Below are 72,089 nucleotides of genomic sequence, written 5' to 3' on the forward strand. Positions count from 1 at the left end.
CTGCCATTAAGATCTTGCATGCCACTTTGAAAACCTAAGTGCTAGAGTTTTAGTGTCAATAACCAATTTATTTTTTTTTTTTTCCTGGTAAGATATAATTGCACCACTCTTTGGGACACAGCTCCAGTATTTCTTACCTCTTCATTAATTAGGTATTGTAAATCTACAATTTGTAATCTCACACTGTATGAAATACAGGTTGTAGAACCCTGCCATTTCTAAATCTAGCTTGTGTCTGTCCTGCCAAATGCCTGTGAACCTTCGAATGAATCTGTGCTTTATTTATAGGAAGAATTCATATTTTTCTAACTTGCAAATGTTGAGAATCACTCTTTCTGTACAGTAAGTATTTTGTTTATTTTTACACACTTATTGGTTTTTGTTTCCCAAAGTAGGATCTGCCTAAATCAGGGGGGAAAAAAAAGGGTATTTTATTTGGGTTTTTTATTTAATAAAAATTTAAAGCTAAAAGCTGTTTAGCCACAAGGGAAGCAACACAGAGCAGCAGTAAAGCCAGTAGCCTCTATTTTTAAAGCTGTCTTTTATTTCTGCAATGCTGATGGCCAAACTCGAGCTTTAAGTAACACTTCCCCTTGTGACCAGACTGCTTTCAACTTTTCCATTTTATTAAAAGAGCTAAATTGAGGGTATTCCATGAGTTTAATTTGCAGTTCAGTTGTTGTTTTTAAATAAAAAATGAAAGTCAGAAGTGGTCTAGTCATCAGGGAAGAAGTACATGAAGTTAAATTGGGGATAACCCATACTGTGCTGGGACTAGAAAGTGTTTGGATAATGTTTGTCATGTGGGAAGTGTTTGATTATGGAAACGTATCAGTAAGTGAGAATATGTGTGGCAGTAAATAATGGATTTTATCTCTTTCTTTAATCAACTCTTATTTCAAAACACTTATTTTAAAAAGTCATTAAAAGTATAGTCTTAAAGTGTTGCTGAAATGCTTTTGCTCTCACCTGATTGCCTTTCTTCCTTTACTTAGAAATACTGTAAAATATATTTTTATGCCAGCAATTTGGAACTAGACATAAAGAACCTGTTCTCAAATCTTTGTAGACACATAGATAATTCTGTACTAGAAGTATTTGTTCAGGAGGTAAAAAAAAAAAAGTGTAACTAACAGATCATCATCCTGTAATTTCAAAATAGCTCCGTGCAATAGCAGATATTGCAGTGGCTTTAGGCTTTGGCTCACACACTGATTCTGAGCCAGACAACAGAGAAACAGATTGCAACCTCACCAAGGATGTATTGGGAGTAATGGTAACTGTGCAGGGCAGTTATACAGATCCTGTTGAAGTTCAAGAAAACACACATTTGATAAGTAAGTAATAACTATGAATTCTTTTACTTTCGATCACTTACCTATAATGTCAGCTTACCTTGCTTGAAACATCTGTCATCAACTGCACAATGCAGGCAGTGAAAATTTCAGTATAAGCAATTGTTTCTAATAGATGCATTTTCCCCATATATCAATTCATTGGTATCTGAAATAGCATACCAAGAAGAAGCTGCAAGCACATTCTGTTAGACACAGGGGTGACACGAGTTAATTTCATTGCTGTCAGGAGATATCTTGATGGGTATATATTGTGTGTTATCATGAGTTACCACAGCTGCAAGGGATTATTTCTTCTACTAATAATGGCATAATAGAATACCATAACTTGTCACAAGATTTCAAGTCATCTATGAAATTAACCTATTTCATCACTAAAAAAAAAGGTTCCTACTAATTTTTTTTCCCCTTTTTTAATGGGACTTTGGTGCTCTTGTAAATAGGAATTATGAAAGTTTCAAGGAACTGTGGAGTGGATTCATTTCTTCAGTAAAACTTGTATGCAGTTTCTAAAACTCACCCATCATATCTTTTGTCCACTGATAATGTGAACCACATCACAATTTTATAGAAAATTAACAACTAATATCCTCAGCTAATAGCAACTACCCTCCGGCCTATGTCGTGTTGCCCACATGGTAAAGGGAAATGTCCGTGTTTCTTGCAGCATTCCTTGGAGGCCATCAAACTCCACAACACTGAAGGATGATTTTTTAAGAAGTCCTAACAAGGAGCATGCCAGGCCCTAATTCGTAGTTCTTCATCTCCTTTTTGGATGTAACTGAACAACATAAAAATGCATCAGCAAAGCTGTTTTTCACTCCTGGGTGAACTTTATACCCATTTGGAGAACTGAATCAGCTCAGCAAAGAGCCAGAGATATGCTACAGTATGCAGCAGGGAGGCCCTAGAAGATACCTGAGAGATGGAAAGAGCACAACTGCCTCCTCCAGTGGAAGAAAGCCATTGGGTTGGGTCATCTCGGCTTGTCTAATTGAAGTCCATTTAAAATAAAAGTAATTTTTGAAGATGGATGGGTCAACAGGTGAGAAACTGAAAGAGCTTTGTATGTAGCCACAGCGAAAAGGTGCAACATTAAAATTCCAGCATTGAAGAGGCACATCTGAGATTACTGCAGTGAAGTCCCCATCTCAAAGTGATATTTGAAAACCACTTAAGAAAAGAATAACTGCTGCTAATCATTTAAAAGTACCCAGGCATTTAAAGACATTTAAACAGTTGGTCTTACTGTGAAAAGCAAGTTAAAAATATTGACATTAACAGAGAAATAGCTTATTCATCTCCTTCTAAGGTTTTTCAAGTAATTTGGCAGCTATAGGTCTCTTTTATCTGGTTTGAACTATAGTTCCAGTTTCACCATTGCCATGACTGTACAATTTAGGTCAGATCCAAAAGCGGTGTTTGGAACATACTGCTGCATTGCTCTAACAATGTAGCATGTGTATCAAATAAGAGGAAAAGAATATCTTGCATAAGGCCACATCGAGGCAAAAGAGCAATCAACAGCTACCACCCTCTGGTTCTTTACTGAGAGAAAAGAATAGCTCACTCAAGTGCCTCTCAATAATTCTTTCCAGGGTTTCCAGCAAGGTCAACAAAGCTTCATGGTCAATGGCTAGTGAGAGAGTGAAGGATTAGCAAAAGCATTTAATTTTTGTCCATTGATGACAGCAGATCACTGGGCAATAAGATTTCCTTTCTTATTATCAGGGTCACGTAGAAGAACTGTTCCTGCTGAAGTTGCAGAAATTAAACTTATAAAATATGCTTTGCAAAATTTAGGGGAGAAGTTAGATTTGATTGTAATTGTTTAGCAAACCCCAAGAGCTATAGTTCATAAATTAAAAGGTTTTGTGAGCACAAACATTAATTGAGTTACATGTGCTTTCTGAAATGTAGTCAGTTGGTTCTCGAAAAGATTAATGTTCTTGTGATTCCTTTGTATGCATGTCTGAATTCTCCACTCGTCCCTGTGGGTTCTGTTTAGTGGCATTTAGGTTCTCTGATGGAGCAGATGACTTTTTACAGCTGACAGTGTTGCAACAGGGATCAGGAGAAAGCTTATTTGTCTGACCCCCAGTCTGGAAGAGGAACTCAAAATGTGGATACGGGTAGAAACTGCTTTTTAATGTTTTCATTCTGTTGATAACATCAGGCTTATTTTCTCTGATGAGAGCGGGCTAAGCCTTGCCAGAATCTTTCTAAAGCCTGCTGAAGGCACAGATCTCCCTGCTGGATTTTGTTTTCTTTCTTTGTTTAACAGACAGAATAATATTTCTGGGGAGGGGGACAGGCAGAGGCAGGGAAATGTTGCTTATGGAGGTGGTGGGAGGGAACATCCACTTGATCTTTGTTTTCCTTTTCCCATCCCTCCATTTATAACCCAGGTCTTGCTCCAAAGGCATCACAAGAACTCTCTCCCCACCCTCTCCCCTTGTTAGTGAAAGAAGTTTCTACCTTAATAATACTGCTCTTTCCTCTGCCTCATCACCAGCAGTTATAGTCACAGCTTTCCATATTTTAATGATGTTTCTATATTAACAATCTGGGAATTATAAATGTTTTATGGGTTTCTCTGGCCAGGTCTGTGGACGGAGCATCAACAGCAACTTTGTTTGGAAAAACCTCAAGAGACAGGCTAAACGCTGTTCTATTTAAGGCTTGAGGGAAGTCTGACATATCTTGAAAACTTGCTTGGTTTTTTTTAGGAAAAAGCACAGTAGCTTTTCCCTTAAACTTCCGCTATCTTCCTTATCCTTCCTATTCAAAAGCTGCCTACAGACAACTAGTTTACAAAATGCAATTAAAATTTGTGTTTTAAATATCTAATTAAAATTCATTAAAATTCTCTGTGTTTGCTTAAAGGTTGCAAGTTATGCTATCACAGCTAATATTTGGTCATTTGATTTGTTTTTATTTTTACTGAAAACTTGACAGAAATTTTGTCCCCATATTACTGACAGGGGACATATGTAGGAATAGAATTCAGCGTTCTAAGGATGTCTCCTGAGTAACTTACCTGAACTGAATATCTTCAGCTGGGCTCCCAAAAGTGAAGTACCCCAGCTAGGTCAGTACAAGAACTTGGGCTGAGAATTGTGGTCTGCCTAACCTCCGAGCACTCAGTGGAACTGTGCTGGAAGCCAGACTTCCCTGAGCTCTGCTTTCTGTATTCAAACCACGAGATAACCTTCCTCCCTAAATAGATAAATTACGACAAGAGGGAGTGAGATCAACCTCTAAAATCCTAGGAGAAGTGAAGAAATGGGCCCTCCCGTGAGGAGCAAGAAGACTAATTGTGTAGTAAGAAAGCCACCAGCTGCCTAATAGCAAAATTTAATAGAAAAAGTACAAAGGCCTCTTTTACCCATCAATATATGTTTAGTCATAAAACAAAATATACCAGTGGGTTAGCTGCCAGTACTGAGCATTATGTAGAAATATAGGGTATGTGTCTCCACGTTTCCAGTCAATGGACTTATACTACGTAAAGAAGGCCCTTAGATTTGTGCTGTTTGCCAAGTGTTTGAGTGCCTTACCTTCAGCAGAAACCGATCAATTTTATGAAAGCAAAATGCAAGATATCTGACCTGCCAAGAGGCCTAATAACAGAGCGTTGCCCTTTTCACTGGTAATAACAATATTCCCCAAACCTTAAGTTAAATTGAAATATACGTGTGTCCCGATATGTACTTTCTTGGAAAGTTTAAAATGGTTAACATCTATGGTCAAACACAGACGTCCCAGTCAGTAACTGAGACCACACCTCTGAACTGCATTTTAAAAGGCAGATTTTAATTATTACTGCAGGGTAGATATAATTTATTGTTACCATTGGCACTCTTAGAAGCCATTTCATTAAATTCCAGGTATCAACAACAAAATGAGTAACGACCTAATTAAATATAGTACAACACAAACTCTCATTGGGGCCTGAGCCTCGTGTGGCATACAAAACTGGAGTACAGGGCAGGCAAAGGAGTCCCTGACAGCTGCCACGACATCATAAGGACCTGTCAGTTCAGAACCATTGAGAAACTCAATACTGTTTTGTAAAGTGGATTAAGTGAGTCACATAAAATCTCCGTGTAGACATTCTCTTTCATAACTAAAGTATCCTTACTTGACTAAGGTTTAATATATTTTAATTGCTTTAATTCTAAATATGAATTTCCAAAGAGGGATTGAATATAATTGCGCTAATTTATTTTAAAGATGCATCTTTTGTTGAATTCAGATCCTGAATGTCCCTCCTTCTCACCCTAAGAAGCTTTAAATAAGCAACAGCTTTAAACGGCAGTTTGACAAGGACAGGAAACAGCTTTCAGCAGCTCCTTTCCTCTTTTCTTTTTATCTGGTACTGATGAGCTGTTCATATACTCTCCTCCCTTTCCCATGCTAGGACCATCACAGGGGGGTGGCAGAAGCTTTGCACAAACACAGGCAGAATCACCTGGTTTCTCCTTAGGGTGTGAGCCAAAGCCCATTGAAGCTGCTCTTTCTTTTTCTTTTTTCTGTAATGCTGCACCTGAAATACTGCAGCACTCTTCAGAGGTAAGCTAAAGTTTGTGCCTGTTCTTATTTTGTTTGAACTACTTCACCCCTTCCCACGACTCAGCTTGTATAAAAATGTGCTGCAGTAATAAGAATGTACCCTTTCCCCCATTCATTTGTGAAACAAAACACAAAACAAAACAAGACCATTATGTAGATCATGATGCATGTATTTCACATATTTCACTTTCACTTCAGTCAAAGTGCCTGGGAAAACAAAACAAAACAGCAATCTGCTTTCAAATGCAAAAAGGGATAGCGATATTGAAAGATGAAAGAGGAGGGATTTTTCATATACTATGTGAAAAGGGACAAAATTTGCAAGTTAAAAAAACAAAAAAGCCAATGTGTTTTTTTTGTGTAGAACACACAGCTGTAATTCCTATACTAGTAATAATGATATTTTTCAGGTTTTTGTCAGATACTGTAATGTGATTGGCATTCCAAGCAATGCGTTATCATTGATCCCCTGCCTGGTAGAGAAGGGCAGGTGTACACATTTCTGGCCAGACAACTTTGCAATTTTGTAAGTGAATCTCCTTTTTAATTTTTTTTTTTTTTTAAAGAGTCTATTTCTTTCAGCAGTATGCTCTTCTGAGATATCCCGATTCTAGATCAACCGTTGCAACCTGAATGCACTTACAGTGAAAGCTGTGTGAGAATTCTCCCTGGGCTTCTGGGAATGCCAGATTGATTTGTGTTACTAGCGTTTAGTAGAGCAGTAGGTTACTACAAAAAGTGATTTTGAGATACGATCTCAAGTCGAAATCCATAGCTGTAGGGAGTGATACTTTGAACTGGATATTTTTCCTGCATTTTGGGACCCTTGAACTGCCATCAATAGTCAGAAAGCACATCCTCCTAAAGTAATCCTAAGATGTTTACACTAAATATATGGGGAAACCCAATTCAGCCGAGGCATTAATTTAAACATTGCAGCATTTTAATTTTTTCAGATATTATTTACTGAAACCTGGTGTAAGAGAATGCGAGAATGCAGTGAACTGAAAATACCAAGCGAGGGACAAAAATCCATTTGACAAATCAGGTCACTAAGGAACTCTCTGTGGCTTAAGCTGTTGAAAAGACTTAATTTTTTAAGACAACCTTTTTTTCCATCATGCTGCAACATAACCTTTTCTTTCTTTCTCCTCTGTCCCACTCAAGCTGCTATACTTTAGGATCAGTTCACTCTGTTGAAAACCCATTGTAAAAATGTCAGGGTTCATATAGCTCATTGCTATAGATGACCTTGTAGTACTCTTTGCTCTTACATCACTTCTTTTAATTTCACCTTCCATTAATCATCCCTATTACTTTCTAGTTACAATGCATCTATTACACTGTTGTTGGATTTTTTTCTTCTCTCTAAAGCTTCCTGCTCTCCTGTTTTTCTTGAGCTTTCTAACCTTTTTCGTATTTTCCTTTTTTTCTTCTTATATCATTCTTATTTCATTTACTCTCATGCACATTTACCTTTTCTTATAGACACTGCTTGTAACAATTAATTTCTTTTAAATTTGTGCAAAACTCATTTATGTTCAGTAAGTCACCTTACAATACAGCAAAGTTCTTGGCTATGTTATTTCTATATAAATTATACTTCATCTTGTCTTACTTCTTTTCATGTAGGTTCCCCAATATGAAGCAGTCTTCCTTGTCGTAGTTGCCACACTTCCTGCTTAGCCTTTATTTCTAAGCCATTTTTATCTTCCCCATCCTATTACCTGTACATTCTCAAAGTCAATTTGTACTCTTGGGGAAACTCTTAACATTTTGGCCCTTTCTTTTCTAACTAACCTAAAACGCCCCTCCAGAAATGGATTCTTTTAAACATCTTGCTTCTTTTATAATTTGTTTTACTACCATCATTTTTTTCCTGAGGAAGCATCAATAATTTTTTTAGACTTTAAAACTGTATTCTTTATTTCTCCATTCTTTCTTATTCTTTATTTGTCCATTTCTAACTATACCTCCTCTCCTTAAATGCTATAACCTTGGCTTCTTAGTAGTTATTGTATCTCTGATTTTTAGCTAAACACAGTTTAAGTTTTGCTTATAACTTTAGGTTGAAAGTTATGTTGACTGTGTTTTTTCTCAATATCTGAAGTAAAATAATAAATTTCTATTAGTCTCCTAAATATATCATAAAAGTTTCTTATTTAAGATGAAATTTAATTCACAGATTTCTACCAGTGGACGAGTACCAGTTAAAAAAAAAAAAGGAGATGGAAGTGAAATACAGAAGATTATGAATTTCTAAGTTGTCACAATTCAAAGAATACCTTACCTGATTTGCATCCTATTTTTAGAAAAGCTTTTCATCAACCCCCAATTTACCTCAACACTGGGGTCTCAAAATCAGAAGAAACTGTAAGTGTAATTGCAAATATGCACTGCCATTCCATTGAGTAATGATTCTAAAATTTAGATGATTTTTGTTTTATACTTATGATGATTTTCAACCCCCTTGAGCAATATATAGCTATTTTCCCTGCTAACCTCCTAAATACCAGTGTAAGTTTTTGATCATAGTGACATAAAAAACTACTGTACTATGTAACTTATTTTACATTCTGAAACTGAGAAATCCTTTTTAATGTTGATACTCTGACTTATAAATCTATCACCTAGAAAGTACCTTGCAAATATTTTCTTCCTTCACAGAGTAACTGGTTTTAAATCAGTTTGAATCTGTTGTTTAATGAATAATAAATGGAACTTTTCCAATTACAAAAAAGATTACAATGCATGTCTGACGTACTGCTTAACCCAAGTGGTTTTTCCTTCCTTTTCTATAACTGTTAATAATCCTTTTCCTATTACCAAGTCTAGTTGCTCCCTGTTCTGCCTACACGATTCAATTAATATCACCTTATATAAAAACATGAGCACTTTCACTCTACCTTGTGTTTGATGATTTTCCTTCTTCTGATTCCCCCACCACATAACAGCTATTATTAATGATTGGGTTTTTTCAGTGGCAAATTTCCTGGAGATTTTAAAGTGGCCACTCTTTCAGCCCCCTCTCTTAAGCTGTTACACGGTTAAAATTCCATTGCTAACTATCATGCTATTTCTAACCTTCTATTTCTTGGTAAAGTTCTTGAAAAGATATTCTGTTCTTAACTTTCCAAACACCCTGTTAATAATAATCTCTTTGATTGTTTCCAAGTAGGATAGATTTTCATCTCGAGCATAAAATGAAACTGTTCTATTCCACTTAGAAGAGTTGAAGATCTCTTGAAATCTTACCTAGTGATCATAGTTCTTTTCCCTCCTCATTATTTTAGATGACAGTATGGCATTTGGCAATACAGAACTTAATATTTTATTACACTATTACAGATCATGAAATAATATTTCCAGTTCTTGACAACTTTGTTTCAATCGTAAGACTTTCCTCTAGTTGTTATTTGTAATTTTTTTGCTGTTGTCATTTTATTCACTTTTGTAACTTATTTGATGTGTTAATTTTTTTTTTTTTTTTCCCAGCAGTCCTGCAATTACTGGAATAGTATTATAATGATAATAACATCGCACTTCAATATATGAATTTATAATTGAAATACCGATAATCTCTTAACTGCAGTGTCTTTACCAAGTGCCACTTGAAGTTGCTAGAGAAGTTTTACAATTGATTTCAGAACTTAATTTTGTATAAACTACTTTCGTTTTTGCACAGTTAAGGAACAGCTTGTGTTCCTCAAAGCAAATTCTGCAAATTAACATACTGTGCTTGCATGTCAGCTCACTTGCACAGCTAATTAAATATTTCTCATGTGCATTGCATATGATGACTACTTTGGTTTATGTTTCAGAGATGTTTTCCAACTTTCTGTGATTTATTTATAGGTATATCTATGGCACGAATCATTGGAGTATTTGAGCACATAGAAATGATTAAAGATACATCAAAATTACTTCTAGAAGGTACTGCTTTTCTTTCTCTTCTTTGAAGCTGTTTCTTTACCATAATGTTCTGGAGGTTGATTCCTCCTGTGTTCAGTGTCATTACTACATAGCTATTGGGGAATGCCAGTTAATACAGATATGCCTTGTACTGAGCTTGAAAGTCATGTGAAAGATGTTCCACTGTTTGGGATCAGCTTTGTAGGAAGTTTGTTTCATATTTTTGGCCTGTCGCTGAGAATGCCCTCCTTTCCATTGTCACAAGATGAAAGCTAGGGATCTATCAGCCAAGTATCCCAAATGAGTGTAGCAATCACACTGGGAAATTGTGAAAGACAGTGCTTGAGATAAGTGGGCTTCAGCCTTTCATATCTTTGATGATGGAGAGGAAGGGGGGAAAGAATCAGGACAGGGTTTTCAAGACACATACTCTTAGTATAAAGAACTCTCTAGTTTCTATTTATCATCACTTACATAGCCTTCAATTCCATTTTTTGTGGCAAAAGTATTCTCTATTAATACTTACAGGAATCAAGATTTTAGCCACAGTACTTAGGTAAGACAGCAAAAACTATTTAAAGACATTATGGACAATGTTAAAAATTAATCCCTCAAATAAGGCCTGTGATGATAACCATCTACCTTGAAAAGATACCTCTGAGCATGTTGTCGCAAGGTAAAACTTAACTACAACACAAGTAATTTCCCCTTCCCTGGAAAAGGCAGTGTAAATTATAAATAAAATGCAATTTATTGTATTTAATTCTATTTTAAACTTCTCAGATATTTTTCCCCTCCTTTAAGACCCTACACTAAACTTGTATCTCAGTTACATACCCCCTTGAGTTTCCAGTTCCCACAAAAAAGGGCAAAATTTTTGACTGGGAATTGAATTTTACTTGTACACAGTTTTGCACCTTATTTGGAGAAGGAGGAAAAGAATAAACAGGTACAGTTTAAATTTGGTTGTGTGTAAATTTAGTTTGAGTTATATGCTGCAGAATTTATATATGGACTACAAAAAGTGTGCAGGAATATCCATGATTTTATTCTGAAGTTTATAGGACCTCAAAACCCCTGCAAAAGTTTTCAGGATCCTATTTCAATGTGGCAGACAAGCAATCACAGGAAAAAGAGAAGTGGCAAAGTTAAGTAGATATTGCAGCCAGATTTGCAACAAGATTTCCCCCTGCAATTTACAGTGGCAAACTTGCTGACAATGACCTATGCCACAGCTCACTGGACATGGATACAGGATTCCATAGCTTTAATGAACAGTTAACAGGTTAATGTGGCAACAGATGAAGAGACCTTTTCAACAGCAAATTACTGTAGACACCTCAAAAAATAAGGTAAATTTCAGTAATAGACCATAGGTATAACACAAAATATTAAAATTTAGAGGACCTCTAGACAAAAGGCAAAACAACCTGAACTCTCCTGGAGTTTATCTTTAGTTTGAAAAGAGAAGCTAAATACATATTTTGTTCAAACACATCAAATATGAAATCATTTGGAGTGGATTCTTGTACTTCATTTTTAAAAGGGAAAACTCATCCTGCTTCAAGTTTTTGGTTTTTGTTTGGTTTTATTTTGTTTTGTTTCCCTCCAGAAGTCTGATCAATATGAAAAGGAACATATTTAGGCTTCTGAGTCTGTTCTCATTCACAGGTACCCCAGACTGAAATAGCACTCTTTCTCTTATCAGCAAACACTTCTTTCCCTAATCCTGCTTTAAGAATTATACAATTCATATCATTAATGTAACAAACTACATGTAGGAATACATAGCAAAACAGTCTACTTCTTGCAGCTCTACATATAAGACAACAATGTCACAAATTCACTGCAGTAAAAATGCATTGAGAAGGATGTTGTAGATCACTTTCAACTTTGCATTATGCATAAAAATATGACAGATCCAAATATACTTTTAGAAGAATGAGCCTAGTGTCTGAGCTAAAGAGAATACCTGAACACCTGGAGGATTTTTTTGGCTGAGTATCCAAAACCTGCTGATGGTACTCTGCTACAATAGCCTTAGAAGATCAATTCTTCATAAACTGTTAACAATTTGCAGGGGCAAATACAATTTTACATGGGTGGGAATGGGGAGAAGAGAGATGAGAAGATGCCCAGCTCAGACTGGGATGTTTTATGCTGTGTGCCATTGGTCAGATAGCAGAATGACAGGAGCCTTTGCACACCCACCACGTCCTCTGGCTCTGTGCAAAGGTGGCTGGCCTGAGTGACACTGAGTGGGGCAACGAGCAAAGTGTCTGTGCTGTTGCCACCACATTTCCTCCCCCTTCAACAGCCCTTGTTTGCTATTAGGGGCAGCAGAGTATGGAGCTACGCTGGGAAGAACCTGATTGCTGTGGAGAATGATTTAGAGTGATGTGTCAGGAGCAGGGCTGGTAATCAAGGGGGAGACTGGGTACAAGAAGTTTTAGCAGAGCTCTAGTAAGACCTGAGAAAAGCTCCTCCTGGGATCTAGAGTTTCAAGGTCAAGTGTTAAGCTGGACAAAGTAAGCACAGCTTGAGGGAAGGAGGTGAGAAAAATGGTATGAAGTAGCAAATACAGATGATTACATCCCATCCAGTACTCGGGGAAAAAAGCAAGGAGGCAAGAAGACTGAGTATAGAGAAGCACAGGTTATGTTAAACATAATAAGATACATGTCCATATGGAACAAGTGAAAGCACAGAATTTTACAGCAAAAACGAAGCGAAATTTAGCTTTCCTAAAAATTTGAGAATTGTGTAAAGGGTTTGCTCTAACAGCAGAAGGCATTTTTGTTTGCACTAGAACACTGGTGATCTAGGATTTGGAGGTTTCTTTTTTTTTTTTTTAAGTATAGCAAGTAGAAAAACACATGGTGGCTCATGAAGGTAAATTCAGGAAGAATCTAACACAGGAGAGTAAGATTTCATCTTAAAATGCATACACATAAATGCACAGACACAGAAACATACACCCACCATTGCCCAGAAAAAAGATCTTACTAATATTTTACAATATTTGCTGCCACTAAACTGTTTAGGACTGATACATATGTTTTAAAATTTATTGTAGAATAAAGATACAAAAAAATAGAGACTTCTGCTAAACGGTTACACTGAGAAAGTGTAAAATTCTAGATACCAAATATTATCTGTATGAGCACCCTTTGTTAAGGAAACATTAGTTTTTTGTATTGCATTTGTTATAGCAGATAGTACCTACACTGCGGTATGCTCAATTATCTGCTCTTAACAGCAACACATTATTTTAATATCAACCTTTTACTGCAGTCAGCAAATATTGTGTATTTTGTTTAAATTGACATGTCATATGTTATTATAAAATATAAAAAGAAATGATTGGGTCTCTCAGAGTTAGGCAGAATCATTTTACTGTGGTTTGGCTCAAATGTATAGCATATTTTCTTTCAGACAAGCCTCAAATAAAAAAAGATAAAATAGAGCAACCAATAAAACAAACAGATTAAAATGTGAAATGCAAACTAATGATGAATTGTTTACTTTTTTATTAAATTACTTACAGATCTGACTGCATATTAACTTCCTGTTGGACTAGAAAATATAAATATTCTGTTTATAAGCTTTTTGATAACTGAAATAAAACAGGTATCAGTTTTCATGCCTATATACAAATCTCCTTTCCACTCTGAATAGCACTTTATGTGTGTTAGCCAAAATTGGTTGTCAAGATTTGTGTTTAAAAACAATAACAACTGAAAATAAAGTGGCAATCTTTAAGGGTCCTCATTGATTGTGGTTTATTATGTAATTATATTAATGCTGAACTCAAGAGTAAATGGGAGTTGCTCATCACAATCTCACCATGAAATCAAGACAGTGAGATTAAACAAGTTGAAAAATCTACTATACTATTGAGTGTAGTTACCGATTATACTGTAGAATCAACAATCAAAATACCATGTACTGTACAAATAGGCAGAGGTTTTAAGACAAGCATCACTTCCAGTTATCTGACTACAGTGATAAAATATAATTCCATTATCTATTTTTGCTCCAATACTGGGCAAACATAGAAGTTTATTGTGAAAATAGTAGCTGAAGAAATATTACTGAATTATTAATTGATGTGACATTTACTTTAGTCTAATAAAGAGAAAGTTCTTTCTTGGTGACATCTTTCACACTGACAAAGCTGTATATATTTGATATTACTAGAGGATGATTTGAAACTCTTTTGCTCCCAACATTTATGTGTTAGAAAGATTGGTAGGTCGCAATATCTTTCTAAAGATGAGACATACTACATGATCCATTTACTTGCTAGTCTAGATATTTTAAAAAGACAGAGGAATAAAAAGTGCTAAGGGGGCAAAAAAAGAAAAAAAGGACACAAACGTGGTCTTTATGCAAAATGGAGAAATCAACTATTTGTACATGAGAGAACAACATTCCCAAAGGACTGTATAGCAGTAAATAGTAAGTTGAAAAGCCCTAAAAATAAGCAAAAGTCATTGTTTTTGAAAAGAAAAGGAAAGGAAAGGGAAGGAAAGACAGTCTTTGCATAGCAAGTTGATAAGGGTAGAAAAATAAGCCTTTCAGGTAAGCCTTCTTTGCTGGTTTTGTTTGCATATTATTTCTCTAATTTTTCTGCTATAATTGTTTACTGGTTTTGAGCAGTGGACCAACATGACTTATACTGTACTACTCATAGATTTCAATTTCTGTATTTACTAATTAAATATGGCAATGGGGTATTCCTCCATACTGGACTGATCATTTAGATAAGAGTGATATTTCCTACAGGCAAGCACATATTTTCTAGTAGTAAACATTTAATTTTATTTCTATAATAAAATTGATCATGTCCTCAAAAACACCGTAGGCTTGTTGAGCTTGTCTTTTACTCATGACGTAAATTCCAATAGATCTCCTTTATCCCATAAGAATTTGTTGTTGATAGGGATTTTGTTTGTAAAGAACTTCAGATAAGTGTGTGTTGAAAGATGCTTCCATACAGAGTGTTCTGTTTAGGAAGCATTTTCATTTTAAGGATTATCACACCACTGGGAATTCTGAGCTTTGTTCACTTATAATCAAATCAACCCTGCTTCCTCTGAAAGTTTTCACCTCTCAGAAATATCCCTTTTGAGATTCATATTAGTGATTTTATCCACAGAGATTTTTTTTACAGTTAAATTAAATCTTCATGAAAGTGTTTTTTTCTCACTGGAGAGAAGAACTTGAAGGAACAGAAGACCTAATGCTCTTATATGTCCATTTCTGTCCATTTGAGTAGAAAGTGCATGAACACCATTTGATTTCCCTGTAAGCATTTCTTACAACTGAAGTATTTTGCTCTGGAAATAGGTAGCATGCATATTGCCTTCTTTTCTTTTGATTTGCTGCTTCCATTCCAGCCTAGATACTGCCACTGGTGGCTCAGAGTTTCAGTCCAGGTCTCAGTTTGCACCAGTGTTAGGAGTGACAGCAGGGCATCCAAACACTGAACAGCACTGGGAGCTGAAGGGTCCTTTCACTCATGGAGGTGAGTCCCCAACACAGGGTGCTCATGAGCTGGAAGGTCTCTGTGGGTGCATGTGGTGTCTTCCCCCTTTGATGACTGGTGTCCTGACAAATTCCATAAATGAGCAACCACCTTTTACTGAAAAGAAGGGACGATCAAGACCGTCCCTTTTGTGGGTGCTTTGTTGATGAAAGCAAATTATGTCTTATTGTATTAACAAATTGAGCTGTCTGTCCAAAAGAAGTTTTGGATGGCTTTGAAGATGTTGCATGTAAGAATACCTTAAATCACAGGTACAGGACTTTTTTCCAGTTAAAAAAAAACAACCAAACACCCCCCTGCCCCCTTCCCATCTATTTATAGATATTTGTAAGAACACCTACCTCAAATACACACATGGTTTATGTCTTTTCATACTACAGTATTTTAGAGATAACTATACCATTAATTCTTGTACATTACATGAAAAATAATTTAGGCTTATGAAGTCCACTACAAGACACCAGTCAATAAGGGAAAGGGCAGTGGCAGAAGACAGAAAGAAAGAAAACACAGGAAAGGGCATACAGATCATTCTGTAGTTAGGAGACCGTAATATCAATATCAACATTGTAAAAGTATTATTTATGCACCAAACTGGAGTACATTTTGTAGGTAAGAAGGAGACACTTTTAAACATTTTGAATTTTTACATCATCTGACTAAATATATTAACCATTTTACTACTAAAAAATGTCTCATTAAGAGAGACTAAAACTATTGCTATCAGTCTGAAGACAAATCAAACTTTCCTCTTTTGTCATGGAACATACCTCTGACATCTCAAGTCATGTTGGACTGTTTAAGTTGCTAATTGTGTCTGTGCACACCCAGTTGCACTTTAACTAATTTGCCATTAGAGTCACAAACTGTGATCAAACTAGTCCTTGGGATTATAATTCAAGTTACTCTTCATTCAACTAGAGTTTGCAAAATATCTTTTTCTTTTCTATGACACACTCTTATGACTCCATAATACCTACAAATGTTACACTGTCTTTCTCAAATTCCACAGATTCTCACAAAGTATAAAATTAACTAAACTGCTCATTAATTTCCAAAAATTCCAGAGTGCTGAGAAACTTCAGTTGCTCTGGAATGTAAAAGCAGTTGAGGATATTCAGCATGTCTGAAGACTGAGTCCTCTAAAATGGATTTGAACTTATACTGGACATGAATTTTCCTGTTGTGCAACCAAGTGACCGGTGAACACATTGGAAAATATAAATGAAACCAAAAGGACAGGCATAATTCTTCCTGATGTTATTTCCTCAAGTTCTGAACCTTGATATGATTTCATTGCACACCTTAATCAGAACAACAAGCACTGGAAAAAGTTACACTGGCTACTTCCCTAATTGAAATTTTGCTAGATTCTCCAGAGATGTTTTCTGTAGATGAAATCCAGCTTAGGCTTCTCCCACGGTGCTGATTAGTTTGACTAGTTTGTTGCAGTAGAACTACTCTGACTTTCAAAGTCTCTCCACAGAGAATTGAGTAGACCCTACCATGACTCTGTTCTCAGATATTTCACATGGAACTAAGAGCCAGAGCAAGTTCAAATGGCCATAAAAATATTATGATCAAATTTTATTTTTCCCACCAGACCCCAGCCTGATTCATTGCATAAGACAGACAGGCTCAAGGAATCAGAGCCTGTTTAATATCTCTTTATACCACTATACCATTGGCTACTTACCTGAGACAAGCCAAACCCAACACTGAATATAAAATAATTAATTTTATAATGGCCTTTTCTATGGTGTTCATCACCACAGAACTGAAATGCTGTACATATGTGGGTTTTTTTCACAACATCTATGAAATGCACTAGAAACTCTCCTGTCCTCATTTTGCAATGGATATCAAATGCATATGGAGAGGAACATCAAAATAATCCACTAAATTTGGGTGCTGTACCTAACAAATTGGGTTTTTAGCATTAATAACATTTTTCTAAAATATCACGTGCTCAGCATACAGTTCCTACTAAAATTGGTTGCAGCTAAAACCTCTCAGTTCTTCTGAAGATAAGAGCACAAGTTTCCCAGATTAGATAAACTTAATTAAGAACCAACTGTAAAAGGTTTCGCTTTAAGGAACTACTCAGAACAACTTAATTGTTTTGCAGTGAATCAAATTCTACAGAGTGACCTTATCACTGAGACCACTTTTTCTTTTCCAGTTTGACCATTCTTCTTCTCAGTTCTTGCAGTAAATAAGGCAGAGTTTTATATCTATAGAAGGCAAGATTTATTCATATGTTTTACACACTATTGCATCATAAGGTCTGTCTAGATATGTCTGATCAACACCTGTCTGGAATGGAAATCAAAACAACAGTAACAACAGAAGTCCTTGGTTTGTAACTGGTAACCTATTTCAATGTGATACTTCTGCAATATTGGAACATTTGATTTATAGTACCCTTACTAATATTTCATTTCCCCAAAGCATGAGGGGAAAATAGCATTATTTTTCATTTAGAAGCATTACCAGCCTCCACATGAAGAAAAAAATAACTAGACAGTTGCAGTGACTAGTAACATGATATGGTCATGTACTCCTTTTGATTAAAGAAACTATGTTCTAGAATCATTAAGGAAGTTCTAGACTCATTACAGTCTTATCAGATGCAGTAGACTGCTTGTTTTACTGATTAATTTCTCCAGCTTCCACAAAACATAAAGCAAAGAGCAGCAACAACAAAAACTTCATCTAAAGAAAAAAGTTGTGTGTGTGCATAAAAATTATATCCTGACCTTTTCAATGATCAGTGTATGTCCAGAAGCACAAGATCTGATAAACCTTATTTTTGCAATATAACTAGAGATGTTGTTATTGGTCATAAATTAATCTGCCCTTTTAAAAAATTCAGCTATAATGTCTATATTCTATACTGTGTAGCATTGTAAGTTTTAAAAAAGCAAAATGGCATATAACTGATGAGCTGTGCAGTCATATTTTTCATAACATTATATTTACCACATGATTTATCATTGCTTTACTACTCATAGAATAGCAGACTATAATGCTTGATAAAATGCAAGTACTGATATAAACTCATCTATGCAGTACTTTCTTCTCCAATATGTATATTACTAGTACTGTACTAATTCCAGTATGCTGCTAAAATTATATGGTGAAAGTAATTTGGAAATTTCAAATAGCACTCATAATGTTGCAAAGATATTTTCAACTTTACATGCCGTTCCTTTTAGCCTAGTAATAATGGTTGGGAAGTATCATCTGACACCTCGAGAATCTTCATGAAAGTGAAATTATGAATATAATATCTTAAGCAGTTAGCTCTGGTACTTAACCACGCATTTCAAGTTTGAATTTTATGCATGAGTACTAGGGGTTTTTTAATTTTTATTTTATGCACTCTAAGGAACTCCTGGACACTGTTCTGTAGGATCAATGGTGCTCGGGTGTGTCATCCTCTTTTTCTTCTCCAAACTAGGCAGAAAATACCAGTTTTGGGGGCATTTGCCTAAGTCCGAAGTTGAATAGCTGACTTAACTGACCTAAACTTCAAAATAATTATATCACAGAATCTTTTAAGATGGATGGGGAAAGCTAGAGGTCATCTGGGTTTAGTGTAGAGAAGATATCTTCTCTAAACCCTCCTATTAGGAAGTCATAGACAGCAGTAAGTTGTCTTCTCTTTGTAAGGCTGAACCAACCCAGTTCTCATTCTGCCCAGCTGCTGGTTGCTTTGGTAGGCCACCACTTCACTCAGACCAACTTGTCCATGTATTTCTTGCACTAACACGTCTTGATTTTGTTTTAGTCCACATGAAGCCAAATTCTCTGTTCATCACTTCCATTGCCTTTATTTGTAATAACCCAAATGGCAATGTGTAAAGCAGATGCATCAGATTTAGGACTGCGTCAGCAGATGCTTTCAGAGAAAGTGCACTATTAGAATTTGCTGTGGCAATTCTGTTTCAATATGCAGTTTTGCCTTGCTTTCTAAACACAAAGGTTTGCATATCCAGATACACAATGTGTCTGGCTGCAGCACAGACACAAGGCCAATTGAGCAATAGCCAGGAAAAAAAAAAGTGTCTGGCTTGGTTCAAACCCTTTGGAAAATGGAAGAGGTGCATTTTTTACACCTTTCAGGACAAAAACACATCTCAGAGAAGTATATGATTCTTATTCAGCAACATCAGCTTTGAAAGCTTGCTAGCATAGACTATTCATCTATTGTACAGTATTCATACTCAAAGAAGGAATAAATTACCTTTTGTCTGGTTTGGAAAGGGGAGAGAAAGTACAGTGCAGAGCTCTGCACAGAGCCACATTAATGACAAACACAAGGTTCACTTTCTGTGTTTTTGTGCATTTTTGTGCTAGTATATAATAAACATCTTCTAGGTACTCGTATCATATTCTATCATTAACATTAGAGTACCTTAATTTAAGGACTGAATATGTACAGTAATCAAAACCAGGTGTTTTGTGATGAATACAAATGAAAACAAAAGGTAATTAATTTGTGAGATGACCCTATATTAACTTTCCAGACAAAGTATTTTAAATAACTCCTCTTCTACAATTTGTAAATAGGTATAGCTAGATAGGGATAAACCTGCACAGTTCTTTCTTTCAGACCATTTGTAAGCTCTTCTGACAGTGAGACTCAGATGGGCCATGTGAACAGCAGCAGCACAATAGTAAGTAAAAATCCTTTTCCTTCACCTACTACTGGGGCCAAAAATGGCATTTCATATATGTAAATGGCAGTGCTATGCATATGAGTAATATACCTTGTGTGCACAGGAATAATATGCCTTGTTGCTGGGCAGCTCCTTCAAAATAATTTTGGAATTAATATTAAGACAATTTATAACAGGCTAATGGGTGGAGTCACAGAATTAGGTGAATTCCTGTTTCTGACTCAGTGTTTCTTCTCAGTACTTGGGATTTTTCTTGATCAAAATATCCGTGGTTTCCTGATCACCTACTAACTGAAGACCTGGTTTTGCCATAAAAGCAGCAATGACAGGCTGTAGAGCTACCAGAAGTCAAGTTGAATTGAGGGTGGGGGGCATCTGCATTAACTGAATTCAGGCAAGATGAGAGATTACAATCCCATTTTTAATTAGAAGTAGAGTTTTTAACTCTTTATTACACAACATACCTCTTGCAGTGGGAAAAAAATGTATTTTTGTTCTACTTTCAACTGCATGCAGTTGTTTACACAGAAGAATTGTAAGTACCGCTTAGCATGAAGTTTAGAAAGTTGATGGTGAAGCCAGATTTTGATGTCCCTTATCCGCTTTACAGCCCTCTTTTAAAATCTGGCTTCAGAGATCATTATGTAACTATATACAAGAACCAATAATGTCAGCATGCCATAACAAGTCACTGTGGTTCGATTTCAAGTACTGCTGTGCATTTAATAGCTTCCTGCATGCTTTGTATTTTTGTCCCAACAATGATTGTATTTTGGAACACAAATTAGCAGATTATTATTGATAGTTCATGTGTTCAATTAAAAAAATGTGCATATTGCTTGATATCTTCAAGAGAAATTTCTCTTTTCTCTGAAAAGCTTACTCCAGTTTCTAAAAAACACACCCAGAAAATGTTTTTTGTCATAGGTCCAACTCTGCTGATGTTTAGTTCATCATTTTTCCTTCACTGCTTCCCTGACACTTTCATGTCAGACTGTATTCTCACAACAATAGGATTTTTGATCAGGGTTTTCTAAACTGTGTGTGGAAAAAAATCTAGGTGGTAAAAAAGATGCAGGTTCCTTGGGCTTTATTTATTTATTTATCATAAATCAAATTTTAATGGTAGTACACATGAGACATTATAGACAACAAATAATAATTATATGCTATATGAATGGTAAAACCTTAATTTGTTCAGAAATACTTCTAAAGAATTGAAATAAACAAGGCTATTTCTAGGTAATGGTACCTTAAAGTGGAACAGACTTTGTAGAAGTTTTACTTTTTGCATTACTCCATGTTCCTCTACAATTTTATTTTTAATTTGGCAAGCTTAACTATGACAAATGTAAATAAAGTTCGGTCTCTTATTAAAGTTTTAGTAGCATTTGCTTTTACATATTGAAAAATAATCAACAGAAATTATACTCCTCTGGCACAAAGCAGATATTATTGTGGACAAAATCTGTTACATGTATTATAAAACCAACCAAAAGCCTATATGAAATATCTTGAAAGTTAAACTCTGAAGGGAACAATAAGGCTAACTATTCCCCATATTTCAATTTCACTATATTAGTGTAAAGTATCCTAGGAGGATTCAAAGGCTTCAGCTTCTTTTGTATTTTCAATTGTTATCCATAAACACACAAAAAGGGGGATATAGTTGATTTGATCCAGAGTGGATATAGATTACAAAATATGAAAACCTTTAGTTCTCCCTTCTATGTTCACTTAAAAATGTCTCCTATATTACACTTCTAGGTAATTTTACCTTCTCTTAACCATGCAAAAGCTATAGTGTTTCAAAGCTGCAGATTAGTGATGGTGGCAGCTTATTCCTTTTGGTTATCTACAGCACCATCTTAGTGTCTTGAGGCATAAAAGAATATTATCTCTGTGACAGTTATGGCTAGAGCCATCTATACTGTTCATGCTATCAGCACTCAAAGAGCTCAGAATAGAAATCATTCAGTTTAAGACATCTTCTGTAGTTTCATTAAAAGCTTAAAATCATGAGGTACTGCAAGTTATGACTAAGGTTATATGAAAATTTCAGTAAATCTACGATGTGGAAAAGTATATATGCAGCTAGGGTGGTTAGAATAGAATTGCTAATCTTTTGTAAAGGCAGTTGACCATAAGCAAGACAACCTATAAATCTGCTTTCCTTCCTTACTTAATTTTCATCACAAATAATGTGCCACTCTGATTGCATGAAATCATCAGGAGTGTCTTCAATTACTGTGTGCAGCCTCTGATCAAAATGACTTCCTCTATTCTCAATCCGGGGGATGATGGGGAGGAAAACGGGAGGAGGGGGGTGAGAAATGCACAGCTAGTTATGTATTACAAATGTCAGGTTACTGTGAAAGTGTATATATTCATATTTAATAATTTCTAAGCTGGAGTTGTGATTGTAATAATGGCTCATTCATATCTGCATTTCATTTAAATGCACTGTTTTGACTCACTGAACATTTGTCAAAGATATTATAGCTAAACTTTTTCACATGACCACTGAGGTAATGACAGCATTACATTACTAGAAAACTGCATGACTTGCTGATACTTCCATTTTCCTCAGCAGCTTATGAAATAATCAAAATGTGTGCATGAAATGGCGGCCTGTTCTGAATTTATTTTAATACAGATAGGCTTATACAGAAAAATGAAGAAGAGTGTAGGACCTCAGACACAAGAGACAATGACTACGCACAAAGCTGAATTTTACTAGCAGGAAAGATGGATATATGGGTATTAGACTTTTCATAGCTATAGGAAGGATAATCTTTCAATCAGATTAATGAGAAAATATATTGCATGGGCCCTACAGCACTTTTTGCTTTCCAGGCTAATACGTGATTTAAATCCCAAAAGTACATTTTCAGCATTACAATATCCTTTGATAATAATGTCGCTTGCACAAAGACAGATAAAAATAAAACAGTCCCCCTTGATTTCCCATTTTAGATTTGAAGTATATTTTCTGTTCTTTGCCTGCAATGAAGTGAATTCTATTGAGAAGAGTCACATTTAATAAGACAAAGAGAATTTTCTAATTATGCTACCTGTCAAGATTGGAATCTATGGGATTGCAACTGCAATTGAAGAAACAGAGGAAGCAATTGCATATAGTCCAGTTTACTTTGGTGTATGATTACTATTTGCACTTAGATATTGCTAAATGTAAATCAAGCACACACGCAGAAGCATGCTTTGAGGTAAACACCAAAAGGCAAGTCTCAGAATGGATTGTATAGTCCTCATTTCAATTTTCAGTATGCAATTTCCCAAGCTTTCCTAATTTATCTATAGAAAAATAGTAGCAACCTGTGAAAATGAAACACTTCTAAATTGCTCTTAGTCACACAAATATACAGTGGACCAAATGATAAATATAATTAGAACACAAATTATTAATGGAATAAGAATGTATATGCATAATTATTCTAGGTTAAGCATTTATGCATCTTTCTGGAGGAAAGCAAGTACTATAGCAGTGAAGAAAAACAAAAGCCAATTAAAATTAATGCAATAGGAAAAAAATACTTCTCTCCACAGAGTTCCATACCGTTTTTACATAGCTCATATTAGAAACATGCAAACATTAAAGGAAATCTTGCTGTTACAAATGGAGCCCTGAAAGTTATCATATGCTGTCCTTTCAGGGTCTCTGGGGAACTGTTCAATGTGCCCCATCAGACATTACTCTTATTTGCAGCATTGCAATCTTGGAAACACTATGGCACATTAGACAAGGAAAATAAATATTGTGTTCTTGATGGTTTCCTTCATATTACAAGTTTACACAAATCCATGGCACACAATCAATTATTATAAATACTTTATACAAATAATAAATTAGTTCTTTTAGTGGCTTCATCACTTTTTTTTTTTTAATTAAAACAATGTCTGGTACAATGATGCAGATTATGACCACAGGTAAAACAGTCAGCATAATATAAGCCTCCAACAAGCTTTTTTTTTTGGTTGCTTTTATATGATATGTGTGTGTATATAGATGTATGCATATGTCAATACACACACGAGTACTTTAATATGTATATGGACACACACACACACAAAATGTCCTAATGCAAAATATGCTTTATTTGGTACTGAAACATAATTGGAACATATTTTATCTCCTTCGGTTTTATGCAAGTTGGAAACTGACTTTTCAACTATTTGGTTTACATCTCTATTTAGCTGCTTCTGTGGTGTTTATTCAGTGGGGGAAGAAAGATGGCCGCATCACTTTATTTTCCTTAAAAATATTTAAGCTCTGTAGATGTTTTTTAATAACTCTCAAGTGGTGTCTTTTTGAGCGCTACTATCAAATATCTTATTACTAAGCTACAGCTTTAAACATTTACAGTAGGAAGACTACTAAAAATTCATAAATGATTTGAGCATTCGAGTCTGGCTCAGGTTTCTGAATGCATAAATATGCAGCACACTCAGTTCCAGACCAAATATTTGGTGTCATCATCCACCCATATGACAACAGCAAAGCAAGAAATTCATAGGGCTTGCAATCTCCCTTCACATCCATACCATAGGAACTTCAAAATTTTGAATTATAGGTATGTTAGACAGGCTGCCAGCTGCCTCAGTGATAGCCTGCTGATCTGCCAAGATTCCTCTACTGTCCAAGTGGTGTTACCACTTCCACGTCTTCCACATTTGTAATTGGTTACCCAAACAGGAGATGATGTGACCAAAGGTAGATTAATTCAGCTAAATGTCTTCTGTGGGCCAAAATTTTCAAAAACAGGCATGTTAAGTTGCAGCAGGAAAATTGTGCTGACCCTGTCTGTGATCCTGAGATAGGGTAGAACTTTTCTGGCTTCAGCATTGTCCTTTCAAAGGAACATAGAGGGTTGTGTACTGAGCTTCTTGCCCTCTGTCACTTCTGAAGCCTCCCCTCCTTCATGCAGAGATCAGAGAGATTTTTGTACCTAGCTGTACAAAAACACCCATGAAGTGACCTTAAAAGGAAACATTGAGAGCAGGGTTGCAGAGGCTTAGAGCTTCACAGAAATACGAGAGAATGAGAAGGTGCTTTTTAAAGTGCTTTCCCACTCCTAGTTGTCCATGGAAGAGGGTCTTATTTTTTTTTCCCCTTGATGATCACTTGTTTTTGTGGCTGATATGTCTGTGTATTTCCATTCAGCGGGCAGCCAAGCCATTCAGTTTCCTCAGTATTTATGAGCCTGCCCCTCAAGAGGACTGGTAGGAGATACTCCTATCTGTAACACCACAAAAAAAAGTAGAATGAAGTCACTTATTCAGTGAACTGCTGCTTTTTCCATGAGAATTCCTTTGGGATTCTATGAAAGCTCTGCACATTTGAACATGGTCAAGATTAGGCCCAAGATTATTAGCCTATGTACTTCTGCAGAATGAAAACGCTTCAGAGCTGGAGCTGACAATTCCTTAGCCCTTTGCTTTAATTACATGTGGACATACGTTTTTCACAGTGTTTGCCTCAAATTCACAATTTCCCAGGGACATACAACTCAGTGTATTGTACCTTGCAAAGGAACATTTTCCGAAGCAGCTGTTAAGACGTCACCACTTACATAAAGGCAAGAACAGCTGCCAGTCATGACCATTGTATTTTCATTCTTAAAGAACTGCTGTGCAGATTGCATTGCAGAGGTGGATGAATAATCAAAGTATACAGTTTACATATCAGTTTGTTAAATTTGTACAACATTTTAGAAATCATTAGGATGAAAGGCACTATAAAATGCAAGATATTATTAAAAAGTAGATATGAAAAAAATAAAGACAGATAAACTGAGGCAGATCCTGTAGCTATTTCTAGCCATGCAAAAGGAAAGGGCATTGAGCAGATTACCTCCCACTAAGCCTGCCTTTCAGGTCTTGTGTCCTGAATGTATTCAGGATTAATTCTCTACTTCGAAAGAGGTGGTACTGTTTGCATAGCAACACATTTCCTTCCTGCTCTCTGTCTATCCCCTCTTATACCATGGTGGGACTCTGTGCAGCTGGTTTGATGTCCCTCCAGAGAGTCAGTGAAAAAGAGTCATCAGAGTAAACATAACAGCCTTTCCTCAGACCACCAGTTGCCTAGGGTCTTAGTTTCATAGCTGCAGAGAGCTTTTTAGTCTCCCTTCTTCAACTGCACATGCAAAAGGAAATGGTGTTTACTACTCTTGGAAATAATATTACTAAAGTTTGGAGTGATCCTTTCCACCATGGCTCCAGAGATGCAAGGAGCTGAGAATTAATAACCTTGAACTAGCTATGGAGTCTGTTGTTCAAACCTGCCAGTTTGCTATATCCTTTACTTCTGTACCATGACAATTCCCCAGTCTGAAGACGTTGGTGTCCACCTCTGACCCTAGTGGGAAATAGCACTTTGTATGCTATAGGCCTGATACTTTGATCTTCCTTAGCCTCATGAGGGAAGTGGAACTGTCCTCAAAAGTAACTCTCTAGAGCCTCAGAAGTCTGTTCTAGGAAGGACCCCAGAAATGCACCAAAATGGTTTTGATTCAGACACAAAGCAGCAGCCAAAACCTTCAATTCTGGCAGCGGTGGAAGAACCACTATGCCAGTCTCTCCCTAACTTGTCTTCTATGTTTCCTGCAGATGAATTCCCTATTAGGGATCTTTTCTGACTAAGGTGGTTAGAAATCTTAGAAAAAAAGGTTAAGTTTTCTTCCCTTCTTTCTCTTTTGTAATTTTGTGGCTGGTAGCTTACCTTTAATTTAATGGCTTTTCCAGTTCCTTCAGTAACGGTAACTTTGTTATGCTTTTAAAAACAGAAATACTGGGTTCCAAAATTTTTGGAAATTTAGGAGTTCCAACAAGACTAATATCAAATTTCTTATGGAACTAAAGGACTGGGAGCTTCAGTGGAACTAAACATTCAAACATATAAAATGAAAGACAGACAAACTACAACAAAGGGATAGGAAAAGTCAGGATTTCCCCATGTCTTTTCCATTCATTTACAAGGAAGAGGCAAGGTACTCTTACATTTGGATCCTGCTGCAGCACTTTATGAGGCTGTGTATCAAGAAAAAGTTTCACATGAAAACTTTTTAGGTTCCAATATCCAGGGTATTCTCCCTAGGTAGAAGAATTGAAGTATGCTTTTAGTGTTGGTATTTTTTGTGAATTACTTTGTGTGAGAAGCACAAAAGGAAGAAGACTCATTTTCATGCCCATCTTGTCTACTGTGTTTATTATCTTTTCAGGACTCCAGAGCATGCCTAAGGAAATTATGGTTGTGAAGGTCAACCCTAACCAGAGCAGGGACTTGCTTTTATGCTTGTCCTGATGAAAAATATATTTCTACGTCCCAAATGTCAGGACAGGTCCTCTACAGTAAAGAAAGCTCTTCACAACTGCCATACTTGTCAGCTAGTCAAATAATCCAAGATGTGACCCTGGCTTAATTTTAGTGTAAGGTCTCAATGCTAACTCTAATTATTATGTCTTACCTGGATCACATGACAAATGCCCAATGCCCAACAGATAAATGCAATGTCCAACTATTTTGCTGGTGATGGCACTTCTGGAAGCCTGAATATATTTACTGCTTTTGGCTGTGATCGTTAATTTTCTTCATAGTAGCTTGTATGGATTTGTGACCAAAACAATGTGGATAGCATATGAATGTGTCAGTTATTGCTGAACAGTGCTTATACAGTGTCAAGGCCTTTTCTGCTTCTCAGGAAGTGGGCTGTGGTGCACAAGAATTTGGGCAGGGGCACAGTGGGGACAGCCAACCCCAACTGATCAAAGGGTTATCCCATACCATACGACACCATTCTCAGCAATAAAAGGGAAGACGGATGAAGAGAGGTGCATTTGGAGAGATGGCATCTGTCTTTCTAAGTAACCATTACATCCGATGGAGTCCTGCTTTCCTGGAAATGGCTAAACATCTGGCAAGTAGTGAATTAATTTCTTATTTTGCTTTGCTTGCACATGCAGCTTTTGCTTTACTTATTAAACTCTCTTTATCTCAGACCACACTTATTTTTCACCTTTACCCTTCCAATTCTCTCCCCCATCCCACTAGAGGGGAGTGAGTGAGCTGCTGCATGGGGCTGAGCTGCCCCCCAGGGTTAAATCACAACACTACACTATGAGTCACCTGCCTTCCTTTGCCAACTGCATCTGTCAGACTCATTACCCCAGTGGTAGGTGCTGTGCCATGGTTCCATGGCAATTAACATGTGAGTTAATTACTTTTTCTGTATGAGATAATTTCTGGAGCCAATTCTTCCAAATTTCTAATGAGAACATATTCAAAGGTGTGTTCAGCTCTTCCCAAAGGACATGGCACATTGTGAGATCAAATTTGGCAAAACAAGGTTCTGGTGCCTCCTCCCAAAGCCACAAGTACATGGACATTCATACAAACCAAAAGACACAAACTAAGTTCTCAAGGATATTAAATTTTCAGGCGTAAAGTGATTTCCCTACAGATAAAAGCTTCAAAGGACAAATCTTAAACCTCCAAAGGATGCGAGCTCTAGTTCTGGTGCATACTGGTATTTCTTGCCAAAAGTGATTTAGGAGCAGCATGTGGCTACTTCTAATTGAGGACCAAATATTTTTCAAAAGCATTCATAAAAAATGAATGGTTGAAATATCTCAAGAAGCATACAACCTCCTGCTCTTTTCCGTCCCACCCCACACGCCCATACTATGCTAGCACTTCATAAACCAACAACGTAACAAGTCCTTTTTGACAACAAAACTGCTTTTGTGAAGAAACACATTCATATGCAATCATAATGAACTGAAAATGCTGGCTCTGCAAATACGTGAGGTGCTGTGTATCCCTACCAAGATTTTAAAATAATAAGAAATGACCCTTACTATAGCAACAACTAATTGGTTTATTGGCCTGACGAGTTAGTGACAAGAAAAGCAGTTGGTAGCAGTGCCTTCATCACAGGGTATTCCAAGAAATAACTAATTTAAACCTTCTCAGGCACAAGCACAACGTGCTCCACATGGGAGCATATCTCCAGAGGGTTCATTAAGTTACTGGCAGTCTAGATTTTGGAAGCAACAACTAAAAACTACATCTCTGTTTTAGTCTTTGCTGTACGATTGCAGGAAGACCTATATGTTCAATGAATTGGGGTGGTGTGGGTCAGTGGAAAGAATTGCAAACTGTCCCTGAATATAAACAAATAAAGAAAGTACAAATTATATTCAGCACAGCTGTTATGTTCAAATGCAACAGCTGAGAACAATATTGTTTCCTGTAATATTTTAAAATAGCTGCATATTAAGTTTCAGAAAAATGTTGCATTTCTTCTACATAGGAATAATTAATCTGTTACTCAGAAGTAAGTGGAGTCAGCATTGCTACCTTTCATAAGGAAATAATAGCGGATTTGCAAATTTCTTTCATACTTGTTTATGTTTCTGACCCCTGTGGCCTGTAAAATTCCCTTTGATCCTTAGAACTCTCTTAAACAGAGAGGAGAGTAAGTAGCCAACTTGTTTTCAATTAGATAGAGGTATATACCCGGTGGGCTTTGTGACTGTCCTCTGTCTTGGGCCTGCAAAGGAAGTGCATGAGAGATTTATGCCTTGTTTTGATTCCAAAATGCTGGTGCATGCCTTGCTACCTTCGGTTTACACCATTTCATTTCTCCCTAGCACTGCTTTGTGACATTTTGGTTCAAAGGAACCCCCTCAAAAAGCAAATCTTAGCCAGAATTGCAATTTTGGGTCTTTTACAATAAAAGCTCCAAGGCATTTGCAGCTTTTAGGCGGTTTCTACCCAAACCCATAAATTAGATGTTATATTCAATCCAGGTTCATGAATCTGTGGTTTTCAATGACACTTGAAACCAGGAAAATGTATCTGTTTCTGAGCTTTACTTCTAAAGTTTTGTACAGCTCTCTGTAATACTGTTGACAGCTATTTAGATATCACTGGATTTAAATGTTTGCTTTAGAAAATCACATTGGGAGAATTTTGGTTTGTAAATGAAAGCTGGTTCAGAGCTGTGTCTTATTTTGCTGAAGTTCAAAAGGGAAAGGATAAATTGTTCTAGTTTTAAGCCATTTCAACAGCTAATGGAAGAGTACAAATGGAAAAGGCCCATGTTCTTGGAGTGGAAGGGTCTGAGTTACATTCCCAGTATAGTCTGTGTGCAGATTACATGACAGCTGTGGTGTCTGCATTTACACAGTCACAAATCGTTTATGAGACTGACAGTTGTGCCACAGTTTGTGGTTTTCTCTGCCACCAATTGAACTAAAATATCTCAAAGGGAAAGGTTAATGCACTATACTACTGTGCTTGGCATCCATTTGAATATTGAAAAGTCTCTTCTGTACTACTGCATAAAAATCAGCCAAACCAAAGTACAGTAAAGAGCAGACAACTGTTCCTGAGGTTGAATCCTGTAAAAGTGCTGGTCTCTATTACTTGCCATTGATCTATACTCTCTCTCTAGGAAGGAGGGAAAAAATGTTCTCTTTAAGTGTGTATTTCCCCATTTTACTGCAAATGAAGGAGAAGTAGGTCTTGAAGGTGACACATAGATGTCCTCTGTCCCCATCCAGCTGCCAAAACACCACATACATATAATATTTAGTGGGTGCAATGAGGGTACAGAGAATGTTGGCTCTTTGCAGTTCTTAGGGAAAGGAGATGACTCTCCACCCCAGGAGCTGGCAATTGCCTTTAGCAGAGGGGAGGGAGAGGGGTGCCCTGGAATGGCACTGCATCAGTAATCCTCTCTCAACTCTCTGCTTCCTCCTACATTCATGAAGTCACAGGGAGGTAGGAGGTTCTTTTTTTTTTTTTTCTGGTGATGGTTGTGCTACACTGGTGTTTTCACCAAGGTCAGGAGAGGTAGCACTGAGATCTCCAGTTAAATGATGAAGTGGCAGTGGCTTCAAGCAACATACTGAGGACTTTATTTCTTTGGGAAATTTTTCCTATCGTGCCTCAAGAGGTATAACGGCATCTCTCTGCAGGGACTTCCTTGAAGAAAACTGGGTGAGTTATTCCAAGCATGAAGTGTTATATATATATTTAAAAGACAACTTAATTCTATTCTTTCTGACTTGTGTGTTGAATTAAAAGCGATATCTTTTGCTCTGGACAGTGTTCATGTCTAGCCATAGCTTTTCCCCCATTATTATTATTATTATTATTTAGTTATTAGTTATTTAGTCACTGAGGACAGAGTATTGGTAACCTTTTTAAAAATAGTTGTTACTTAGGTATGTAACTTAGGTTTTCAAAAGCATCTAAATCTCTTCCAGAGTTAATGGAACTTATGCTCATAGGGAGTTATAAAGTTTTTGAAAAAGGTACCCTATAATTGTAAGCATATTTTTATGTCCAATACTTCAAATGGAAACTCTTTTTTAAATCTGTATTTTACCCTCAAAAAAGCCCTTGACTAAAAAGACCTGTCTATAAATTCCCATTCCCTTCTTCCTCCCTGTTCTCAACTGAACAGATGGATGAGTTTTCAGTCAATCCCATGGGCCTCTCCTGGTCAAGCTCCTGATTCAGGGATGTTCGTCTGTTCAAAACTCAAACCCTCAATAGATGACCTTAGAGGAACCTTGCCCCTTTCTTCTTCTAACAAAGTGAGATACCTCCCCTTCTCTTCTGTCCTAGACACATTCTTAACTCCTTGGAAACATGTTTCTTAAATTAGATATAAACACAATATCGTTCATTCATATGTAACCTAAATGCATAAACATTTAAAAAACTGCTTTCTATAATAAGTGATTTAGCAAAAATGTTGGTTTTCTTATGCAACTATTCTAATGTAAGTAACTGAATTAACAAACCACGAGGAGAACATGCATTAAAATATTTACTGTCTACAATTACTTAATTCTTTCTGACTTAACAACGCAATCTATTATTAAAACTACATATTTGATATGCTTTCTTATTCTACTTCTATTATTTCAAATGTTTTAATGATTGTTTTACAAGGACTAAAAATATACTCAATGAGAAAAATGAGATTCATTTGATTCCTAGATGAATTAAAAGCAAAAACATTTATAGAATTTTCACCTAATGTATTACGCATGACTTATCATTTCCAACATTTCGAGAGTTTGAAAATGCCAGAGAACTAGAAATGTTGAAAAGCAACTTCTCATGACAAAGTTTGCATCTGATGCTCAAGAAGAGAGATCAGACATGAAAATCATACTATGATTTTTTGTTAAGTTTGAGCTGGTACCATTAGTGCATCAGAATATGAAGAAGATACCCCTTTGAACAGACAAGAAAGAGCTGGGATTTCCAAATAAAAAATTTTAAATTTTCCATTCTTCACTGCAACACATCTCTCTCTTCCTCATAAAGAGAGTTTGAGGACAAACCATTGAGAATAAACCATTCAGCTTTCCTCAGATAACGAGTTGTGTGCTGTTTCTTTAATTTATCTCTAAGAAATGAGGTTCAAGCAGTCACTTTCCAGGTCCCAGCACCCCAGGTCAATACTGCAGTCCTTGAGGTTGACTGCATTTGCCCTGAGTTCTTCTTTCGGAGGTGTTCCATTTTCCACAAACTTTCATTACAACAGAATTCAAAGCTGGAATTCCTAAATCAAAATCACAAACAAGCACCTTAATCCTTTGGTTGTCGAGTGACTACTATGCCAAGCAGAACACTTTCTCATAAAGGAGTATATGACATAAAGGGCCTGTAGAGCAACTCGAGTTCATGTCACTGCCCTGTATCCAACAAAAAAGGGATTTCAATTAGCTCTTCTATGTTCTTGACAATCAACATATTGTTAGCTAAGCTGGGACATGCATACTGTCTCTTATGTCTTGACCAAAGCCTGACATTCTAGATAGGAAAATCTTTCCAGGTGCAAGATAATCAAAGCAGGCACCGAGAATGAAATGAACCAAAGAAGTTCTTGAACAGCTCCTGTTGGATCATTGCTTTCCTGTCTCTTACTATTGCCCTTGACAGTTGTACTACCAAGGAGCAGAGGGAGGCAGCTGCTCTGCAAGGCGACTTGAGCCAGAGTCCATGGGTGACGGTCAGCCTGGCCGGTCATTGCGACACTGATGGGTTGCCATCCCACTGTGCCCAGTGCATGGCAGGATTGGTGATGGGGACCAGGATAAGCCTCAGGCCAGGGATCACTGTTAAGTCCCTAGTGACGGTCCAGGTCTGGAGTCAAGCCAGAAAGTCAGGCCAGTAGGTCAGGGTCAAGAGGTACAAAGACAGGCTGTAGTGAGGACCAAGGGTGATGGCCTGAATACCTATAGTCAGGTGAAGGGAGGTGGGAGCCCCCTTCTGCAGCTCTGATCAAGGTCCTGCAGATGTGCTGTATCAGAGATGACCCTGAGAAAAGGCAGCCAAAGCCATTGGAGAGGGTGAAGAGCAGCCTGCGGCTGCGCTCAGCACCCTGACAGGTACATAGTTTCCTGTACATTGCAGAAGTGCTAATGCTGCAAGTGGATACCCGCTAGCAGAATGTTGAATCCTTGTAAGAGTGAGGCTGGCACTGATGGAACTTCAGTAAAATACTGGAGATGGACCAAATGGATTAGTGTACAAATCGTTTGCCTTAATAAATTGAGATCTCAACTTCAAAAATATTTTAAGCTGCAAAATGGATGAACAATATTTTACCATGGCTAATTCAATGTCTGGAGATAGATTTTCAAAACACTAGCACTTTCTTCCACAATGCAGTCACTTGTATTCTTATGGGTTTTAATACCTAATGTCCTTTTGTCAATTATTTAAATAACACCAAAAAAGAATTTAATCTCTGATCATTCACATAGTTACCCAGACTTGTCCCACTCATATTTCCAGGGCATAGACATTCATTAGTTGACTCTTAATTTGTGTACAAGGGTGAGATACTGTCCTGGGGGGAGTCACTGGCAAAACTCTCATTAAAAACAATGCATTCAGGATTAAAGTTTTGTAGATATAAAAAAAACCCAAACAAAAAACCAAACACAAATCCCTCCCAAACCCTCAATACCACCCCCAACCCTTCTCAACAAAACCCCCAAACATATCGCAACTGAAAAATATGTCTTTCTACTGTGAGAGGTTTGTGAGTGGAAAGATTTTGACCTGATGGTTTTTTACTGAAGTGAGGCTAGTAAAGGAATAGTGCAATGAACCTAGACTCCCAGGCAGTCAACTGAAGAAGAAAGGCACTTCCAGAGAGCAATTCTGATTATGTTCTGGAGGGACAACCTTTCCCCATGAATTATGTAAGGACCTTGGGACAACCTGACTCTTCAGGTAGGTATCTTGGTGAGACTCCTAAAACCGTATCAGATGAAACTGACCCTCATGCAAAATATCCAAAACATTCAACTGCATTGCCTGTTTTGCATTCGTTCTTTCATTCGCATCTTCTGCAACTCTTTAAATGCCCTCCTGTGTGTGTAAAAGCAGATGAACATATTTCCACTTCACAGTAGAAAGAAGAACACACTGAAATCCAATGCACAAAATATGCTTCTTTATTAGGAAGAGTTTAGAGACATTTGGCTACAAGGAAGATGCAAATGTCAAAGAGAGCTAAGGAAGTCTCCATCATGTGATCTCCTCATTAATGCAGATTGCAGGAAACTTCATACTGTATTTTTCAATAAAAAATGGGCGCCGGTTAAAGCAGTGACTGAAATGCGTTATATGGGGTACCTTTGAGATCCACAGCACTTTCATAATGGAACACCAGCCCCAATGCATAAGTAATAAGAATTTTTACACTTCCTACTATATTTTGTGGAGGAAAAGGGCTTCAAGGCAGCTAAAATATTTCTCCATTTCTCCCGGTCCATTTAAACAAACACATATTACAAAAAACTGGTTTTTTGCTATCTTCATTTTAGAGAAAATCAGGATATCACTGAGCAAAAAGGCATAAAAAGAAATTCATTTGTATAGTTGCAATAAAAGACTTATGCCAATTTCTAAAGCATTACTACTGTCTGCAGTATGATGGTAGTTTTGTAATTACAGAAATGCAATGGGGGGTTGTGCAATTTTAGGATAATAGGGTTCTGCATAAAAATTCCAGCTGTGAACATGTGATCAGTCCTTTTATGGACAAAAAAAGACACACTTTGTATTTGCATTCAATTTCTACGTGCATCTACAGTTCACTCACATCCTCTACAAACTCATCTGTGTAGTCATTCGTTTTCTTCAGGCACAGACTATAATAACACCATGGAAAAAATAATAAAAAAAATACCCACTTCTCTATTCTTGCTGAGAGGTTATGTGATTTAAGATCAAAGTCGAAAGAAAAGTCAGGTAACAGATAAGCTCAAAAATTAAATAATGAAGAGAATTGTGCATTAAATGGGCCAATTTGAAATATTCCGTATCTTAGCATAATTAAAGTTTTACATACAATGATACAACCAAAACCCACCAGTATTATTTTCTTCTAGTAAAAAAAAGCTGGATTAGAAAAATAATTTAAGATGGAACTAACCATCTTGTCTTAAAAAAAAAAAAAACCAAACACAAAAAGAAACCTTACACTCATTTATGGAACCTTTCAAAACAGGAATAAATGAAAATGAATTAAAATGTATATATCATCTGCTGTTCTTTCCATCACAAGAAAATTTTCAGGTAGCCAACTGTTTTGAAATAAAATTCCCTGCAGTTGCTATAGTGATGATAATAAAGTTCCTGCCTCAATTTACGTGATAGAGGTTCCTAGCAGAACACTTGAAAAGGTAAGCTAATCATAATGAAGACACTGTTAGTTCTTATGCTCAGAGCAGCCTCCTTGAATTTAGTTCACAATTACAGGACTCCTCCATTGTTGTCAATTTTGGTATATGTACATTATCATAATCTTCCTCAACGTGGCAGTAACAAATTATGCAGCAGAGACAGTACTATTCTTTTTCTAGGTTAAGTCAGTGGACAAAGGATACACAAGTTTGCTACAATAAACAATGACTGAATCAAAGACGTTTCTCTATTAGCTGTTTTTTCCCATTACAAATCTTTGTTTTTCTAAACATGTAATGACAGTATATTTTTTGCTTCTATAGTACATATTGTTCAAGTCTCGTTTTATCTCAGTGTTGATGCAAACTAAATAGCTTTAAAGCAGACAGTTACCTGTCAAAATGGATGAGTCATCAAAGCAATGTCAAAGATAAAACATTATTGCTCAGATGTATGTTCTACTGCAATAATTTTGTAAAATAACATAATTTACTTTAAAACATTTGTGAAGCTAAAATAGCTCCCATAATAGCTGGTTTAGAAGAAAAATATGCAAAATAGCTGACAAAAAATAGAATGTCATTAAATATTATTTAGATAAATAAGATAAAACAGAAATATTAAATCTGCCAAAAATGAGGACTAATCATTGTGAAAAAAATGTTTCAGGAAGGCACTTCTTAAAATCCCCGTTATTTGCAATTGTGATGTAACTATACATACACGTGTGTTTCTGTGTGAGAGTCTGTATGTGTTTTGAGGTCTATGTGTCACTGTTATTAAAGATATATGAGCTCTCCTCCTTCTGCTACTTTATTGCTTACGTATATATCATGCCTACCAATAAGGAAAACATTTTATTTTGTTAAAAAAGAAGGTGTTTAGAATTAAAAAAAACCCTAAACACAAATTAAAACCCAATCAGATCTAAAGCTTGATGTGCAAAGGCACAAATACTATAATGAGGATATGTCACGTAATAAGAGAGATCAAACAAATTAATGAAAGAGCCTGCCAAAGTTAATGGCCGTGATGTCAGTAAGCTTTTAATTAATAACTTTCATTATTTTTAAAGTCCTTTACAGCTGGACTGTTAAGGACCCAGGGCTCCAACAACCAAAGAGCAAAGCCAGTTATGATGATTTTTTCCATGGACTAAACCCCTTATCCCATCTAGAGCCACATTCTCAATAACAGCATATGTTTTTTGGCCAAATGTGTGAAGCCTTAATCTGACCAGTGACATTCAGGTCAGGAGTACACATATGGTACGCCATGCTGACTCAATTAACCATCCATCAATTTAATTGCATAATATATCAGAAGATGTATTCCACTACTACTTACAGTTAGATGCAGGCATGGAAATAAATAAGACAAAGCAACAATTTTTTGTTGTTTGTTTACCTTAACGGGAATATTAAGTAGAAACAATGATCTATTTTATAAAGTATTTTTGTTCCTGGAAAAAATAATTTTTGACAGCTAAACTGATCAGAGGCTGCTAGTATCAGAAATGATACTTCTTATAATAAGCAAGCGTAGGTGGAAAGCACACCTTACAAGAAAATTACAGCGCTTCCACTGATTCTAATCATATTAATGTAGGGATAAGGGAAAAAGAAGGTATATTATTTAAACATTATGTAAATTATGAAGAGAGTTAACACATTGCAAACCTATAAGTAGTGACATAGTTGCGTTGATTTATGCAATCACTCCAGACATCAAATCCTTCTGGAATAATATACGTGACAAAAAATGACAACATGATGACAAGTTTAAAAAAAGAAGAAGTAGAAGAAAAAAGAAGAGGAAAGAAGAAGAAGAAAAATGAAGAAAAGAAGAAGAAATGAAGAAGAAGAAGAAAAGAAGAAAAGAAGAAAAGAAGAAGAAGAAGAAGAAAAGAAGAAGAAGAAGAAGAAGAAGAAGAAGAAGAAGAAGAAGAAGAAGAAGAAGAAGAAGAAGAAGAAGAAGAAGAAGAAGAAGAAGAAGAAGAAGAAGAAAGTTAAGCTTATATTTTAAATATTCTAGGGCAAAAGCATGAGAAATATTATAAATGAAACATAAAGCCTTCCAAACTGGAATTCACTGAAAGACAGAGATTTCAGGCTCTGGTCAGTATCAGTGTTATTTGAAATGCCCTCTTTAGACTTTGCATTACTTTTAAATTCTTCATTTCAAAACTAGTCCTAGAAGATGCATGTCAGCGCGTGTGACATTTAGAATCTCATAAGTGTGAGTATTTTTTGAGCTTCATCTTCAAACCTGCTTTGCAGCCATTGTAAACGCTGATCGTCATTTGCCAAGCCTGCAGGTATCACAACCAGTGCATGGACCAGTTGTCAGCCACAGGTCATAATACTTTTTTGAGCTTCTTTATTATACACAAATCAGTGCCATACTGCTAGAATCCTTTTTTCTCTGTCTCTCCTTTGGGGGTGGAAATCATTCTAGTGTGACGTGTCTTTACAGACCAGCAGTTGTTGCCTAGAATTCAATCTCTCCTTCATGTTTTTTTTCCTCCTGTGGAAGAATGCCCAGTTCATGTATTTTGCTTCTTATTCAATCAGAATATTGAGAGAGCTTTCTATAGTTGCTTCTTTCTACAAAGAAAGAGAAGTATAGTGCCGTTAGACACTTAGACACTCACAAAGTCTAGAATAATGTGATCATGTCACATCTAAAAGTTCAGCAGCAGCAATATTAAAACACTTTTTAATATAACACTTTGGAAAGAGACAAGGAAAACTGCTTCTAAAACCTGCGCTCTGGTGTATTTTTTTGAGCAAAAACATAAGCTTTACAACATAGTATTTTTAGATTCTATGAGTCATCACAAGCATGGGGTAAATAATGTAGCTCTTTTGGGACGGAAAAAGAAAATTCAGAGGAAACACAAGCTACCACTTTTTATTAGACACCTCAGATAATTAGCAACTTGCTTTTATGCTTACTTCTAACACAATTTACAAAGTTTTCTGATCGTTCTTCACTATAATAAGTACTGTGAGATTTACCAGTCACTGCATATCCCTGTGCATGGTAGATGTGTCTGCCTCATGCAGACCTCTCCAGTCCCCTACACCTGACATATGTCTTGGTTCCTCCTCACTCTCCTTGCATCCCAGGCCATTACAGAGGCTTCTTCCTTGCTCTGATCTTACATGTCCAGCCTTGCTGGTAAGGACAATCTAGGATCTATCTGACCTGGGCCGCAGAGCCAGAGAGATGCTGTCAGACTGTACTGCAGTAGACTCAATGGCTCAGGGTTTCCCACAAATAGAAGTCCTACTACAAGGCACAGCCCCCAGCCACATCCAGATGACAGGAGTCCATCCACATTCCATGTGTCACATATTTGTCTTACACTTTGCAGAAAGCTTACATTGCGCACCTGTACATCTGAAAACAAGCAACCAATTAGAAATTAAACACATTTAGCCTTGTTCTCATGGATCTGGGGAATCTGAGGCAAGGCATTGAAAGAAATTTTCTTCTAACTTATTTTTCTTTAAAGAGGTTTGCAGGCTGCATTGCAGGCACAGCAGTCAAGGATTAAGGGTTTTTTCCTGAAATAACAATACACGCTTAATCAAGGAACAGAAAATATAGCTTGATACTGAAGGGGTTAACTCACATCTGCCAGTAAACTGAAAAGGCAACTGTTCCAGTTATCTGTGTTTCCCATTTCTGAGGCTACTGTCCTCATTGAGGTAATGGTTGAAGGGGACACAGTTTAGCTTTTGCTAGAGTCTACAACCTAAACTCAACCTGAATGGAAATCAGCTCTGGCTTACTTCTAGTTGGCGACTCTAGCAGTTTAGAAGGTGCTACAGGACATCTATGACTCATGGGCAGCAACTTATGGAGAACACTGGAGAAGCAGCTGACAAGGGAACTATTTTATCAGACCTACTCAGAGAAATGAATAGCACAGCTGTTGAATCACACACATCTAATAGCCAAATTAATATTTTTATCCAAGAAAATCTAACAAATTCAGAGGCTGTAGTTTTGCTCCATGAAATATCCATTTACTGAAACAAACATATTCATAAAAATCACAAATTATTCATGGCCAGCTCAGGAACAGAAAAAAAGAATATTCTCTTCACAAGAATTATTGTTGCAAATCATTCTCCTTCTTTTATTACTACTCTGATTTTAATATAGCTCGTGGATTTAATTATCCATTTCAGGATATATTTGTAAAGTTATAAAAAATTGAAAGTACTATAAAATTAATAGTTATTACGACTAATCCATGATTAATATACTAGCTGATAGTTTTTACATGTCCCAGAATAGCAGTTTAGAGAATGTAATTTCTGAAATCCAGTCAGAGATTGAGCCAATTTTCTGACAAAGCGACCAACTTGCTAATTCTTTCTCCACGAAACACATATGACTGTGATGGTTGTGGTGCAACCTTAAAATCACAGCATCAATCAGCCTGTAAGCTCAGTCATCCTTTTACCTCAAAAATCATAGTGTCATCTAACCTGAGAAGGTCCTCCATTACAGTCTTTGAGGCCAAAGGGCCTGATGTAGCACAGAAAACCCAAATTCAATTCATGCCATATCATACCACCGTGTAGCAATCTTTTTTTTAAACCACCATGCCTTAAGGAAGCCTTCTCTTTGTACTGGTATTAGATGCTGTCATAGTATAAGATGATATGACAGGAGCATATATCGATTTTGAATTTGCTGCTCTCCTTTTAAAATGTAGAAGCTGACTAAAATGAGCAACAAAGGGGATCCTACAAATAAACAATGCATGTTTTGGGTCAAGAGATACTCTTAAGAGACCCAAAAATCATATTTCAAGGTTTTGTCTGGAAAAAACAATTCTGGTGGAAGGACATAGAAAGGCAAACTACTAGAGAAACATGTTAATTGGGATATAAATTAGAATTACTACATCTAACAGAGCAAACTGCTCCTCAGAAAAGGGAGGTATGTAATCTGGCTTATAACGAGGCACTCATCAAAATGGACTCAACAAACACAGGCAAACAAACATGCTCTGCAGATGGTCTCACAAGATCACTCTCTAAATAACTCATCCACACACAAGGCAGCTCATGTTTTTTGTAGCATTTTAGTTTGGCTTGGCTCTGGGCTTCTTATTTTAAACAGAAGATTGATGCATTACAAACAGGCAAGAGTCTGGATAAATGAGATCTGATGTTTATTCATGACAATTTTAAAAAATGTTCGGATAGTAAACAAAACTTAATTACTTTAGAAAGACATAAAATCTGCTGATATAGGATATAATGCTAAATAATAATCACCAGAAAGCCATCTCATTATTATTGGTTTTGTGTTTGATATGGGTTTGGCCCAAGGCAAAGCCCAGGGCTTTATTTATTTAAAAGGGTATGAAAACAAGGCAATATGCATGTTTCATATTAAATATTGTGATGGCATTACACTATGTGAAATGCAATGAGAGAGAAACATTGTGAAGAACCGAGGAGAATTTAAAAATTTATATTTTGTTGTACTTTTTCTCAGACACAAGCAGACTTTCTGAGGGATTATGGGAATAGTAATAGCCACTCTTGTGTGGTAATTTATTATAATCTCACAGCAAAAAAGAGTACATCTACACATGTATATACATACACACTGCACATCTATAGCTACCTCTGATTTTCCTATTAAGTTACCTGTTATTTTTTTAATTGCAAACTCTGATGAGTTTAAGTCAACGTATTTCCTTACCGCTCCTTCTGCTTGTCAGCTGTAACTGGATTGATAAAATGCAAATGAACAAATCATTAACGAGTACTGGTTATGAATCTCTCGGGCAGTTCAGGACCCTATCAAATCCTGCACCTATTACTTTGTGTGATTGATGTACTATTGTAAGTGATTGTTCCTGATCTTATTAAATCTTATTGATTTTTTCCCAGTTTCTATTTTATGCAGGACCAGGCTTGGACTATTATGAATGTTGCTGAACACTGTTAATCAAGCTTACACAGCTATTTTGATGGCAAACAATTAGAACTCTGAAGCAATACCTTGCAATTAGCTTCAGGGATGTGGACCTCAGCACCGTAATAATGAAAGAGACCTTCTCCTTCAAGCAAGGTAATGAGATTTACAATTATGACCCCAAATAACCTCTGAGAAATAACCAATCTGCAAACATAGATGTGTTTATCAATAATTTGTGCCCTTTTTATGAAAATGTATTTTTAATTTTTTTCTTCACATATGAATCATTGTTTCTACTGAAACAAAGTGTATGAAGTCTTATAAAAATGACAAACATAAATTGAAAATCTGTATGTGTAATTTGAATTCATTGGAGGGTTCTACAGAATTATATGCATCAATAACATTCAAATTTTGTGAGGAAAATAACACTAAAAAGTTTTGAGAAAATACTGACATATTATGCAGAAACTTGGGTGGTTATTATTGCTTGAAAATTCTTATTTACATGTTTAGTTAATATACATACTAGGTACACTATATATGCAGTATGCAAGTAGACATAGACATCCATAAACATACATCTTTATAAATCCACTGTATGCATTTTTTATTTGAGTCATAAAACCAATAAAAATCTCCGGATTTAACTCCTTTAGAAAGCAAAGAGATTAACATGATTTTGTGAGTTGTAACAGAGCACTGAACATCACAAGGCAAATTTTTGGTACATCAATAATTTTAACACACGATTAATATATAGATAAAATACAATGAACATTTTTGTCTAGAAAGTGAGATAGTGTATTTCCAAACTTTTTAACTTTCAGTATTTTTATTTATTTTTGTTGCAGTCTAAGCACAATTTTGCTGATCACTTGGTATTGCTATAGACTCCTGGACCTACATATCACATTGCACTTGGAGATTAACTCACATGGTTTTGCTAGTTAGCATATTTGCTAATTTATTCCGTGGTTTTTTTGCTAAAAAGAAAATACTCAACATCTATAAAATATATTTACATTAAAAAAAGGAAACGCCTTGAAAATTAGGAAAATTTTGGAGGCTTTGAATAATCCCTATAATACTCCTTTTATTTTTCTATGAATTTAATGGATCAAAATCAAGGAAATCAAGGCTTTCATACTTTAGTTTAGCTGACAAGATGAAGAAGTGCACCAGGTCTGAATGTAAGAAAGAACAACTTTCAAATATGAAAAGTTCACTGTTGCTACTATTCTTTTACAATAATTACTTGCTAATGTCTCTGCTCTATATGGCATTTTCAGCAGGATGGCAGTGGGATGCTCAGCACACCTCCCAGTCTGATGTTCTTCCTTCTTGTTCCCCTCGTCTCCAAATCTTCAAATCCCCTGTGGACCCTGTTTCTGAAACAGTCCTTGAAGAGAGTGTGGGTTCCACAAATGGACAATAAAGTTGGGGCTTGGCTGGAGATCTGTAGCTGGAAAAAACAATGGTGAGGATCATCACTTCTTTAATCAATATGTTTATCCAGGCTCTGGGTAGGATTCTGAGAAGAGAAGGGGAAGGGTGAAGAAGTAATAGTATTTCTTAAAACTGTCACTTTAAAATATGTCTACTTCAATGTAGTGTCAAAGTTGAAAGAGGATTATGTTTTAAAGCACAGGATTAATGGATAAACTCTTCTTAACTCATTGAATATGTGTGAGAAGTTAATCCAGAAAAGCAAAATTGGTATGTGTCTATGGCTATACACAATATGCCATATGCTCGCAGTGAAACTTTAGAAGGCCGGAGGAAATCTCTGTGCGTTCCCAAAGCAGTGCCGAAAGAGTTAAATGTGAGAGTTTAGCAAACCTGATGAGGTTTTTAAAAGGTACATAAGCTAATTCACCATGTGAGTTTTTCCTGTTTCTCTCTACTTTGAGCACAACCAATAAATGTGAGTTATTTTAGTGACAATTTCAATTTTTATAAAATAAATATACATTTCTTGCTGGATGTAATGGTTAATGAAATGCACATAATATGTAAAATCTATAAAAATGTTGTAGTTACACATTACTTTCTGACTGTTGTACAACCTTGGTAAGACAAAGTATAGTATATCAACTTTCTTGTGACAATAAGCAGATATGTCATCTTGGGAACAGCTAAATGAATTATTTAATCAATAACAGACTACATCTCTGATGATAAGACAAGCTCAGACAAATTAAAAAGTGAACCAGGTATAGCATGTCACCAGCAAGATACACAGGTAGTAACATACATTTAATATTAAGTAGAATAACATTTAAAAAAAAAAAAACAACAAACAAACAAACAAAAGCCAGAACAAAACATAAAGCCAGAGTGAGGCTTTTTTTCTGTTTATATTAAAACAGGAAGATAACTTTTAAAAATCAAACTACTAAAAAAATCAAGTGGTAAGATACTTTATGAATTGATAATTGCAGTAGTTTTCAGAAGTGCTTTGCGGTAAGGTAGCTTAGATAGGAAGTTTTTTAGGTTTTGGCACATTTAAGTATAGATTTTAAGCTAGATTCACCTGTAGTGAACATAGTCTAACCACTACTTTATTACTGAATCCTTTCAAATTTTAAAAAAAAAAAAGGTATTAGATTACTGGATGCTTCTACAACTGTTCAGAAAGTTTGGTCTCTACAGAATTTAGCAGTGGTGTGCTCACACTTTATTTTCCTCCTATGTTCATGAAAGTCTTGTACTTTGTGTGCTGCTTATCCAGGCATGCCCAGACATGGAAAACATCCAAACTGCTCTACCAAAGACAGTACTTGCAAGTTTTCAAGCTACACCGCAGGCAAGCCTGGTCTTGAACAAGGTCTCCAGGCTGTCCTTAGACTACATCATATGTCTGTATGTTACATATATATTTTGCCCAAGTGTGGATAACATCCTCATGAATGGCCAGACTTTGCCAGATCCTGTCCTGCTTCTGATCTTCATGAAAACCTACAAAAAAAGAGTAAGGCAATCATAGTAATAATTTGCCCGGTAATTTACACATCTGTGTATAAAAAAGAGGCATGTTAGTAATATTTACTTTTCTTCTATACCTTCTAGAATTATGAACAAAGAGAGCTTTTTTTTTCCCTTCCCTTAGAATTTTAAACAGAACTTTAAAAACTTTAGAAATTTGCACACCTTCTTGCAGCTACCCATATCTGGACCCTTTTCACAAGTTGTGTTTACATTATTTCTAAGGAAGACACTGACAGTTCTAATATTGCATAAATAGAGCCAAGCTGTCTGTTTTAAAACTGAATGACATCCAGGATAGTCAGAGCAGCTGTAACTTGTATATGTGCAATTTAAAAATGATTCCAGGTTTGGTTTTTTTTGTTTTGCTTTGGTTTTTTTTTCCCTCCAATAAATATGCATCTTATAACAAAGAATTCAGCTCCTACAATTTACTGTTTTCCTTTTTCTCTTTCTACTGTTCACAGATATTTTGCATAGCTAAAATCCTCTTTAAGCAGGGAAGAAACTCTTATTTCTCTCTCTCTTCCTCTTCATACAGTATGCATAAATCTCACAGAAATAAGTCTAGAATAATATATACGTTTAGTGGTATGAACACTTAATGTAGCTATAAAGACTAAGTGTTATTTTGATATGCAGGATTAAGTTTGAAACACACAGGCAGTATAAAACATTGAAGGAAATAAGAATTTTGTGGTGGAGGACACAAATAGATAAAGATTTGCTTCTGTCCTGTATATATCTATGTATTAATATAGGGTAATTATAGCTATAAGCCTCTGAATGCTAGTGGTAGTGATGTGTCTCATTGCTGCCATTGGATTCATGACAGCAAATTCCAATTCATCAAAGCAAACGCCTCTGCATTGCACATCAGGCATGATAAGTCTCTAATAACAGTGTATCATCTCCAAGCTACATGTATTAAAGACATATGCATCAAAGTACAATATCACAGTTTAAAAGTTGTGCTTCATGTGGGAACCTAGTGTTTCTCAAGAATTCTTTTTGTCTTCATGGACTTCTGTATATTTTCTCTCCTATCCTTCTGTAATCCCTTTAGGATATTTATGTCACTCAGGTGTTTATTTGTGTGGTGGAGTTACCATTGGCACAGACACTGATCTCACATCTGAGGTAACTCCCCAACCATGACACTTATTCATATAACTTGTGTCAAAACTGCCGGCACTCACATCTTAAACCCTTCTGAAATGAAGTCCATAGTTGGGGCAACTGTAATGAAAAGAAGTGACTTGAAATAAAATCATCCAACCATGAAAGCTCAATTCACATCTTTAGGATGGTCAGACGCAGATCTTCTTCAGCTTAATTTGTAGCAAGTAGCAATTTGGGCTTCATCTTATACATTGTATGTGTCATACTATAAGTTATAAGGTGAAAATAAAACAATCTAGGGTATAAGTATTCTGGAAAAAATCAAACCTCAAACAAAAACCAAGATTCTTTGCTGAGCACTTATGTATATAAAGCAATTAGTTCCATGTTATGATGGGTGTTCCCCATGGTGCACTTTCTCCATTAGTATTTGTATCTTCATGCCATCATATTTTGGACAGCGCTAAACAGATCTGATACACTCAGAAAATTACAGTCACATGCCATCAAGAAAAGATATTAGCAAACAGTATTAGCTTACAGGTGGAGCTGGATACACCATAGGCAGGCAGACACCAATAAAATGTTTGGGTTTTATGCATTTGCATTGAATATGTAAAGCTATACTCCAGGTAATTACGCTGCAAACACCAAGTTATCCTTCTCTCTGCTGGGAAAATCTCTCTAGTTCCTGGTTTTTGTGACAGTTGCTTTGGAGTAAGTTCCTTTTTCCTAATAGTACACAGAGGCAACCTTTAGAAAGATATTTGGAAGTCTAAAATAAAGCTATCTGATGTTCAATTAGGAGGTTTAAGTATGAAGAAAACTGTATCATATGGTAAAGCATTTGTTTAAATGGGAAAGTAAAGAAAAAAAATCAGAACCAGTTCATTCTATTTATCCTCAACTTCTCATGCTTCTTCTATCAGATCACCTCTTGTTCTCCCTTCACTACCCCTCATTCTTCCAGAGCCTGTCACTCATTTGTATTTATGATCTCCAAGCTATCATCCTCTCTGATTTTGTGATGCTCACAGATTCATCCTTCCCTCTCTAACCTCACTCCCCCCTGTTATCACTATGGTCTCTAATTTCAGCTATATCCTTCACTTCTTTGCCCCTCTTTCATATTATTCTGTCTGCTCCTCTGCACCTTAAACTAACCCAAGCATTCATCATGTCTCCATCTCCTGAAAGGAACCTAGGGAATGTCCCCATCTTCCCTCTCTGTCCTTTTATCATTTTTCCCCACTTTTCTTAAGAGAAAAACATACAATACTTTTGCTCCTAATTCCTGTATCCTTCACAACCTCTAATTTTTCTTCAAACTTTCTTTCTATTGATTTAGCTATGTTTGGCTTCACAAGTTTTCAATTCCTTCAATTCTTCAGATTTTATTTTTGTTCTATCCCTAGCTTTTCTCCTTCTGCAGCTCCATCATTACTCTTAAATCCCAAATCTCCAAATCCAAAATTTTACCTTCTATTTCTTACCAGCTCTCAGTTTCTACCATTATCAGATTCTCTACTGTGTGTACACTTTTTCTCTCTAGTCTTTTTACATTCCAAGTTTTAATAAAATGTTTCCTCCAGAGTCTGTCATTCACAATGTAAACCATAGTTCTGAATCCTTTATTCTGAAAAGACTGCCTTTCAGACTCATTTGCCTAATACATTAGATACTCTACCCCGTTGTTTGTTTGGTTTGTTGGGTTTTTTTGTTTGTTTGTTTGTGTTGTTTTTTTTTCTTCAGCGTAGGTCAGATTATTCCCAAAGTATTCGCCTATTTTCCATCACATCCTTTCCTTTCTCCCATTAGATGTCTCCACTCACCTGAAATGCTTGCTAACGAAGTGTTTTACTCATGTTATAATATTTATACATATTAATGGAAAACGCTATTATTGTGTCTAAGTACCCTAGCATAGATCAAAGTTACATTGTGTCCAGTGCTGCACATGCGTTCTGGAAGAAGAACATAAAAGCAACCTCTCAGCTTTTAACAGATCAGATTGGATCTACTAGATTTCCTCATATCCACATTAGCATTCCCCAGCACTGTCTTCTGGAGTAAGTCCACAACTAAACAGAAAAATATTTCACTATCTGATGGTCTTTTCAGTTTTTAAAACAGATGCTTCAACTAGCTCTCTCCATCTCTTCTCAGCAGTCCCTCCAATGCTTCATCTCTTTTGAAAAGGAACTTAGCACAGCGTACTTCAGGGCTTCACCACCAAAGCGAAACTTCTTGGACAAAATCTTTACTCTTCCTTGCCAAAATAAACAACTCCACAATCTGAACAGCTTCCTCAAACCTTCTTGCTCATCGTGCTTTAGTGCCCATTGCAAACTGTTGCACAGCTAGAGTGACTTCTTGCCCTTGATTCATGACTGCCCACATTTTACCACCATGAGTATTTTATTCACTTTCATTAAATAAATTCACTCTTGTTGTTGTTGTTATGGCAAGCTGTAAAGTTATAAAACAGATGTACAAAATTGTTTTGGTTAAGCCTAGTAGATTTCCGTCAGCTTCCCCCACACTTCAACCCATGCCAAGGGAACACCATTTCTTCCAGAAGGCCTCTCACCAGTGGGAATCACACAAGAGCTGGTGTTTTTCCTCCCTCAACACCAAAAGAGGTTACTCATAAGTGCTAGGCACTTCAAAGCCTTCTGAATTCCAGACTGACTTACAAAACAGAAAATAATTATTATCAAGTAAAAAATAGCAATTGTTGGCTTATGTTACTGGAGAATAAGGATGTTATGACCTGAATTTTCCTGTTTTCTTATTCCTCTTGAACTTTTGGGAAAAATCCCAATAACTGTAATAGTTTCCAGTTTAGAAAACTTTATGCCTGACAACTCAGAAGAGAAGAACCTTGGAATCATATCTGCCCACCAAGACTGTGTAGATGTTCCCAAAGGGCAGAGGAAGGGAACATTGTTATCACTCTAGAAAAAGAAAGTGAACATTTTCAGTCTATCACCTGCCTTTCAGGGACATTTTCATCTCCTTTGTTTCTAATTGCACTCATCAGGGTCCTTTCCACATTCCTGAACTGTCTTTCATGTCTGCTGTTCATATTATCTTCTTCTTTTATATTTCAGCATCTATAATTTTTCCCTCTTTCTAAACTTCCCTTCACAGACCAGAGAGTGTGATGCCATGCTTTTCTCATTTGTGTAAAACGGGATTTGCCTTGGTGTTCAGGTGTTATTAAATTACAGCTTTTTGTAAATATTAAGAGTTTAGCAGCAAACACTGCAATTTGTGCCATTTTATTACTGGGATTCTCAGTGGGAAATTTTGATTCATATGCATAAAGCAGGTGAGTCACAACATTGATTATGCCATTTTATCACTGTTAGTGGACATTTTGAATCTCAGACAGTTTCAGCTTTTACATGTGGGAAAATTTGAGTCTGCATAACCGACATTAGAATGGGGCAACACAAAGGCTCCTCTTCAGTGTAATATAAACTGGCAAGGCAAGAGACCTGTAGACAGGAATACAGTGACGCTGATTATTTGTTTACTTTGTTTTCCTGTTTAAACAGAAATGTTTCCTCATTAATATTATAAGGAAGGGAGGGCAAAACCTCTTCGAATACCTAAACTTATACTTACTGCACTTTCCTGGAAGGGAGTATATATTTCTTTAATAAATATGCTGAGTACAGCATAGCATTCAATTCCTATAAATTAAATGTTGTAGGAAGCTGGAGGGCTTCTCTCCTGAGATTTTTAATAAATATCCACAGGTCTGAATTTTCTTATTTATTTTTAATTAAGGGAACATTACCAAAACTGAAATAAAAATCCAAAGAGCAAAGCATTTTGCATTATTTACCTTTAAAAAAAAAACAATTTAGGAGTGACATTGCTTAACACATCTCTGAACTCTGAAATAAATGATTTATCTCTGCATCCAGTGTAACAAGGGCATATATATTTCCTTCTAGAGTCTACATTCAATTTGAAGAGGTTGCTCAGTTCAGAAACAAATGAATGAAGGAAACTTTACCTTGGGCATTCACCTGACCTGCATGTTTTTCCAGGGATCTAGGGAGAGCATTATGGCACTTACACTAGAGAAAGATCCTTTTTCAAAATATTCTCCACCATTCATTCTCACAGCTTAATACAGAAAGGTATAATTGCTCAAGGGATAGATGCATGCATATTGTTGGCAGTCTTCTAATGTAGCTGTGGTATGATGATGGTTAGTGCCGCAAGTTCAGGAACTATGTACAGGCAGAGATACGGCAGAGTAAGGATGACAGTTAATACTGGCAAAGTAAAAAAAAGTCATAGCTTGATGGTACTTTGAGTAATAGATGATTTAGAAGGAAAACAGCGCTGATCAAATCGCAGTAAACAAATATAGACACTTTCATGGCTAGAATAGATACCTCCTCTGGCCTTGGAAGGAAATTTATCTAAATCTTAATATTTAAGAGTAATTTTTAAAAATGCATCTGCTGTGTCAGTATCCTTAGCTTGCAAGTCTTGCATACTAGTCTTTCATTACATTTTCTGAAGGAACTATCACAGCTCACTTCAGAAAATGGCAAATGTTTACTATATATTCAATGGAAAACTATGTAAGCAAAGCTAGATTTAGTGCTACTCACAATCCCTTGTGCTAGTTCATAAATTTTAAATTATGAATGAGATTTCCAGTCAATTGTCTTTATTTAAGGAAATTGTAATCACAGGTTAAAGAGAAAAACGTTTCTGCATTTTCTCCATTTCCCTATCTTTCATATACCAAAGGATAATTCTTTATGTTGGCATCTCATTTTTGCGTGTGTTTTCAAAAGTCAGAGAGGACTTGAAAAGGTCTGCAATAGAACTAGGCACTCTTGGCAATAAATTAAAGGGGAAAAAAAGTAGATCCTTGAAGCCATGCAAAGGATTTAGCAAAAGAAAGCTTTGGGTTTTGAATCATAGAATCATTAAGATTGGAAAAGACCTCTAGGATCATCAAGTCCAACTGTCAACCCAACACTACTATGCTTCCTAAACCATGCCCTGAAGTGCCAAGTCTACATGTTTTAAGAACACTTCCATGACTGTGACTCAACCACCTTTCTGGGCAGCCTGTTCCAACGCCTGACCGCTCCTTATGTGAAGAAATTTTTTCTAATACCCGATCTAAACCTCTCTAGGCACAACTTGAGGCCATTTCTTCTCATCCGATCACCACTGACTTGGGAGAAGAGACCAACACCCACCTCACTACAACCTCCTTTCAGGTAGTTGTAGAGAGCAAGAAGGTTTCCCCCAGCCTCCTTTTCTCCAGGCTAAACAACCATAGTTCCCTCAGCTGCTCCCCATAAGACTTGTGCTCTAGACACTTCACCAGCTGCGTTGGCCTTCTCTGGACACACTCCAGCAACTCAATGTCTTCCTTGTAGTGAGAGGCCCAAAAATGAACACAGTATTTGAGATGTGGCCTCACCAGCACCGAACACAGGGGCATCATGACTGCCCTACTGCTGCTGGCCACACGATTCCTGATATAAGCCAGGATGCTGTTGGCCTTCTTGGCCACCTGGGCACACTGCTGGCTCATGTCCAGCCAGCTGTCAGCCAGCACCCCCAGGTCCTTCTCTGCTGGGAATCTTTCCAGCCACTCTCTCCCAAGCTTGTAATGTTGCATGGGGTGGTTGTAACCAAAGTGCAGGACCCGGCATTTGGCCTTGTTGAACCTCATACAACTGGCCTCAGCCCATCAATCCAGCCTGTCCACGTCCCTCTGTAGAACCTTCCTACCCTTGAGCAGATCAACACTCCTGCCCAATTTGGTGTTGCCTGCAAACTTAGTGAGGGTGCACTCAGTCCCCTCATCCAGCTCATTGATGAAGATATTAAACAGAAGTGGTCCCAGTACTGAGCCCTTGGGAACATTACTTGTGACCAGCGCCAGCTGGTTTGAGTTCCATTCACCACAACTCTCTGGGCTCAGCCATCCAGCCAGTTTTTTTACCCAGCGAAGAGTACACCTGTCTAAGCCATGAGCCGCCAGTTTCTCTAGGAGGATGCTGTGGGAGACAGTATCAAAGACTTTAGTAAAAGTCCAGGTAGACAATATCCACAGCCTTTCCTTCATCTACTAGGTGGGTCACCTGGTCATAGAAGGAGTTGATGTTGGTCAGGCATGACCAGCTTTTCATGAAACCATGCTGGCTGGGCCTGATCCCCTGGCTGTCCTGCACTTACCTGGTGAAGGGAAGATGTATATCTTCCCAAAACCACTTCCCTGGTTTTGGGAACATATGGAAGATATCTTGCGAAAGATACAGAGAAGACAGGAAGAATAGCGTGATAATCTTGCTTCAGTGTAGTTAATACACTGTCTCTTAGGGGGGAGAGCCATCCATCACACCTAAAAGACATTGTGCCTAACTCATGATTTAACTCTGGTTCTCTGCTGTTTGCGGTGCACTGAAACTCATAATGCACACTCCAACTCCAAAGCCCCATGAAGACTTTCTGCCTTTGTAATGAATTTTCTCTTGGTTTATATTGTACCCCTAAGCTTTTGCTCAAGAGTTTAGTGGTGCCTGGTCTCTTGGCAAATTTCAAAGTACAGTGACTCAGAAGAGGGTAGAGGACTGCATTTTCCCAATATTATTGAAATTCCTTAATATCCAAATCAAGGCCACACTTTGTAGGCATTTCTAATACATGATTAAGGCCAGAATAAGTCCAGAGTTTCTCCAAGGAGAATATAAAAGTTCTTGAATAGCAAAATCCATACTTAAGGAAACAGTAATATTTTCTGTTACCCCGGAACACTCTTTTCACAAGAGGGGTGATTCCCTGGACTTCTGCAGCTATGAAGAAAGCATTATAGGAAAAAAAGTGAACTTCCTAACTTTTTCTAAAATCAAGAAATGCAAAGTCACAGTACAGAACACATTGCATTAATATCACCAGTATAGGACCCTGCTTTCCTCTGACACAAAATTTTAGCTTATATTCCCCAAATACCATTTTAATACCTTGAAAATAGACCTTAAGCATTTTCAGTGGATAATTGAGCCATGTGTGTATTTTAGGACAAATATTGGGAAAAGTCATGTTCAATACCAATGTCTATACCATTTAAACAATGAAAGCATCAGGTAAGTAACAACATTTGGACAGCAAGTCAATATGACTATGAAAGGTCTCCAATAATGAGCCAACTCAGACCAATACACTGTTTGAGTATTTGGCCTTCCTATTGACAAAGGTTGCTTTCAATCACACTGTATCTATTACCATATCAATCATCACTCTAAATGAATACAACATGATCATTGACGAAGACATCACTTAAGCAAAGAAACTAGAGGTTCTATAGAAGCAAATAATGAAACTTTGGTTGATCAGAGCATGAAAACTAGACCTAATCTTTAATCATGCCTATTTTGTAAAGCAAAAAAATTGAAGCTAAAAATGTTAACTCTATTTCTTGTTCAGGAACTTAAAATATACAGAAATTGATATCACAGTCTTAATTATTAAACACAATGCAATCCAATACTTTGTTTGCTACACAAATTAAGATATGGAATTGAACTGATGAAAATGATTTACGTGCAGGATTAAAATATTGGCAGCTTTATAGAGTGAAATGTCACTATACTGCTGTACCTTCAACTTTTACATTTCCTCCTTTGAATCCCTGTCAGCCTTCATGAACATTGGAGAGTTTAATCAATGCTTGCAGTAGACATAACATAACACTGAATATTTTACCTATGTAATAATCAAAGTGCTGTTTAGTACACATCAAAAACAGAAAAGACAAGCATATATATTGCAGTTGGCAATGTTATATTTTAAATTGCACTAAAATAAAATTCTCACACATTTCTATGATTCCTCCCTCTTCGTGAAAGCAACCTATATTTTACAACAGCTCAATGTACCCTAAGGCACTCAAACTGTATTTAGGATGACTCAGAGGTCATAAAATTCAGAGACTTATGCGTTCATGTATTTGAATCACTTTTTAATTTATATGAGACAAAACACTTGTGAAACAAGCATTTTAATTTCTTGAGGTACTCCAAAGGGTGGAACTCAGATTGTAATTTTTTCTACTTTTTTTTGAGATAGTCAATATAAAAAAATAATATCAAGACTGGAAAGCGAAGAAAAGACTGTCATCCTGGTATTATAGTAGTCTGCTTTCCTTGTAAAACAACTTTGTTTGAAGCTAAAATATATTCAAGAATGAGGAAATAAGGACAGTGGCATCACATGAAGTTTAGGAAATTAAATAGAAAATTCAAGCAGATTGATATAAACATTGTCAAACACATCGAACTTAGTTCCAAAGTTTCAGATCAAAGCCACTAGTACAACTAATCTGAAAGATAGCTAAAGTTTTTTATAAAAGTTGAAAAAAAGGATATTTTAACATAATGTCATAAAACAGAGAAGAAAAGGTAAGCTAAGTTTGAAATTAGAGTTTATTTTTAAAAAGGTTTAGTTACCATTCTTTATTTTGTTTGAATAAACAAAGTTAGATTTTCCACCAACTTTCCAAAAGAGATCAATGTATAAAATAGTTCCAATACCCGTAAATTACAAACCAATTAAAAAACATCATAAGGAAGGGATATAGGTATTAATTTTGGTTAAAAGTTCCTAATTTATATTAGAAAAGTATCCCCTTCTGGATATTCTAATAAAGGTGCGGTGCAAGAAATTATTTGTGTCATAGATATATATTTGAAGATATAAAGAAAAAACCCACTGGCACTCTCAGTGACATTTTTTGTTGTATTATGCCTTCAGCACTGGACTAGATCTATTAAATATCTATTGGATAAATATTTTAAGTGGTATTTTGGTTAGATGCATGCTACAAGCACACAGAAATTTAAGAATACAGAAAGTGCTCTGGCCCACCTAGTCAATCCCCTTGTTGCTATAAGACTCAGCAGGAAAGCCTGATTTTTCCAGCAGGTGTATCCGGCTATATCAAATGTTTAATCCACCTGTGCAAGACAGCCAATTTCAGAGCATTTATTCATGGAAGTGGTTTACTTTACTGTCTCCAATTCTATGTCTGATCACATACAGAGTGGCAGTTTTATAATACAAAAATATGCAATACTTCAAAAAGGTTCATTAAGCCAACCTCTGTTATGAAGGTAATTTACATTTACTGTACTTCAGGCCATTGCAGGTGCCATCATTTTAAGCAAACATGAATTGAAAGCTGCAATCTTTACTCCAACTTGATCTTCATTTTTCTCACAGCCAGCATTCAACAGGGGTGAGCAGGCAGAAGTAGGAATGACTCCACTGCATGCCGTTCCCTGTCTCGGGTCGCAACAGGCAGACTGACATCGAGCATTTCCCCTCCATCTTCTACAATCACACGTTAGTGAAAGACAATCCTTAGAGGTTCAGCATTTGAGTTCTGTTTCTTGCACCCTTTAAATTTAAGATGACTTAAACAAAATCTTGTTCAGAGCCTTTAACCTGCACTTTTACTGTGATTCGTATGACAACTGCCACTCCCCATGGATTTCCGATAGATTACTCTGTTTAGTCGTATGAGATATATCTCAAAAGGTAACCCTTATCCTACTATATTTGTGTTTGCAGCTCTGGTCCCATCCAGCTTTGAAAAGATGAGTAACAGCAACAGCAGTGAGGGCAAAAATAATGGCTTACCTCCATTGTGAAGATGGACAGAAGCTGGAAAGGATGGGTGTTTTTTTGTTTTTTGCCCATCACTCTAAATGATGTCCATGGAGTAACAGCACATTTTTTTTTCCAGTAACATGGCAGGAATGGGGATGAACTTTCAGAACCTAGGACAAAAGTGCAAAACATGCTTTCTCCTTTTGTGACCCAAGCTGAAACAGTTTGAAGCAACTTCACTGCTTATAGTTCCTCTTGTGTTCTGCTAACCAAGGATCTGGACTTCAGTTTCCAAAATTACCTTAGAGTTTGTGCAAAAGGAAAGAAATAATTTCTCTTTAAAGACAAGATTTTTAAAGCAGTAGAGGTTTATTTGTATCATTCTCATAACTTTTATAACACTGGTACATTAATCCAAAAGGAAAGTTAAATGTCTATACAGACGCAGTGCTGCAGAGGAAGGACTGGTAGAGAAATAATCATTGGTGGATAAAGCCACTGATGGAGGCTGAGCAGCTTGAGGAAAGTTACAGCAGTATTACAGGGTTTTGTGACAAGTGTAGTAGTGTGTGCTGGTTTTGGCTGAGACAGAGTTAATTTTCTTCATAATACCTAGTAGGGAGCTTATGTTTTGGGCTTGTGCTGTAAACAGCGTTGAGAATACAGGGATGTTTTAGTTATTGCTGAGCAGGACTTACAAAGAATCAAGGCCTTTTCTGCCTCTCACTCCACCACACCAAGAAGTAGGCTGGGGGACACAACTGGGACAGCTGCCCCCAGCTGACCAAAGGGATATTCCATACCATATCATGCCATGCTCAGCATATAAAGTTGGGGGAAGAAGGAGGAATGGGGGGACGTTCAGAGTGATGGCATTTGTCTTCCCAAGTAACCTTTGTGTGTGATGGGGCCCTGCTTTCCTGGAGATGGCTGAACACCTGCCTGCTGGTGGGAAGTAGCGAGCAAATTCCTTGTTTTGCTTTGCTTGCATGCGCAGCTTTTGTGTTGCCTATTAAACTGTCTTTGTCTCAGTCCATGAGTTTTCTCACTTTTACTCTCCTGTTTCTCTCCCCCATCCCACCGGGGGGGAGCGAGTGTCTGCACTGTGCTTAGTTGCCGGATGGGGTTAAACCACAGCATAGTGAAAGGTGAGTTCTGACAAAGTCAGTGTTACCAGAAGATGGTTGCTGCTGAGTAAAAAGTACTGTACTATACTGGCTGAAGCAGAGTCAAGTGCTGGATAAGCAATCAGGATCTGGAGACCAGTGAGAGCAATACATTACTCTCACAATGTATATTGCCTGTGCCTCTCATTACAATGAGTAGAAATGGCTGGACCAAAGCAAAGGGGCAAATCAGCAACTATACTAGAGTGGGTAGGGAAAGTTACAGGACATCTCAAATGTTATTTCCAGTGCCCCCAACAAGTGCTGGACATTCTGTGAGCATGTCCTATGTCCAGTTCCACTTCTGCCCATTCAGAACATACCTTTGCCTGGCAGCTGCATGACTGACTCAAGACTTTATCTCCTATCAGTGACAGTATTCTTCGTTGCATCAAAACTTCTGGCTTGTACTCCCTACTCAGTTGAGTCCATCATATTTCCCAATCCCCTCTTGGAAGAGAGGCAATCTCTCCCTCATCAGCCTTCTGTAAAATAAGGAGCCATTTAAAAAATATATGGTCATGGTACTTCAGAACCTGCCAAGACTTCAATATGCTATTGACATTACAAACCAATTCAATTTCTGGTATTTCTTTACTACAACTTGCCAGAAAATAATTTTGTTAGTATGTCTATTAAAATAGCCCCTTCCATCAAAGTTTTATTGTAATCCTCTGATCGGCCCAGCTTTTTACTAGGGTAACACAGATTGTATCAACAGCTTGCCAGACAAGTATGACCTGGTTGTTTTAAATGGGCATTTCACATTTGCCCCCACTTATTCAGAATAGGGCATGCAATGTACTACAGCTGACATGGAGATTCTTTGATCTCTTTTTATAATCCCCAAACACTGCAGACTTACAGCAGTGAGTGGGCTTAGCCATGTGACTTCCATTAAAATCAATGAGACTCTTATGGCATGAAATCCCACACAACCATTGAAAATTAATTATTCATAATAATAACACATTTCTCTTTCCATCGGAGCATTGCAAACATCCTTTCCAAGATTAATTAATTATGGTTCAAAAGATGCGCTGTACTAATGAGGCAGGCAGTTTATACCTATTTTTATATTTGTCTATACAGAGAGAAAGCCAGGCAATTCCAGGACGGTTTAAGAAAATTTCAACTAAACTCCCTTTACTGGGAGTTTCACTGGTTTTGCTGAACTGTTTCTAGAACCAGTGGGAACGATAGTGTAACAGTACTCCAGAATCTTACAGACATTTCTCTCCCAAGCACAAGAGTTAAGGGATAAAAAGTGGATCTCTCTATGAAAATTTATCTAGGGCTAGGGCTTTTCTAAGATTTCCTTTTCATCAGCACACAAACCCAAAGTGACCTAAGGAAAGTCACAGTGAGTTTGTGGTCAAGTCTGAAACAAAATCCACTAGTGTCCCCAAATCCACAATCTCAATACTAAAAGGTAGACCTTCCCTTCATACACACCATTATCAGTTCAGATTTGTCAGTTTAGTCCTGGACTTCAGATCTGCCTTTTGCCATTCTCCATCTTTGACTGTCAGCTAAAATACAGAATTATCTTTGGGTAGGTTTTATGGGACTCAGAATAATTGTGTCCTGAGTATCACCTGACTGAAACACTAAGCTATAAGCTGTGTACTTATGGAAATAATATCCGTTTCACCCTTGGACTTTTGCAGATACCCTGTATGCAAGTGCTGTTGGCTTTATAAATGTACAAATTTTTAGGTATCTCTTACCCAGTTCTAACAACCTGCAAAATCTCTGTATAGTCTCTGGAGAAAGTTATTCACTAAACTAGAATTGAGATTCAAAACAATCAGAGTAGGCCCATGCTAAATGATAAAAAACATTGAGGACAGCTGAATCTGAAACCCCTATTCACCCACAGATTTAGCTCTTCTGGCGAGATGCCTAAACCTAAGCCTTCCACCAGGCATCATTCTCCACATTTCCCCTTCATGAACGGATGAGTGGCTTTTTCTTTTGAACTACAGGGGGAGGGAAACATGAAGGTGACAACAATATATAGTTTCTGACAGCTGTTTAATGGAAAACACATAAAAAGTCCTAAGAAGTATGGGATCTCCCGAAGAAGTGTGTCCTATTAACTAGCACTTCCTCTGGAATTTGCCCTTCCAGGACCCAGGAGTCCCACATTCATTTTCTTCTTTTATTCACAAGTGACTCCTTTTCAAATGAATGACAGAAAAATGGTCTTATTCAAGGCTATTTTGTTATTATGGTATCACTTTAAGAAGGTAAGAGATGATGGTTTATGTCTTCTCGAGCTGAAGAGGATCTAGAACCTGTGTCATCTACTTCTTGTACCTGAAACCTGATTATTAGTTACTTAGAAGGTGAGGTGTTGCACTCCATCAAATGCTTTTGAATGACAACAGCTGTGATTCTTTTGTTTCATGTTGAAATCTGTGTAAAACATTAGACCATGCCTAATAAACTAGAGTCATAAGGGGACCCATTCCCCCAGACACCTCCTCTGTAAATCCCAAATAGACTTAGGTATTGAGAAAGCTGCAGTTTTCTGAAGGTATGCCACAATAATTTCCTGCATGACCAGGATAATTATATTAGCTAAAATAAAGGGCTCCAGGTGGTTTATGACAGCTTCTGAAACTTACTTCTCACATGTCTGTGCCTTGTTTGTCTTCTGCCTTTCAGTGAGACAAGATAGCAGCAATCAGTGAACCAGGTTCCCATTGCGAGAGGCAACTCATCCCTTAGTTCCTGCAGATGCTGAGCACTGTGAATTTATCAGAAACATAAATAGTATCTCGACTTTCTGGGGACCACAGCTGCTAGTTCCTACAAAAATTCAGATGTATTTCCTTGATAGTGGGGTGTACCCCACATATTCTTCCTTCCTTTCATTGTATCAATACTAAGAACTCTACTCAAAACTCTCAGACAGGGGGTTTCTAGGAGAGTAAAACCTAGAACTCATGTACCAAAGTCGTTAGTCTCAACATCTAGCACTTAATCCTTCTTCAGCCACCAAGAAAAATCTTTGTAGAGTTCTCTTGTTTGGTTTTCTTTTCTCCTTCTGCTCTCCATATAATCCTCCTCTCTTTTTATATAATTTGAAAATGTCTACTCTCCAATCCAGGTCAGCTTTCTCAGAGATGGCTGGACAACTTTTCACTCTGCTTCTTAACTTGCAAGAGATCTTACACTGGGAGTAGCCTCCATTCCAATTTATTTCTGAAGAGAAGGCAATCCTTAGATTTTTCTCAAAGTGTGGACTGTGCTTTAGTTCAGATGTAAAAAAGGGGCAACAGTTGCAGAAAGACATCATTCCTTTTTATTAACATTAAAATAACCTTGCCCATTGTTTAGAAGTTAGACAAATAATTCAAAACGTATATATCACAGTAGTTTATGCAAGTTACTATAGTAACACTTAGCTACAAAATCAACAGGCTGCATAATTTTTGATTAAACATCCTCTCCTAGAATAATAAGGAATTTTGGTTAGCACTTTGGAAAGGCATTAAGTTTGTGACAAAGAAGTCACATTCTGAAATGGCAATCTCACTTTGTTCCGGTAAATAAACAGTAGTGTCACTAGGGGCTGGCAAAACTTCAGCTTGTCTTAAGCATTACAGTATTTACCTCTGGAGCTACATAAGTGTACTTGCAAATCAGGGATTTTGTGATGCAAGGCGTGAGATTATTTTTCACTTAGAGTTGCAAAGCCAGAAACACAAATTACACCTGCATAAACAAACGCTAAGCTTCAGAAGGCTGTGGAAGGAACTTGCCAGCAATCTGATATGCTTTTGTCTCTACTCATGCTTCTGTGCCTAAGAACATATTGTGCATTCACAACAGACTAAGTTAAAGGCAGTGCATCACTCTAAATTTCAAATCTCTTTTTTAGTATCAGTTTAAGTCACAAACATAACATTAAACTTTTTTTGTGTCTGACTTATTAGATTTAGAGTGTTGGTGCACCAGTTCAAGGTAACTAAATAGCTTTATTATATCAGCAATAGCCTTGCAAGATATCCTCATTGTATTCTGAAGGACTTAATTTAAGGAGAAGATACTGTGAAACGTTCTATTTTTTTCTATTTTAGAGAGCCATAATCAGATAAATAGTGAGGAGACACAAAAGGAGAACTCTAAGATCCTATGGGAACAAGAGCAGGAGCCATACCCTTAATCTAATGGGATGTATTTCAGTATAGTGCACAAAAAAATAGGTATTCTCTTTGTATTAACAATACAGCAATCTCAGGAGCACTTGTCCGTGTAGCATGCTGAATATTTATCCCTATTTGTGAAGAGTTTTTAAACAGTATATTGTTATTACAAATGTCTATCGCCGTTTATCAAATAAAAGAGGGATGATCTAAATGAACCTCCTTCGAATCAAACTTTTAAAATGCCATAACCTATCTTCAATAAAAGCACAAACTCTACTTTAATAACTAATATTAATTGATAGCATGTAGACCACAACAAAAACAAAGGAAGCAAAACTTCCACTATTTCCATTATATGGGCTTGTTAAACACAGGCTAAAAACACCTTTTTGTTGTTGCTAGATTCAGAAACTTCACAGCTCTAGGTGCAAAATGAGCGGAAACTGCTCTGCAATTGAAAATGAACAATGGATTTAAATAGCACTGAAGGCATGAAAATAGCTGGCTACAAGCCCAGAATCTATAAATAGCACCAAACTTGTTCATCATAACTCCACTGAGGATGACAACATCATCAGGAAATGAAAACAGAAAAAGCAGAAAAGGAATAAAAGCAATGGACCTCAGGAATGAAAGGCCAAGCTTTTCCAGAGCAAGCTACTCAAGTTAGACAGTAGTGCTAGGCTCGGAAAGCAGAAATGGTAACTAATAATGCCATGAGCCCGGGTACATAACAATTCTAGGGAAGAGGAAGGAAAAATAAAAGGAACCAGCCCACTGTAGAATTAATGTTACTGATGCAGATTCCTAATTTTTATGGCAATAGTGAAATGTAATGTTTATCATTTGTCTTGAGCTTGATGAATACGGTATGTGATTTATACAAACAAAATTCACTTAGCACAGAAGTTATGACATACCCTTCCTTCCCTTTTCCATGTAAATCCCTTTAACTTTTAAACAAAACCAGAAATAGCATCAATACTACAGAGTATTTTTTCCTTTTTTTTTTTTTTTTAAAAAAAAACACAAACTCTATTCATTGAGCTTAAGAGCACAGAACCACAAACTCTGTGGAACTATGTGATCATTAACAGAAATAACAATAACGCAAAATTATAGCAATCTATATGGAAACAACTTACTGCAGAGAAAAATATTCTCTTGTCAAAATACAATATAACTGAAAGAAGAGCTAGAGGAAAAAATTCAATTCACATAGATGGAAGACAGAGTACATAAAATATGTTCAAAATAAAACAAAACAGAAACAGGTTCCAGTGGTATGATACTTAGATCAGATCTCAAACCCAGAGAGGGAGAATGATGACTTCTCATGTATGCTCATAAATTTGAGCAGATGATTTCATTTTCTATCATTCCCAGTTGATTTCTGAAATCCTTGCTCCCTTTGATTAGAAACTTATTTTACAATAATTTCTGTGGGGCTATTTTCATTGCTTAACATGAGAAAAGGTGATGGATTCTTCATGTCGGTATTCAAAGCCACATTGAAAACCTCCCCCCACCAAATTCTCCTCCTACAGAGAAAAACTGCAAAATCAAAGCCCAAACCAGAAAGAAAGTATACACAGTCCCAAAAGGATACCCTTCCCCCATCACTGTGAGCACTCACCCCTCTCCCCAGCACTTAAGGCATGGTATTGGCCTGAAGTACCTGGCAGGGTCTGCAGTTTGCAACACATCTGCTGAAGAGCTAAGCAGGTGTTGGTGATTCACAAAGGCTGTCTTCTCCCCCCCCCCCCATACATACCTCCTCATCCGGTTTGGAGAAGGTGAAAATGACACTGTGAGGGACAAGCTAAAGTAAAAACTAAACAGACTTGTAGTAGGAAACCCAGGAGCAGCCAACCTTTTTAGACAGTTGAGATTACCTAATTGGCATAGATCCTTGTTAATTAACCCACTCCATCTAAAGGCAGGGGTTTTGGCTTTATAGAGGACCTATTTTGGATTGGAAAAAGCTGAAAGAACATGTTCAAAATAAGACTACAGAATTATTTAGGTATAATTTCGGAAAGCCCATTACTATCAACCATACCACTATTTTGTGACACATTAATGAGGGAGACATTTGGATGAGGATGTCTAGACATTTATATTCTCAGAGAACTTTCTGTCCCATGTGCCTTTGCTTTGAAGTTGATTGTCACTTACTGAGATTGTCCCTAGGCCAGGAATAAAAGCCTTTTGGCCTGAATGTATCAGCTTCAGACCCTTTGCACCCAGACAGCTTCATCAGAGATGTGCACTGTAACGTGGTATCCGTCTTATGAAGCTATTTAAATTAAAACCCAAACTAAATGCCAAATGAAAAAATACGAAGCATTGGGTAACACACAACTTTTGAAATGAAAGTATTATAAAGTATCATTTGTCTAAAAAGGAATCTTCACTTCTGGTAATAAAATAATTTCATTATGCCACTCCTTATTTATTTTAAATAATAGCTGCTTAATAAAAATAGAGATATGATCCAACAAAATATTTTAAAAGAAATTGAAAATACTGATGCCACTTGTATGCGAATGTAGTGGAGTGAAATTTGACTTTGTTACCAGGTGAGGCGAAGAGCCTCAGATTTCCTGGCCTAACAAACAGCATCATTCCTGATAAAAACATAATAAAATGGACTGAGCAGCATATTTATGTTTCAAATTTCTGGAGGCAGTGGCATAGTTTCACTCCTGGTCCAGCACAAAGTGCTCATAGAACTTTTCCAGGTAATGACTAAAGCTGAACAACTTCAAATAGCTGTTCTAGCTACTAGAAATCAGCTGTGCATGTGCACCACTTCTGGTTGCCAGCAGAAGCTGAGGTAGCTTGAGCAAGTATCTTAATGTCACTGCATATACGCTAGAGTCTGGGTAAAAAGTTTCATCTGTTACTTGGGTTGTGGAGTATTCCTGAGGGAACAGAGAATGGGTTAAAACAACAAAATAAGAGTGTATGTCTGAACAGTTAGAAATACAAGCGCATTTTACTTTCAAAAATATTCCACAAAGATGTAATCTAAACATTACACATAAACACTTCATCTAAAGCAATTAACATAATATCAGCTGCCAAGTTGCGAAAGCTAGAAATCTTTATCTTGCTCCCATCATTCCATCATTTATGGCAAAACAATGCTGATACAATGCCCTAGCAGCAATACAGTGTCATTAGGAGTATAAAGACTGCAAATATTTTCCAGGACATTGATCTACTTATGGTGAAAAAAAGAAGAAAAAAAAAAAGAACAGCAAATCTCCCAGTGTTCTGGTGTCAATTTGACTGAGCCAGACAATCCTTCAACTTCTAAGAAGAACAGTTTAGGAACCCTTAATTCTTCTCACCCCCTAGAAATGATGGCGGCCTGCCAAAGAGGAACAGGTTTTGTGCTAAGCCTCTGCTTAGGCTGTATTCCTCCTACCAGATTTTCCTGCCAGAGGCATCAGTAGGATTTGAAAGTGAGGGCTGTGGGCCACAGATAGAAATTCAATATTTTTTGGGAGAAAAAGATAAGCCCCAGGAGCTCTGTGTTTTACTGCTCTCTTCACCGTGGAGAGTGGCACTTGATGTGATCCTCACTGTTGAGCATGACACAATACATTTCAGAGCTGAAACTATTGGACTGTAGCTAGATTTTGCTTTAGGGTGGAAATAGGTAGTGTTCTAGAATCAAGAAAATGCAAAAAATGATGGGGATGTTGAGTCCTCACAAAGCAAATAAACTAAACATAATACAATAGAGCTGGAGGCATGCTGCGCTACCCCCACTTTATGTACACACAGAAACACACACACACACACAAACACACTTTATTTATTTAATTTGGTTTAATATAAAATACAGAGCATTTCTTGGCATGCAGAGCCTTGTCACTAGTTTGTGAATTGCATTAAGTCATCTCACCTGGGGCTTAGTATTCACCCCATGTAGGGATGCAAACCAAATATCTAAAAAAAAAAAAAAAAGAAAAAAAAAAAAAAGCCTGGAGCCTGTTTATATAATTTAGCATCCCATTCTGAACGATAAAAATGCATAATCAGGTACTACTTTACAGTCAAGTTAATCATATCACATCATATCACTGATAGGTGCAGAAATAAAAACCGCTTAGCAGGTTTCAGGTAATCACACTCAGTGTGCCATGACTTCATGATTTCTTTTATAGGAAAGAAACATGCCTGCACACAGAAATGCACAGCTCTGAGCAGAAACGCTGCAGCTGTATATGTTGCTTTTAGGTATGCACTGACTGGTTATTTGAAGAGCTAAAAACATCTATAAATGGGGCTCAACAGCCTTGCTAATTGATTCAAGGGGTGGGGGCCTTTGTATACATGAAAACATTCTCAGAAGTCTGAGGTTAAAAAAGCCTCAGAAAAGGGAGGAAATAAAGATTATACAGAAAGTTAAGTCTGTAAGGAAAAAAGCAAGCACAGTAATGTGTTAATGTTACACACAGGGCTGGAGAAAATACAGATAACTTTAACATACATGGAAGAAAGTGTTATTGAAAAAGCAGTTATTTTCTCCTAAACGAAGAAGAAGACTAAGTTCACCATGGCTTTAAAAAGTAGGATACGGAGCTCCGTTTCAGAACTCCACAAATATTTGCAAAAATTTTCTGAGGTATTTGCCCAGCTGTCATAATGACTAAAAGGGAAAAATAACAGTCTACAGATATTTGAAGGGAGTAAACACCAATGAGGAAGGAGTATAGCACCATTAGTATAATGACAGTGGTTCTGTAGTTTAAATATAAGTAATGAGATGCTATTAAGATCTCAGAAATGAATATTGACAAATTAGAAAAACTTCCTAACAATGACATTGAATAATGTCATCGTTCAATGACATTGAATGGTTTTGGAACAGCAACCTGGAAAGTGCTTGTCCCCTGGTCAGTTTAAGACTCTCTTCTTTCATGCTAAGGTTGCTCTATGCACAGATCATTTCAGCTTCCAGTCAGTCCACCATCAGACAAAAAAAAAAAAAGCAAAAACAAAAAAACGTGGCTTAGAGTCAACATTTCTATGCCTAGAAGCTGAAAATTTTTAAAATTAGTGAAGCTGAGGAGTTAACGCGGTGTCCCATCTCTTATATTTTACCTTTTACAACTTCAGCAACTGCATCAAGCTTAAATGTGCAGCTGAATCCAAAGTTTCAAAGCAACATTCTTTGCAGATGAAACATTACCCTCTTTCTTTCAATGCCAGATTTCCATTCTGTTTTAACATTTAATTATGCTAGAAGTTGTTATTTCAAGAAGCTGTGGGTTTGAAACTGCTTTATTTATATAAAAATGATATTTTTCACAATTTTTCAAGAAGGCTATGTGCCCTACTCTTCTGACTAATTTTTCAATAGAGATGTGGCATAGTAACATTTTCTCCCTGATAAATATTTTTATTAGCTTTATAAACACACTAAAAAAGTTGTTGAAAATGGCAAAAATCAAACCAATTCTAGTGAATTATAACAAAGCTACACTATGGTAACAGAAAACATCTGCTGGCGATTCGTCATTTTTAGGAAAGTTTATTGTCTGAAACATTAAGGGCCAAATTCAGAGACCACTGATTTCATAAAAGCCTGACATATGTTTCTTTCAAAAAGTCCGGGAATGTAGCTGACACACAGCTTAAGGTATTAGGAATTATTTTCAAAGTTTTTCATTATCCCCTTTATTTAATTTTCTTTTAGTGGAGTTGGAGAGATGTCTTTAGGCTTGGACAGAGCTGGCCTCCAATTTAATAGCACCAAAGGGAATCATGGAGACTTCAGCTTGTCATAGCTATATAATTAGAGTGGAGGAGGAAGCCACCAGCCCCACTTCTCAACTGGGTGGGGTGGAGGGCTGTCCTGGTGTCCTGGGCTGTCCTGGAATACCCCAAGTTGGTGTGGGTGGCAGGGGGTTAAAGACAGACATTGCCATTTTGGAGATAATTCAGTTAGACCATCTGCATAGCTGCCCAGAAAGTTTTTAAACTGAGAAACCTGGAATGAGATGCAAGTGTGTATCAGCCCTTCTTCTGAGTATCCCAGAAAGAGGAAAGCCAGCTCTGTGTGTAGGTCCCTAATGGGACTATGGAAAATCCAAGACCCTGAGTTCAGCTTCTCTCAGGTTTGGCAAAGTCTTACTCTGCCTTCCAGTTGCTGGAGAGTCACATTCTCATTCTGATTCTAGGAAGTTAATACTGATGTCCATGTATTATGAGGTGAACGACAAGTAAGATCTTGAACAACAAATTGTCAGCTCAGCATACAGCTGTTAGCAGTAAAAAAAATTCTGTTTGAGAACATCAAGGAATATTTCATGTTTATATAGGGTAATCATACAGCTGTGGATGTTTTGACCCGTTGGGGCTGATCCACTTAATGGGTGTTTTTCTGATCAAGGTAGCTTTGCTAGTTAGGAAGAATTTCCAAGGGAAGGGTGACTTCACATACACGCTGTGTCTCATATTCCTCAACACCTATGGCTCTGCTGGAGACAGAAGAATCACCTAGACATTTCCTCACTGTGATTCGAGGACCCTTTTATATTTCAATTATTTAGGAAATCCATAAGATGTTCTTCATAGGTCATTCTTGATCCTGTTTTGATTTGTGACTTTAGTACACAGAGGTGTGCTGGGTTTGGAACACTTTCATCTTTAATCTGCCCCAAATGAGGTACAGTTCCTTTTCACTACAAGGCAGTTACTTTACAGTCCTCTTTCTATCCAGCCTTTAGTACTGATTTAGTACTGAGCCGTAACATACAATAACTCATCAGCCTGAATTTAATGCACCCCACTGCCTTCTGAGAGAAGCTCTGGCTTAAAAATTAAAGTTAAAAGACCAGTGAGAGCCCTTCAGCTAACCTCAGAAACACTGTATACATTGTGGTCAAATACTAATTAAACATTAACTGAAGTACTAATTAAACAGTCACAGCTAGAGACTTTGACATTCAGTTTCATGTGTCTGTGTTTTACTGGCATCATCATGGGTGGCAAAAACAAAACTACTCATAGGATCACAGATTGAATACCTTTAATTTTGCTAGCTTATTGCTTGTTGATTCAGCTGCAACCATGGCCGTTAAAAGGCTACTATTCAGTCATGGCTAAGGCACAGCAGTACCTTGTATCTCAGAGAAACTGTACTGGGAGTGCTTCACATCAGCTCTGTTCATACCAGATATAAGTGATACTGTAGTGAAGAAATTACTTTCAAGGCTGATTCTTAGAGACAGGAGAGAAAGAGCTACAAACTTCCATCCAGCCTGAGAAGCAGAAACATCTCAGAGTATGAAGTATCTGAACTAAGCAGCAGTGGAATCTGTGTGCCATCCCTACTTATAAAAGCTGTCATTTCTGCTGGTAGAGGTTCTTATGTAGGGTTTTTTTTGTTTGGTTTTTGTTTTGTTTTGGGTTTTGTCGTTTTTTTGTTGGTTTTCTTTTTTTCATGGGGCGAGCTCTCTGAGCTTGCCCAGTTTCAACATAAATAGGGTGCTACCCACTACCTTTTCCATCGTTCATCCCCTGCATATACACTAGATTCACCATGGTATCTGAGCTGAGATTTGATGAACCTGGCAGTACATTCAGGCTGGAAGTGAAAGAAAGTGCTGATATTACTGAGGTTTACATAACACTTTTCAGTGTGAGCTGCTACAAATCCATGAGAACTGCTGTAGAGAATTTCAAGAGACACAAATAAAGCTGCCTAATGAAAAAGAGCTTGTAAACAAAGCCAAGTCAAACAATCATAAAACTCTGCGCATATTTTGTCTAGATACTTTCTGGTACTGTACATTTCCTGTTTTGACAATCATTTTAACTGCTACCATGCATCAGTCCAAGGATATGACAATGCTACAGAAACCACTATAATATATCACTTTCTAGTAGTTCATTTTACTGAAAAATGTTATTGTATTGTTTCAGATTGAGTCCTCTTCTTTTTAAGAAAATACATTTTCATGTACCATCTTTGTCATGAGCCAAATCCTTTAGTCTTTACTTAGATAAAACTTCCAATTAACTCTGTGTTAGTTTTGGCTAAAATGAATGACAAGATTGTTGGCCCTCTGCATGTAAAAATATTGATTTCTAAATTCTGAGCGAGTGGAAGGAATTTAACAAGTGTGGAGAGAGACCTTGATAAAACATAGGACAGAAATAAATTCAGTTTGAAAATGAAGATGCACCTACAGTACCTCTGTCATGTCTTATACCCATATCAACATTGCTCTAGAAAGTCGAGTGTTGGCAATTGACTAAAACTCAAGGAAAAACACTACCAAGTATTGACAATGGCCTCAGGAAAACTCTGATCCTTAAGATAGTAACATGCTAAGAAAAACTCATACTGAACAACAAATAAGATGATTAAGAATACAGAGCACATATAAACAAGAACAGCACTGGAAAACTGTAAAGAGGGAATTTAGATCTTTCACATTAAACATACAATCTCCAATTTCTAATTAAGCAGCTGAAAAGGAAAATTAATTAGAAGATACAAAAAGGAAGACCAGGCACAATATTAAACAGTACCGTAAAGACAACAATTATGAATTGGACTGGAAATGAAAAAGGAGGTGCTGGACTACAAAAGCATCGTGGATAGGCTTCTGGTGATCTGGTAGAAGTTCTCATGTTCCTTGCCCTTTTTTTAATCTTCTTTAAAACAAGATTAAATGATCTGGAAACTTATGAATATATTTACACTTCCTATCATTTAATACACTAGCAATAGGACAAACAAAAGAAAATGCTATAATGAACTCAGAGATGATTATTTAAAATTTAGAATAACAGATCATTACGGAGGCCAATGGAAAAATTAATATTGCCACCTATTGGTGAAAATAGAGAAGGTCAAATAATTCCTAATAATTTGCATATCCCCAAGGAAGGTCTTGACCTGTGTAAAATGACTGATAGTTATTGTTTTGATTTACCTGGCACCAGCTAGTCCAGAGACTACACATTGTATCCTCTGTGAAAAAGTCAACACTACCATATTCCTTTCTACTATGGCCAATGCCACTGAACCCAAAAAGACAAACACAACCCCCTTAAAGTAAGAAAACCATCTGTTTTCTAACCATCCGCTGTGCTATTGTGCAATATATTTAATAGCAGCACTTCTCTAACAACATTAAATTGAATTCATTAACATTCTAACTCATTGGATAGCAGCAATTGTTTTATATTCACTCTCTTCTCAGCTTTATCTCATATTTCTTCCACATATCTCCTACCACACAAATCTTCCTTGGATATATTGAGTACTCCTTTCCCTCCTCTTCTTCTTGCTTTTTCTTCCTTATATTACATCCACTATTTAGATTTGATATCTATACTTCACCCATTTGCCTCACATTACCATCCGTCTACCCATACATAACCACGTGCACGTTCCTTCCCCACTCCTTGTGTTAAACAACCTCTCTGCAAAAGGAGCAGTGACTTTATGACACTCTTTCTTGGAAATTTGCCTTTCTGTTAAAGGAAAAACCTAACAGATGAAGTTGTTCTGCTTCTCCTGTTTCCTTCTTCCCCAATATATCTCTTTACATTGCTTAAACAAGTAGTGATGTCAAGAGATACACTTTGCCTTCTATTTTTGATAGCGTAGCATCTTCAGAAAGCCTATTCTACACTTGGTAGTACATGGGTCAATACACAGCACTCTAGAGGAGTCAGCAAATCCATGGCCTGCCAAGCCCACTTTAAATTCCCACAACCCAGAGCAGTTAAATTTTATCAGTCCTGAGAAATGGGGAAGATTTTCCTTCTCTCTTTTTTCTCCCTCTGCACATAGAAGATACCATCAACACAAACAGTACACAGTTATTTCTAAAATGTGGTTTTTAGTACTCAGGTGCCTTTATAGGACACCTCATTTTGATTTTGAGACATATTTACAAAATAACTTGCCTGAAATTATTTGAGAAATTTTCTCTTAAAGGCTGCCTCTCTAAAATAGTATCAGTCCTTTCAAGCTCCTCCCTCTCTTCCAAAAGCATAAGGAAATAGAAATGCCTTACAGAGTACCCTGAAGGTCTACAAAGATGGTTTTAATAAGTTCACAGCTGAAGGTGCCTTCAGGGAAACTCTGCTGCCAGTCCTCCCTCTCAGATTTACAAGGTATCAGTTCAAGTCCCTCAAATGCCTGCAGCTATTGTGAGAGTCTTATGCCATTTTTGGTTTTTATAGGTCAAAAACACACCCTAAACTCGACAAGAAAAATCAATAGGCAGGCAGTGTAGCCTTGTGAGGACAACAGCCGTATGCGCCCACCAACATGCAACGTTTAATTTAGGCTTCTGGATAAACTCATAGTCTAGATCCATTAAAATAAAATAAAAAAACAAACAAACAAAAAAAAAACCACCAAAAACCCAACCATGCTATGTTGTGAAATAATATGTAAAGGTATAAAGCCTTATGACAAACTTTCTATATTTCTCAGGGCAGGAAAGACCTGAACTCAAATAAGATATTTCAACACAAAGCAATCCAGCATAACCCTAGGGAGGAGGATAAGGACAAGGGGCCTTGGTGTGCAATGATGGTCAATGAAGGATCTCTAATTTATCTTGAAAAATGCATAAATAAATAAAATATTTGTCTCAAGAGACTGCTTCAATCCAGACATTCCTAACCTGCAGCACATGGAATGAGGAATTTCAAATTTCTGTGCTTTAAAAAAACTTTATCCTCACCTGAACAACACAAAGTTCGCTTTACCACACAGTTTCAAGAAACATTAGTGGAATATACTGTATATGTTGCTCCAGGCAAAAAAAAGAACACCACTACCATGACCCTGCTGATTGTTGGAAAGAAGGGAAAATTATCCCCACAGTTTTTACTAACCTTGTATCATTAATAACGTTCAGACTGGTATTGCTTCATATATTATCTTAGATATATGTGGTGGATAGATTTCTCAGGAAAACCTGTGGTCAGCTTCAGAGTGGCCACAGAGTCAGACTAAAATTTTACATTCATGGTTTGGTCTGGGATGTCCCCCTGAGTGCAATACTATCTTCAAACAACATATTTCTTGGCAAAACCTTTCCCTTCTGTAAAAACAAATGGTTACTTCACAAAGTATATTTTTTTATGAATGGACTAACAGATACAAATTATGGTTATGGTTAAGAAGTCTGGAACAGCATCAAAGTTGCCTTAC

At 36.8% G+C, this 72,089-nt stretch overlaps 2 long non-coding RNA genes across 2 annotated transcripts in view; both read left to right on the forward strand.

Annotated features, from left to right (window-relative positions):
• Positions 1–4,167, forward strand: part of LOC135312297 (uncharacterized) — a 4,171-nt gene extending 4 nt beyond the window's left edge. Inside the window, exons 1-3 of the long non-coding RNA XR_010371864.1 lie at positions 1–152; positions 289–342; positions 2,023–4,167. The exon at positions 1–152 is cut by the window's left edge and continues 4 nt beyond it. This is a non-coding gene — a long non-coding RNA (uncharacterized LOC135312297). The remainder of the gene's footprint in view (positions 153–288; positions 343–2,022) is intronic.
• A 3,812-nt stretch (positions 4,168–7,979) lies between these two features.
• On the forward strand, positions 7,980–27,701 carry LOC135312298 (uncharacterized). Its single transcript, XR_010371865.1, has 5 exons — positions 7,980–8,303; positions 9,786–9,863; positions 15,245–15,372; positions 20,012–20,075; positions 27,320–27,701. It is a non-coding gene; the product is annotated as an uncharacterized LOC135312298 (long non-coding RNA).
• The last annotated feature ends 44,388 nt before the right edge of the window (positions 27,702–72,089 follow it).

This window comes from Phalacrocorax carbo, chromosome 2, assembly GCF_963921805.1.
Source record: "Phalacrocorax carbo chromosome 2, bPhaCar2.1, whole genome shotgun sequence".
Classification (NCBI taxonomy): domain Eukaryota; kingdom Metazoa; phylum Chordata; class Aves; order Suliformes; family Phalacrocoracidae; genus Phalacrocorax; species Phalacrocorax carbo.